This window comes from Cydia pomonella, chromosome 3 (assembly GCF_033807575.1).
Source record: "Cydia pomonella isolate Wapato2018A chromosome 3, ilCydPomo1, whole genome shotgun sequence".
NCBI lineage: Eukaryota > Metazoa > Arthropoda > Insecta > Lepidoptera > Tortricidae > Cydia > Cydia pomonella.
This window is the reverse complement of record NC_084705.1, coordinates 13,887,352-13,959,440: the sequence shown is the minus strand read 5'-3', so window position 1 is coordinate 13,959,440 and position 72,089 is coordinate 13,887,352. Positions and strand designations below refer to the sequence as shown.

Genomic DNA, 72,089 nt, shown 5'->3' with positions numbered 1-72,089 from the left:
TTATAGCAGAGCGGTTATTATATTAATCCTTATATATTTTTTATATATATAGCTATTTAGCAAACAGAAATTTCAGAGGAAATAATAATTAAACATAAAAAATGCAAAAAGAGAACTATTTAAGACTTATTTTTATTGGGGATAGAGACCAAGTATCATCCAGAACCGAAGCTGAATTACGATATCGTAAAATTTTAATAAGAGAGCCAAAACTAAAACAGATTTATTCATAAATGCAAAAATATGAGCGCAAAAATATGATCGTAATGTTCACGATCATATTTTTGCGCTCGTAATATTACGCATTGTTGAAAAGTTTTTACTGGTGTAAAATTTGTGGAATTTAGAAACAAGCAAAATACTATCGACATCTAACCTCATCGACTTTCCACCTTCCTTAAGATATTCAATTAAGTTGTCGGGCGCAACTCGATGTCTCGCTTGCACCCACCACCACGTTGTAGTTCTATCCCACTCGAGGAGCCGTAACGGAAGCCGTCCACTGATAATGATTAATGATGGGGAGCTAGTCGGTACTAGGGGGTTTGTAATGGCTAGTAGACATTATTTATTTATAACCAAACCTGTTACAATTATATGACTAATAAATAATTTTATCTGTTAGCCAATAGGCTAATTAGCCAAAGCATTAATGTTGAAAGATACATTCATAAACATTTAAATTGAACCTTAACTAAAGTAAACTGCACGGCATAATATCTTATTCTTACTTTTCTTTCTGTATTGTGTACTTATAATTTAGCTATTAGGTTTATAGGTACATACTAGGTGCTTATCTAATAAATAATATTAATTGTTGAACAATTAGTCAAAACTAATTTTTAGCCCATGGAATTGGTACGTTTTGCCTTGCATCAAATCGGGTAAGTAGTTCTGATTTTTAGGGTTCCGTGGCAAAAAACGGAATCCTTATGGATTCGTCATGTCTGTCTGTCTGTCCGTCCGTATATCGCAGCCACTTTTTTCCGAAACTATAAGAACTCTATTGTTAAACTTGGTAAGTAGATGTATTCTGTGAACCGCATTAAGATTTTCACACAAACAGAAAAAACAATAAAATTTGGGGGGGTTACTTAGAACTGAAACTCAAAAAAATTTTTTTCATCAAACCCATACGTGTGGGGTACCTATGGATAGGTGTTCAAAAATGATATTGAGGTTTCTATTTTTTTCTAAACTGAATGGTTTGCACGAGAGACACTTCCAAAGTGGTAAAATGTGTAACTTCTAAAATAAGAGAATGATAAAACTTTTGTACATCATATATATTTGATGTACAAAACAAACAAACACAAATGATGATCATGATGCAAACTTCCACCGAAAATTGGTTTGAACGAGATCTAATAAGTAGTTATTTTTCCAACGGATCCGTTTGCCAGCCCCTTACTGACATCTTTGTTTCTTCGCAACATTACACGTGCACCTATTTTTATTGTGATAAAATTTTCTAAGCCAGCGGTTATTGATGAATCATCCTCGTTTTTTTTCAGTACTTCCTTTGCTCTTGTTTTTAAATACCGTGGACAGTCCATTTCGTCTGTGGAATTTAATTTAATTTCTAGTTGTTCCATACTTGCCAACATTGCATTATTAAACTGATTGATTGCACATATTTTTAGTGGGAAATTAGCATACAGTACTACTCGATCCAACATTTCGCCGAAAAGTTGGTCGTTATTTTGCCTCAAATGGCGACAGTTGTCTCGCTGAAGGCAGTTGGAGAAGATCGCCAAACAACACTATATGAATTCAAAATATGTTTTTTTTTTTTTCAATCAAATTTTTAATAATTTTCTGTTTTCCGATTTTTCTCTAATGTACACTTAATACCGTACCTGGTAGCCAAATATCAAGTTTCTAGGTCATCTGGAAATGGGTTAGATTTTTGATCTATACCAATATATGATTCTTTTTCAATCGAATGTTCTTTATCTTAAATTCTGTAGTCTGTACCTACGACCTCAGTTTTATTAAAAATGAAAAAAATCCCAGCTCCATTAAAATTAAAAATAATCTCCCCATACATGTTCCGTTCTCATAAAAACTGAGTGGACAAGCTTTACCCATTATTAATCACTCCAGCCGTCACAACACTATGATACTGTCATTCAATAACCCTTTCATATCTACCAGAAAATTCACTTCAAGCTAAAAAACACTTTAAATATGAGCAGATAAAATTTAGCTTTCAGAAGCATCAGTACCCTTAAGCTATTTTACATCTTTATTCATTATTTTTTGCCAAGCAGTAATAGACTTTACAGGAATATAAAATAAGAGTGGATTATATTTAGATTCCAGATTGGAATTTTAGCGTGTAACTTGATAAACTATTGTTTTTGTGGTGAATAAAGACATCGACTGAGAGACGCTTTTCATTGTTTTACGATTAAAGTTTAAACTTGAACGTGTTTGAACTCTACCGGTTTCGTAACATATTGGTAATTATACTAAATTATTCAGCTATTTATTTTGAACGGTCTCGGTTTTAATTTCTAATAGATTAAGTACTACCCTTTTTTACGTCGTCGCCTCTAAATGGAATAATCCTTATTTATTTTACAAGGGGGTTATAGTTCTAAAATGTGAGTTTAATTTTTCGCAATACCTAGTAATTTCTTGATGGCTACAAACGGGATGGTAGGTACAATTTGTCGTATGCTTCTCTTTTTTTAAATACTAACAAGCGTTCGGCCCGCCTGATGGTAAGCATTCTCCGTAGCCTATGTAAGCCTGCAACAAAGTATCTACACAGAGTTACTTTTGCTTTGGTTATTAAGATGAAACTCCATTAATAAGCCTCCACAGTCCATTTAGTATGTCCGTCACAGGGCTGTATCACAAGAACCGTTATTAAAATATGGTTATTAAGACATTATCGCAATGATGGGTACTTAATAAAAATATAAATTAATAGACATATTGTTATTGATTGAAAACCATTATATTTATATCGACGACAAATTATTCAACCCCAATTGAAATACAGCCCCAAGCTACAACAATTAATACGACAAACTTACGATTAAATCAACGCAACTAAATCGAGGTGTTAAATACACTTTGAAATCAATTAACTAACTACGCCAATTAATCAGCGCCCCACTTCATCATGTCGACGTCAGCTGTCAGTTTGACAGGTGTCGCTCTGACAGATGTCAGGTTTTGACAAGCCAAGGTCGCGCTAGTTCAAGGTGATTAAAAAGCGGATTTTGTTTACTTCCGCACCTAATTATTATAAAGTTAGGTACAATCGTCTAAAAATATTAAAAAGAGAAAAACAGAATTTGACGTAGAGTAAACTTACGTTGCGTGTATTTGTATACGTAATGAGAGTGTCGTTATGTAATGAGATGATGTACTCAATTATTATAAATGTCATACTTTTTAAGGATCCGTATTCAAAGGGTGGCTAACGAAACCCCATCAATAAGCCTCCACTGTCCATTTAGTATGTCTGTCACAGGGCTGAATCACAAGAACCGTGATTATTAAATGAGACAGCTGAAATTTACACATAATTGATATTTATTTTTCGACTACAACAATAAATATTTTTAGAAAAAAAAACGGGCTCACATGTTACACATACACATTTTTTTTTGTTATATCTATACCACTCAATATACAACTTAAAAAATTGCGTCAGTGTGATAACCACTATCGGTTATCACATTTAGGTGATAGCATGATACAATTTTCGAGTTATAACCGATCCTGGGTTTAACTTCCGATCAAAGTGTTTTGGCACTGATTGTACTTACATTACACGGTTTTGTTAAATTATGCATGGTTTAGGGCACCAGTTATGGCAGTTACAGACACAAATTAGGCGACTTAATTAGATATGTATGTAAAGTAGGTAAATGAAAAAAACATTTTCTTATGAACTGTAGGTAGGTAGTTTTATGTGATATTTAGATTAATTTCTGCCGTCTTTGCTAATTTCACCGGCTAAGTATTTCACACTATTTCAATACTGTTTCAACACATATACTCTTTAATGTAGTGGGTAAAACTACAGATGGAGTAGTTAGTCTAAATTCATGAAAGGATTGGATAGCCTCATTGTTATTGGGGTGGCGCATGTATACGTAGTTAGTATGTCCATATATTTTATCTATTTTCTCTTGTTATTTATCATTTTCAATAACTAAGATTACTTTATACGAAGTATCAGCATTAAATATCTCAAACGCTTCAAGTTCACACGGCATAAATCTAGTTTTATAACAACAGAGGAAGCCGCGACCACCGCTGTGCCTGCTGATAACGGTGATAAGAGAGACAATATTGGCCCTCATGAAACAAAACTGAGTAAACAGAGGCGCTACGTTCTAAGTATTACGTACACTGTACGTCAGAAGCCTGAGAAAAATGTGTAGATAACTATCACAAAAAAACATTCAGATTTTACTTTTGCCAGTCAAGGGCAATTGTAATTGATGATACATAACAATTCATCTTGGCTTTTCTTGAACTGACACATTCGATATTATTAAACTGAAAAATAAAGATGATCGGACGGTGTGAAAACCAATACGACCATGTACGGAAAAAAATAATCATTTTTAATAACTATTTTCAGTAACTTAGCGTTATCCATGTCAGCAACTTTTACATCATCATATTTATGACCTAGGCTGTTGTTAGTGGAGGTTAAAAAAATAGGTGCTGAATATTATTAAACCATTTTTTAAATTTATCTGATTTGTTTTTTTTAACTACGCAACCAGTCGTTCATTGCTGCAGACAGTACTTAAGCAGCTACACGATTTATTATGTTATCAATTATGCAACATTCGTAATATTACCGTTACGTGTACTCGTGTAGATATCTTCACGCCGAGCTCCAAAATCCAGGGAAGACATCACTGGGCAAGTTTAGCACAAGATGGATGGGCCTGTCGTCCCCTGGGCCCGCGGGGAGGTTGGTACAAGGAGGACTTTAATGATTTAACATGTCTTTGTTGCCCCGTACTTTTTTAGCGAGCTATAAAATGACCGTCGTAAGTATTTGCAGGTATAGAGAAAAAAAATACAAGCTTTTATTTCATTTGCAATGTAAGTAGGTATCTATGTTTGTACGGATCAAATCTTGCAAGTTAAATTTGACCCACTTCCCGAATTCTCTAATGAAGCTGAAAATTTGCATATATATGTAAGTCGGGTGACAATGCAATATTATAGTACTATTTATAGAGCTTATCTGATGATGGCGACAGGAGGTGGCCATAGGAACTCTGTGATAAAATAACGCAATCTAGTTGTGTTTGGCTTTGTTAGAATGGTCTCGATAAGTATTAGTAGCTTGTTGAAAGAAAAGTGCAGTCAGCGATAAAAGCTTGTATCAAAAATGAAATTTTTGGCAAAGAAGTTATTAAGTAAGATACTTAATAACACCTCCACGATAATATGTGCTGTGATATCGGTTTTATCGCACAATATCGTGACGAACTTCCGTTTCCTGCTATTAGTGTCTCTATATTAGACCTGTTCACAGTGATCGTTACCGGTATTCTGGCTACCGGTTTTAAATGAGGTATAACCGGTTATAGTTTTATTTCTCTATTTATAGCACTACAGCTTTGATTAACGGTATAATCAATAACGGTATTCATGTCTATTAGCGATTTTGCAATTAGACAACAATACCTGTATTTGACATGTTAACCTTAAAAATTATTATCGGTAATACATGTCAATGTTATCGCGTGACGTTACAATATTACACCTATTTGTTGTGATTTGATAGTAGTGTCTGATTGACATCTTACGTTTCGAGTGCACAATAGCGATATTGAATAAAGGTATTTAATATTGTAAATAGTCTACGTATAGCGGTAAAAACAAAAGCCAAATGAAAACAATACCTCTAATAGGAATATAGGTATTATTTTTATAGCGGTAATAGTTTGACAATTTATTTACAGGTATTAAATAAAACCGGTTGTACAATGCCTGCCTGTTCATACTTAAAAACTTTGTTTGATACCTATTGATTTCACATTACTTACAATATTTATATCATAGTGTATGTCGCGCGTTTGTGCGTACGAGACGACAAGTCAAGTAACATCAATTCAGATTTTTACAGTTCGAATAGGTCTCCATGGCAAAGCTACGTGGAGGTAAATGAACGGGAAATTATTTGATAGAAACAACTTTATGTGGTTACAGCTACATATTTGATTGTATTCTTGCATTTTTTATAAGCTTGGAGTCAGGCTAAGCTGACTCCGCACCGTGTTGATATGAAGTTTGACGTTTATGATGGTAACACTTCCACACTCTTGTTATCAAACACGGTGCAGGTTAGTTTAGCCGACTCCAGATTGTTAACTTTGCGTATAATATACAAGCAAAACAAATCTTAACGTAATCGGTAAATGGCCGTTTTGCCTACTAGTTGTAAGTTGCAATATTCAATTTCTTGCTCATATCGTATCACTTTGTTATCTACCTATTACGGCTATTACTCATAGTTTAAAAAAAACCCAAAATTATCTTAAATCTTGACGTCACAGTTAAATCTTTCATTGTTTGTTTATCGGTTTGGTTTTTATTTGACAAATGGTGAGAGTTTTAAGTCATTATTATATTGTCATTCTATTTGCGGTTATAATTGTAGTGAGCGGAATACCAAAGCAATATTATAGGTACCTAATTGAAAAATAATTAAGTGACAGATGCAATATTTAGATTTTGTTTCAATAAAGCCAGCTTCATCACTGAATTACTATTCAATTATTATTCTCGGTCTTTCTTACATAAAAAACTTCTAAAAAGATTTAAGTATAGAAATATTTTTAGAAAATGAAGAATAAGTAATAAATTAATGAATGAAACTAGTTTGATACTTATTATAGATACCTAACGACTTGGAACATGGCCCACCAAAATTACACCGAGTGAAAAACTAATAAGTGTCTGTCAATTGCTCGATGTCCAATCCGTCTGCCCGGGGATTTAATTAGCTGGACCCTTTATAGGCGATCCTTATATTAATATTGGGAAATGGTTTAAGTGGTTACATGTGACTTTATCTTATTACATATGAAATGAAAAAACAATCTGTCAACTAGTGGGTCGTAGACAAATACCTTAAATTTGCCTAATACATACAGTATAATATATATAGTATATATTTGTATATTAACTAAAACCATTTGCTCAAAACCATTAAACAAAAACAAAAATGGTATCCATTTTATTTTAATATTGTCCATATTTACGGCAGGTCTAAAGACAGGTGTCAAACTACATGATGAACTTTGAATTTCAGCCTGGCTACAAATAAACAATACACAAAACCCACCACAAAAAGCATGCCCGTTTCAATGGCAACGGCCATTATTGAAACAATTACATAATAGGTTATTTATTAACAGTTGTCAAAGCGCATGAGCGTTGTCAATAACATTACTTGTTGTCAACTTCGGACCCGAGTATGTCCTTAAACTACGTCCAAAAGAGAGGTATGGGCACTGTGAATGTCATCTCGCTTAGTGTGGTATCTAGAGCAGAGTCCAACTGGGGAAGTTCAGAGCCCAACCTTACAGAAAATCGCAGCCAATTAACCCTAGACATTAAACACAATTCATATCAACTTTAAGATTATAATTTTCGACTAGAATCAATGGTAAAATTGGTTAAAAGTCAAAACAATTTAAATTATAAAATTAAGAACATATTATAATTAATGTCATCAAAGTTCAATAAAGAGTTTAAAAAAACCGACTTGAATGAGGGAGACCGGTGAAAGAAAAATTATTATTGATTTTCGATTTCATACAATGAAATTAAAAAGTCTGCGTGCTATGCCTAATTATGTAGAAAAGGAGGTAAAAGGAGGTTTGTCACTGCATCCACCTTGACACATTTCAGATTTGCTGGTTGACTAGTAAAATACCCGAAATAGGGTATTCGACTGTATTTAAAATAAATTATTTCACACCATGCATGAAATAATAATAATAATGGCTATAAGTTTGCTTAAAAGAGTTGAGAAGTAACCTCAATTCCTCATGGAATCCATCATCAGAACTCAAGCTTGACTAAAATGTGCCTTGAAAATCTAACTGCTTCACAAACATGCGAAGAGAACAAATTGCCAAACGTGAACTATGCATCGTTGAAGAGTTTCATTCTGATCATCATCAGCAGTTTCACTTCATCAAATGTCACTTTTTAAATGTAAATGCTTGATTTGTTGATGAAAATACAAAAAAACACTATCTCATCATCGGAACTGAGTTCGGGACCAATCAATATATAGATTCAATAAAAATAAAAATTTTAAAATTGGTTTAGAAATGACGGAGCTATGAAGTAACAAACATTAAAAAAAATACCAGCCGAATTGATAACCTTCTCTTTTTGAAATCTAGAAGTCGGTTAAAAATATAAAACATTAAAACGAATGAATAATGCGTAAAAGTGTGTTTTGTCTGGCGAGCAAGATTATCAACAAAATTCCTATAGCTCTAAGAATGAAATAATTACACTTGTTTAAAAATGACTTAAATTTAAAAAACTTATTCGTTTCCAGAGTTTCTTGGTGACACATTGGTCTATGGGATTACATAATCTTATCCCCCCATCTCCGTTCTGCCACCGTGGGACTAGACGCGGACTTGCGTTTCACCCTTACGTCGTTACTTTACCACTGATTCGCACTAAACGCTACGCATCCAGCTTTATCATGCGTACGGCTAAGGAGTGGAATTCACTTCCTGCAAATCTATTCCCAGTCCACTATAACTTGGACCTTTTTAAATCGAGAGTGAATAGACATCTTTTAGGTAAGCATGTTCCATCCTAGACTACATCGGCACTTTCCATCAGGTGAGATTGTGGTCAAATGCTTACCTTTTCGGAATATAAAAAAAAAACACTTTAAATAAACCTGTAAGTAATTGTATTGTATATATGCATGACTTATTGACATAAAACATGATTAGAATTTTATAATTAATTATGAATTTGTAATACGCGCAATTATTTCATAATTATCGATAAATTTAACTTGCAAGATTTGATTACAGACCGACAGACAACGGGACAGGTGAAACTAAATAAAAGCTTGTAAATAACAGACATTATGGATGCGATGCACTACGCAACCGTTTATAAACCGAACCAGATTCTAACTGAAACAGCAGTTGCGACGATCATTTTGGACTATGATTCATTCTCAGGTGGCCTATTTTTTGTAAAATATGTTCGATTTTTGTTACGAGTCCGGGAACGGGTCAATTTACTAGTTAGAAAGTAAATACGTGTAGGTAAACAATTTTGTGAACAAGATTATTAGTACAAATGTAAACTTCTTACGTTTCTGATACATAGATTCTTCATTTGAGATTGAGTTCGACTTACTAGAATCCGTCTAAGCGTACTCTACACCGTGTTTGACGTGACAAAGTATTTCAGTGCTACAATAAAGATCATACTTTTATAGAAATTAGACATTATGAGTAACACTTCCAAACTTTGTCATTGCAAAGGGTGTGCAGATACTTAAACACGGAAGCCAGTCGAGTTCAGGGTTGGGTTTAAAAATAAACGCAATACCTGGCCAGTGGGGTCATACCTATCACTCAACTAGTTAAGGCACACCGTATGATGGAAAGTATCGTAACATTATAAATGGGTCAAGTCAAGAACCGATGTACATACCTTTCACACACAACAATTTGTTTTCTTACCTATTTATTTCTCTTCGCTACTATCACGGGATCTATTAGAATAGTTCAATCGACTTTATAGTGATAAATTTATACTATCTTATAATTGCTTAAATTATTATTAGCCTATTGTAAACTTTAATACTAGTAGCTCAGTATGTTTGTATGATTTTCATTATTTTCCATTGATCAAAAATAATATTAATGTATAAAATTAACAAAGCTTCTAATCTGTGTGTAAAAAGACGAGCTTAAAAACCACTACACTACTTCAAATAACAGACGAAACAAAAGTAATGTTATTAATAAATACACTTTATTTATCACTCTAAAGATAACTACATACGAAAAAATTCGATCACTTTTAAATTAAAGCTCAACCACAAATAAAACAAAGGAGCATCGACGATATTCACATAAAACAAAAATGGCGGTGTCACCGAACGACAATATTTCAAAAAACTAAAACATGACAGCTATGTCAAAAGGCACTATAAGTCACTATCAAATCTTCCACAACCTTCATTTGTAACCAAACCTAAATATAATGTCGATAGGGTTGAAAATGTGGTGACTCGAAATTTGCTGTCCTCTCAATTATTACGAAAAAACTGACTTGTCTTTCTAATTACGTAGTGATGTGCCTGTCGACGGTCCGGCAACATAAATAAGAAGATGATATTTTCCGGTGGTAAAAAAACGCGCAATGTCACGGTTTTATCAAGATTGAGGTTATGGGCTTTTGGTTTTTTGGCCGCTACCACGATCAGTGACACATTAATCAATAAGTTGTTTTCTAAATAATCTCATCGATATTCATCGCAGGCTCAAAGAAATACAAGCCGTGTAAACAGGCAATTAATTATGACCCACATTTTCTTTAAATTAAGAATAGAGATTACAATTTTTTTTGTTGTGTAATTGGTGTCCTGTAACGTGCTTTCTCTATAACTATTGCGTTCCTAAATGTTCATTACCTAGGTACTGTACTACTTTATATTTCGGTACCTAGGTAATAAATTCACAAAAAAAAGTTTACGTACACAAAAGTGGGTATGCACGTATGCAGCTTCGTGTACTTTATTTTGAGCTTATTTTTTATTAATTCATATGGCTATCATGGCTATGGGATATCGTGGTAAAGGGTAAGGCGCCAATGGAAGATTTGTTGTGTGTAATCGATCTGGGAACAAGAGCTGTGTGTGTCAATAACGCTAGGCGTTGGCAGCAGCAAACCAATAACCGCTACAGGTGTTCTGTAGCGATGAAACTTTTCAAAGTAGCTGATATGTAGATAATAAGGTTATTCATGTATCTATCGTAATCAAGTCAGTAATAGTTAAATAAATAATTATTATATTATAAGTTTATAGACAGCCTATGACTACTCGCCTACTGCTATATTTCATACGTAACACGCGAGCGCTTTGGATTGCGCTCCTATTAAAAGAGATTTAGTACATTGAATCAATAGTAAATTCCATAAGAGCGAAAGAGAAGTTTAGCCACAATTCCGCACGTGAAACAGAAGATGTTCTATGAAGAAAGACGTAAAATTGGAGCGGCGCTCTTAGTCCGTTTGACCTTGTGCCTTCTCGACGAATGCGCGCGCACTCCGCGCGTCATGTTGCAAACATACCTTTTACCTTAGTATTTTTTAAAGTACGCGCTGGAATGCAATTTTGGCTTTTTTCATTCTAAACAATTACACAAGAATTAAAAAAGTGAGTGCATATAAGTTGTTAGTGCTAAAGTGATTACAAATGAATGAATATAACGTGACATTAATAAAATAATGTGAAAAAACTTTACAAAATCGACTCGAGTTAGATACAAAAAGAGGACCTTCAACTTTCGTAAAAATGTTTGGACCGAAACCGGTGTGTTAACAATTTATTTACTTATATCATTTATTTCCATGAAAAAAAAAAAACATTAATAATCTCGAAACCATTTGTTAAATGAACTGCAGTTGATGTCTATCGGTCGTCAAGATATTCGTAAAACATTTGATTCCTTTGCGCATACTTACCCAAAATCTATAAGAGAGTTTAATGACCGGGTCGACGAAAACCGATATCTATAGGTATTTTGCGACGGTTAATAAATTGGGTGATTTCGGGGTCGTAAAGCAAGAGAACTATACATCGTACAGAATTCAAAGATGAGCCTAATGATGTTGCTAATTATTTATTATCACCAATAATGATGATTATTTTTCAGATGACCAGTAGAAAAAAACATTTTTGCATACAATTTGGTCACCCTACTTAATGTGACGTCTTGTCGCTTTCCATACAGCGTATGTCAAAAGTCATAGGGTGACCATGATTACTTAGTATAAGATTAATTTTACTTAAAAATAAGAAAAAATCACTAATTATATTTGAATAAAATACTACCACATGATAATGTGGATCATTTACAGAGTAAGAAAAAGTGGTTCTGGATCACGACCCAGAAATCATTCTGTATAGTCATCGGCCACCGCTGATTCAAAATATTTGAGTGTTTGTGAAATGTATTCTATATATGTAACGTGTATTTCAAACCCATATTATACATATCTATCTGAAACTGCAATTCCGTATTGCAATTCGGTAAAACTTATTAGTATTTCATACCATACAATTCCATACCATATCTGGTCGAGCTCTTCAAACGGCGCAGGTATGCAACTATAAATAGTGGTTGCATATTTGAGCCATTTGGGGTTGTGACTCTGGGGCCCTGGGGGGAAAGCACCTACAGTCTTCAAAGAATGTGACCGCAGGTTAGTGGACCTGATGCGTGACCAGAGGGTTGGGTCATATCTTGCACAGCGGATCAGCATTGCCGTACAACGTGGCAATGCTGCCAGCCTTCTGGGCACGCTATCATTAGACGGCGATTTGGGGCAAATTTTCTATTTATAGTTTATTTTGTTTAGTTTCTAATTTTTACTTAAAACCTTAATTTACTATTTCATACCATAATTTTAAAATACAGTTTTAAAATCTTGCTCATTCATTGCCAAGAAAGAACGTACGTGTCTTGTACGACAGAACCCTAAATGTTGTACCCATCAAATCCAGCCGATTACTTATAGAAGTGTTGATGTTTTTAGGGTAGGTAACCGGAGCAGGCAGGCTGTTTTTGTGAGTTGTCATGACAAGCGGCGCGGTGCACCACAACACGTGCTTATTTGGGTATCGGGTTCTAATTTTGACAATAACATCAGTGACACTGATATTCGAAAATAATTGAGGTAAACCTACAGAATACACCTAGGTACATTCTAAACATTAATATAGATAGGTTAGGTTAAAAAGTAGAAGCGCTAGTGGCCTAGCGCTAAGAGCGTGCGACTTGCAATCTGGAGGGCACGGATTCAAACTCCGGCTCGTACCAATGAGTTTTTCGGAACTTTCGTACATAACGAAATATCATTTGATATTTACCAGACGCTTTTCGGTGAAGGAAAACATCGTGAGGAAACCGGATTAATTCTAATAAGGCCTAGTTTACCCTCTGGGTTGGAAGGTCAGATGGCAGTCGCTTTCATAAAAACTAGTGTCTAGTTGCCTACGCCAATTCTTGGGATTAGTTGCCAAGCGGACCTAAGGCTCCCATGAGCCGTGGCAAAAATGCCGGGACAACGCGAGGCAGATGATGATGAGGTTAGGCCAAAAAGTAGGTACTTAGACAAATTACATTCATGAGTATACCACACCGGCAGCAATGATTGATTGTACTTAAATACTTAGCTCATGACATTTGGCCATAGTTGTAGGGATTACTTGTCCGTTATGCATACTTTCTGTCTCTAGGGAGTTACCTTAGCAACTTTGGCAGGTAGACGAAATGAATGGAGAGAACATTTTGAATTTTGGTTTTATTTTATTTTATCCACAATTTTAAGATTCTACAACAAAAACATCGTCTAAGATGAGTAAAATCTATTTTCTTTTTTTGATGTATTTCCCTAATTCACTTACTTACCTAAACCTGCGCTTTAATATTGTATGAAATTACTATAGATATAGGTATTTAGTGGTGAGGTATCCATCGTACCTACTAGGTTCGATCTATTAAAAAAATAACCTAAATAAGCTTAGGCTTACTCGATTAGATGTGAATTCATTCGTATGTAAAGTATATACGCTGCGCCACAGGCAAAGGCAAAAATAACATACTGTATTTATAACTTAAATAACGGGTGATAACAAAAAAATGAGAATTATATCAGAGGTGTGAAAAAATATTCGTATAACTTTTTACGATACTTTGTTATTATTAGGCAATATAACATGATAATTATTTACAATAACATTAATGGATGTTTGAATAGGGCCAGTCGTCAGCTTTTTGACGTAGTTTAGTTATAAAGTTCGAATAAGACTTTGGGCATCGTTTTTGTCTATTTTCGGAACACAAGTCAGTCATTTTTATTAGCTGGGCACAATTTTCAGCTCTCCAATTATTTTTATACATTCAATTACTATCAATCAGCCGACATTGTGAAAGGTTTGTGGGATTTTAGACTTCCTTATATACAAATGGTATGTTATTGGAGTCCAAGAATTGTAATGTTTGTCTGGTCAAACTTGTCCATACCATAATACTTGTATTTGATATGGACTGGTATTGTAGAATTGTGGCTAGTATAGTATCAACCATTTCCAGGTATATAGTTCTCTTTGTAAATTCGAGTCATCTAGCGACATTGAGACATAATGGTAGATTCTGGGCACTTACCTTCTAGCAGCATTCCAGACCTATTTTTTTAATGAACAACAAATGTACGGTTGGTAACACTTAAAATTTTTGGCGGCATCTCGTTGGCTCGTGGAATTCATATAATTAAAAGTGTTTTGGAGTCAATTCAAGCTTGCCTTGGTTATTATCTTCGCTGGCCAGCCACTACCACTTTTGCGATTTATTATAGTCAAGGATGCAAGAATTCTATATATAGTAGAAACTGGTACATTCTCTGTACTAAAATTACCCACTGTATCCTTTTTCCCATGTTTAAGTTAGTATTTTTTAAATGTACAACACGTTTTCACAGAGTTTCTTGTTTCGACTCCATTCTAACAAAAACAAATGAATGAAAAATAAAACATTGACATTCAAAAATCTCAAAAGAAATAGCAACTTTATTCACAGCATTTTTTTGTTTATGTGGATAGTTTTGTTTATAAGTCTACAGAAAATCATTCTCATTTTTTTGTTATCACCCGTTAATATGATCTAATCTATCTATATACGTCCTACTGCCGGGCACAGGTCTCGTCTGAAGCATGAATTGGGCTATTGTCCCCACCCTGGCCCAATTCGGGGGAACTTCACACACACCTTTGAATTTCTTCAAGGATAAATACAGGTTATATAGGTTTCCTCACCATGTTATCCTTCGCTGAAAAGCTAGTAATCAATTTTAGTATATAGTTTTCGAATAACTATTGATACGTGACAGGATTCGAGCCTGCAACCTCCGCATTACTGAACCAATCGGCCACCACACTAGCTTAAAAATCCCAAGCTTGTAGACAGTTCTGTATGAGACTACATTTGGTTTTTAGCGCCATTAGGTTACTTATTTTACAAATATGGTTCTAAGTACATGCTCCTATCCAATAGTGCATTTCTAGATTTAAAGACTGAAAAATTCAGTGCTCGACGCGGTGCTACGTGCAATTTCCTGGGCCGTCAGTCGCGGCTTATCACTCCTGTATCACGGTGCACGGTGTCCGGGGGCGGACCTCGCGTGCAAGGTCACTGGTTTAACTACCTAACATTGCATTTGCCACATTAGGAACATCACCTTATGTATAAATATATTAATTTATATAATATTATAAATACGAATGTTTGTCAGTCTGTCTGCGTTGCCTCTTCACGTTTCAGCATTCTATGAAGAAAATTGAGTGAAGCGATATTGGAACAGTAAACAGGTAACCAAGTGAGGTGGGCTACTGGTTCGTCGAGAGAGTACAGACTGCACTGTGGGGTAAGGCAGGGGGGAATTAGGTCTCCCAAGTTGTTCAACTTATATGTGAATGAGCTAATTGGTGGACTGACTAAAATGCATGCTGGTCGTTATGTGGGCGGCAACTGTGTCAATAACATCAGTTATGGGGATGATATGGTTTTGCTCAGTCCATCAGTTAGTGGCCTCGAACTGATGTTATCGGCTTGTGAGGCGTATGCCTTGAACCATGGTCTTCAGTACAACGCAAAAAAGAGCGAGGTCATGGTGTTTGTGGCAGGTAAGATTAAACCCTATTATGTGCCTCCGATAGTGCTAAATGGCATCCCGCTACGGGTTGTCGATAGAGTGAAGTATCTTGGTCACATTATGACGAGCACCTTATGTGATGATCAGGACATTGAAAGGGAGCGTAGGGCGTTAGCAGTCCGAAGTAATATGCTAACCAGCAAAATGCAGGTTTGCCAGTTGTTCCAGTAATGTAAAGATAACGTTTTTTAAAGCATTTTCCTTATTTGTCGAAATAAATAAATTTATTATTATTAAACCGCTGAACTAATTTAGTTGAAATTCGGTAGGTACTTTTCGTAAGAAATAAATAATGTTTATGCATTTCTGACCAATCAGTCATACCTTTAGTTGTAACTTTGTAAGGAGAATCAATCAATTGCAGATCTGGTTACCCAAATGACTAATTCCACGCAGACGAAGTCACGGGAAAAAGCTATTTTACAATAAAAAGACACATCAAGATTGTTTACCTTTTTTCTATTGATAAAAAACGAACTTTATCTATGATTACAAGCAAGTGGCAATAACAGAGAATGAAAAATAAATTATAACAAAACTTTATTCAGTCGACACAGATTACATACTTACGGCTAGAAAGCTTCGTGTTCGTGTAAGCGTTGATCATTTCTTGCTTATCTTCACGTTCACTGCTCTTGTCACCAAACAGAGTAACCAAGTTGTAGAAGTAAATCTGCTTACGCGTAGTATTGGTACAGAATAGTGTCGGGGGCATAGGCGGTCGGTTGAGACTGAAACTTAATTGGCAACATCAAGCTGGCACCGTTCACTTCCAGCTCATAAAGACGGCCGTCAATAACAGCGTAAACCTGGTTGATCAGAACTGGTGGCCTGACGAGAGCTACTTTAGCGGGATGAGCGGGGAGACCCTCGATTTTAAGGACACGCTGGCCGTTGTAAGTGTAAAATTGGTGGTTGCCGTCGTAAAAGAACATAATACCGTCGTAATCGATAACAATGTCTCTAGCGTCCTTGACTGCTTCAACTCTAGTGGCCATTTTCTCATCTTCATCATATTTGTAAAGAACGAATTTTGAAGTTAAGTAATATACGCGAGCATGTTCAGAATCAACGGCCATCCTGATAACATTGTCAGTAGCGGTACCATATTTGGTCGCAGTCTGGTCTTGTTCGTTGTACTTGTCGATGCCGTCGCTATCGCCGAAGTAGACAATCTTGTTCTTAGCGTAAGTGGTGCACTATCCGTTCTCAAGCACCTTCTTGGTTACGCCGTTCTTGTAGGTGTACAATCCTTTGTAGTCATAAGTTCCGTCGTCTTTAACATCAGCTTCGACGAAGAAGATGGCGAGTTTAGTTTCATCAGTGACTTCGTCGCTGTCCTCGGAGCAGTTGATCTGGTTGAAGGGCACGACGATGTCGACGATGTCGTGACGGCCGGTGTAGATAGCGTAGGAGTCGGGGTAGAACTTATTCGTCACGATGAGCTGCTCGTCATTGCTGGGGGGCGCGGCCACGGCCAGGGCGACGAGGTCTGCGAGGATTGTGAACTTCATTTTGGAGTCAGGAAAAAAAAATGTAAATAAGGAATCGTGAGCTTCTTTTGTTTACTTATTGGGTAGAAATATTGGACAAAAATAATTAAGTACCAGTAGGTTCCTGTTCTTCTCTCACTCTCACTGAGCGGAAGCGTGAGCGAGATGGATGTGCGTCCTCGGGACCGCGGATATCATGTTATTGAATTGTATTGTTTGTGTGTACCTACCTAGTTTAAAACATAGGTTTACAAGGTGAGTGATTATGGCGACCAAGGTGTTGCTCGCTAATTTGAGGAATGTGGAGGGTATAAGAGTAGTTATTACTGGACATAATATCCTCTGCAAGTAATTTATCGACATCAGAGTAACACACACATCCAGAGCCCGTGAGTCAAGTCTCACCCAAGACAGTAATTTTTCCACTTTTAAATTTATTCTAAGCTTAATAGCATCGTTCACAGACGTTTCTGCTTGTTAAAAATAAATTTAGTATGGGTAGCACATCTTTACCGGTGAATTTCCAATATGACTTGGAACTCCGGTAGCTGTCTAAGAAGTGTAACGTTCTTACGGTAGATGTCGCTAGGGTCCCCTAGCCCCATATGGTGGAAAAATTTGCTGCCTAGGGATGAGGTCTTGGTGGCTCAGATGGCAGAGCGCTGGAGTATCTATCCAGAGGCCGTGAGTTCTCACCCAAGACAGTAATTATTCCACTTTTAAATTTATTCTCAGCTCAAAATAAATAAATAAAATAAATATTATAGGACATTATTACACAAATTTACTAAGTCCCACAGTAAGCTCAATAAGGCTTGTGTTGAGGGTACTTAGACAACGATATATATAATATATAAATATTTATAAATACTTAAATACATAGAAAACACCCATGACTCAGGAACAAATATCCATGCTCATCACACGAATAAATGCCCTTACCAGGATTTGAACCCGGGACCATCGGCTTTATAGGCAGGGTCACTACCCACTAGGCCAGACCGGTCGTCAAGCTTATCAGAGTAGTATTTATTGATGGAGTTTACAGAATTGGTTGGACAGTTGCCACTATCGTCTAATAATTCTGAGTTGTCATTAATATTTTTTTTCCTGAGTATTTTAATAATAAAAAAAATTATTACGTAAGTCATTTGAAATCATCGAGTAAATATTAGCTACAAAATTTTAAGTTAATTTAAACAAAACTAAAATACTCCTGTCTAAAATTTACGTTTCTTTAAATAAACATCTTGTTCAAGATAACTTAGGCTCGCACATTTTAGAACAGTTCCATAAACATGATTCAATAAAATTAGGGATTAAAAGTAAAAAAAAAAAAACAAAAAAGCTTTTTTAGTATAATTCAGAAAACGAGGTAATTAGTACCAGTTCTTTTATTAACTAATAGCGCCTATAAGTTTTATAAAAGTATAACACCACCAAATAAAAGAAAATTGGTTTCTAAAATATAAACACGTACTTTGAATTGCCGTAACAAACTTACTAAACGTCTCTGCAAAATTAGTTTATATGCTACTACAATACGACCTCACTTGATAGCCTAACATTTATCTTATATATTTTTAAACAAATTAGGTATTAGGTACATAAGACATAAATAGGTGCTTTGATAAACACAGTGACGAAAACCCTCACATCACTATAGGTCTTAAAAATATTGATATAAGATTGGATATCACTTGACTATATGTATAATGGAAAAGTGTTTCATTATACCTGTTCGAGTCCAATCACGCGTTTTTGAAAAAAACTTTTTTTTATTGTTTTGCTAATTTTGAAGAAGCCCAGTTTTTCATTGTGTCAAGAACATACTAAAACATAAGGAAGAATGGAAAATATTTAGAAATAGAAAAACGTTTACTTTCTTCTTAAAGTTCCTTATTTACCTAATTAAATAAAAGCTATAATATAATATTTTAAATCTAAAACATAGGTAACGATCACTTATTTTAAGATTTGTAATATTATTTATTCATGTAGGCCTAACAACAAGCACTTGTGAATAAACTAAAACAAATAGATATATCATCTTCATATCATTACTATTTTAAAATATTGAATTGTTACTACTTATTCCCCCATTTTTGATCTATGTGATATAGTTTTATATTACTTACTTTTGACTTCATCGCCCATGCGGAAAAATGTGGTCACCATTTGCCGTTTAGTTGATAAAGCAAAAAATAAGCAAAATGAAACTAATATGACAAAGACCAAAAGTTGGGGAATCAGAAGGGCTACAACATTAATATATACTGGATTATACAAAAATGGATTGGTTTATTTTAACACATAAAAAGAAGGCGCCACTGGACGGTCGACTTAGTCAAGCAAAATTGTTAAATAAAATGGTAAACATAATACTAGCAAAGATAGAGGTGAATTGTCAAAGAAAATTTTGTAGCCACAGTAAATTTATTGCCATCTTTCGACACAAGATTAAAACTTTTAGAACGCGATTTGACTTTGATCCTTATTATTTCACTGAGATGTGTTCAATTTGTTAAATATCAAAAAGTGGCGCCATCTAATAGATCAAAGGCCAAAGGTATGGCGGCATCGTTTCGAGCGATGGCGCCACAACCTTTAGCCGATGCCCGGTGAGATGGCGCCACTTTTTGATATTTAACAAATTTAACACATATCAGTGACAGATGTAACAGAAAGTGTTATGGCGCGGTGGCTTATATCTTTACAACTATAATAGCTATATGCATAGATGTAAAATGTTATTATGATAAATTATCAACTTATTAATTACCTAAGTATGGCATAGTAATAATATCTGAAGTCTCCAAGACAGTATATGAGAGTAACAAATAAACTAAAACTTACATTCGAAATAAACATTGTATATTTGAATAACATTATTAGTATTATTACGTTTTAGATGGTCAGTGAGTCATTGGATCATTCATTAATTAGTGGTGGATATTCGCGGGAAGTGTGGCGGTACCTGCGCGCCTGCGCAGCGTCCTCCTACAAAAAACACATGCCATTCCAAATCATTGAACGATTGACGTCTTAAATCTGCCGATGTTCAAACTTTTTAAATGTGCATTTTTATAACCAAAATCTTATGTAACTACTATTATTTTTATTGTTACCGTAAAAACCCATTTTTAGTGAAAACGCGTTTTCCCTAGTTAAAACTACTTTTCCGTTTTGCCAAGCCAAGTTTTTACAAAGTCTTCTGGTGAAAAAATACAAAATACAAATTTCTTTATTATCAGATATCAAATGATCCGATTTTGTTAGTATTATCTAAACATTTATTAATTTACATATATAAATATAAACGTAATATAAATGGTAGTTTGCTATTGCTAATTTACTAAAATTTAAACTTAAGTTCTAAATTAGTTTTGGCAAGCTTGACTAAACCAAATATTATGCGACAGTTAAATCCGTCAGCTACGTACTTAGAATATTGTTGTACTGCCCCACAGTCTACTTTTCGTTCGCTAGATAGCTTGAAAACTACATAGAGTCAGGCCAAGATAACTTGGCAGCGATTTTGATAGCCGGTGCAAGTTTCAAGTAAACGTCATAATTTCATAGAAGTTTGACGTTTAAAATATCCCGTGCACCGTCTGGACTATCAAAATCGCTGCCAACTTATCTTGGTTTGACTTTATATGTGTTCGAGCTTTAGCTCAAAATTTTAGCCTAACATCGTAGAGGCGCTCTATAGAAGCGAGACAGTCTTAACAATGCTTTAAATCCGTTGTCATATTGAACTCGCAGAGCGACCACCAACCGAAGCCAGGAAACCAAGCTATTAAAATATAATCTATATTAATATAAACCATAATTCGGGATATATTTGCACTAAAATGCAGCTGCCAGCTGTCCCAATTTATTATGAAAACAATGTACTTTGTAGTCCTTTTATCACAGGACGCCGAAAGTTTGAGCAGCACTTCACATCCGTTGAGGCGCGCGACAGGTTTTGTTGTGACAGCTCTCCAGGACGCCATCTTTTATTAACAACGTTATACTGCGGCTTTGTCCACCGCAGGATATCCAGAAATACGTGCGTACACAATATTTGTTTATCTCACGATTTGTATAAGATCTATGTTTTATTTTTTGCAAAACAGGTGCTATGATTGACAAGCTACGAGAATCTAGTTTTATAAAAATGTTCATATTGTGATTTTTTTGTAGATGGCATTTTGTGAGACGGTGACACAAGTGACGGGTTCAGCAAACCGTTTGTAGTGTCATAGTTAGTATTTTTGTATGGAATGTTTAACATTTTATAATGGGTTTATTGCAGCCCGAATCCTGTAAGTAGTCGCAAATTCTACCCACTAATATGCTATGTTAATCTAACCTCCTGCGCTGCTGGTCACTCCAGCAGTGGATGCAATTCTCGACACGAATTACGTAAGGTCACATATGAACATCCGACCAAAAATGATATTTTAACATAACGGTAATAGTGAATTATTTTTTTAACAAACGTAGTGTACGGTATTTATATAATTAGAGTTCCGTACCCAAAGGGTCAAACGGGACCCTATTACTGAGACCCCGCTGTCCGTCCGTCTGTCTATCACTAGGCTGTATCTCCGTGATAGTTAGCCAGTTGAAATTTCTACAGATTAAGTATGTATTTCTAGTGCTGCTATAACAACAAATACTAAAAACAGAATAAAATAAATATTTATTTCCAATCTCGAGGTTCTCATCCAATCACCGAAGTTAAGCAACGTCGGGCGGAGTCAGTACTTGGATGGGTGACCGTTTTTATTAGGGTTCCGTAGCCAAATGGCAAAAAACGGAACCCTTATAGATTCGTCATGTCCGTCTGTCTGTCCGTTTATGTCACAGCCACTTTTTTCCGAAACTATAAGAGCTATACTGTTCAAACTTGGTAAGTAGATGTATTCTATGAACCGCATTAAGATTTTTACACAAAAATAGAAAAAAAAAACAATAAATTGTGGGGGTTCCGCATACTTAGAACTGAAACTCAAAAAATCTTTTTTCATCAAACCCATACGTGTGGGGTATCTATGGATAGGTCTTCAAAAATGATATTGAGATTTCTAATATAATTTTTTTCTAAAATTAATAGTTTGCGCGAGAGACACTTCCAAAGTGGTAAAATGTGTCCCCCCCCCTGTAACTTCTAAAATAACAGAATGAAAAATCTAAAAAAAATGTATGATACACATTACCATGCAAACTTCCACCGAAAATTGGTTTGAACGAGATCTAGTAAGTAGTTTTTTTTAATACATCATAAATGGTACGGAACCCTTCATGGGCGAGTCCGACTCGCACTTGGCCGCTTTTAGATAATGGTACGGAACCCTTCCTGTGCGATTCCGACTCGCACTTGGCCGGTTTTTTAGTCTCCGAGATACAGAAAGTGCACGAGGTCGGATTTCATGATTTTCTTTATTTTTGTGATGCATAAAGCATTAATTTTTAACAAGCAGAAACTATCTGCGAACGAATGCTATTAAGCTTAGAATCCAGAGGCTGTGAGTTCAAGTCTCACCCAAGACAGTAATATTTTCCACTTTTAAATTTATTCTAAGAATAAAGCATTATTTACACATCCGTCTTTTTCCATACTCTCAAAAGTTTTTTTGTGGTTGGCGGTAAGTGACTTGAGACTTGGTGTACCTAAAATGTGGACCCATTTTCAGTTGTGTATCATGCAGTAGATACGACGTTTTGCCTATAGCTCTAGTAAAAATACTACGTTTTAAGAGACCTTATGCCTAAAGAATTCAAAGTGTTGAATGTAAGCAAGGCAAAATACGACTTTATGCCTCTTTGGGAGAATTCAAAAAGTCGGGTCTAATAATTTCATCAAAATCAATTAATAATCATAAATACCGCCTTTTTAAATGGTATATAAAGTACTACAATGTTTTCACTTATCCAAAATAGAAAGCAAAAAGGCCTTTCTCAATAAAAAATAATGGCTTAATAATAAAAAATAATGATAACAATAGTGCCAATTTTGTTTTGGCTCTCCTGAAAAGTTGACCTAACCTTAACGTTCACGACTTAACCTGAAATCCGCACTTTTTCATGTCGTGTATTTCTAAAACTAAACTATGTACATATTTTTCACGTTTCTGTATTTATTGTATAAATTATTGATTTAATACGTGTTATATACTCGTATATGTTGGACTTACAAATGCTGGATTCATATTTATCCGCACGTTACCCGTTTACAAATGTATGGAATAAAGCAATGGTTCTAAAACTTTATTTAATATATTATATTATATATTAGGCTTTTGTATCAATTTATTTATCTCCTTATCTGCTTGTATATAATGCAATCTTGTAAGGGAGGTTATGTCAAAATTCTTATCTTGTAAGGTGTAATAATATAGTAAATATTATAAATAAAATCAAATACTGGACAGTATTGAATTGAGCTAATATTTGAGCTCAGACTCGGACACGAACAAAGTGAAGAACAGTGCCGGATTAACCATTAAGCAAAATAAGCACTTGCTTAGGGCACCACGTGTAGGGGGGCACCAAAATCGTAGGAAAAAAACGCGCAGGCTGCATCAGCATCGCAGTCGTAGTGTAGTACTTACTTATGCTTTTTTATACGTGTGCAAGTACCCATCTAATAACTAAGGGTCGTAAGAGAGTGAGAACACGTAAGCACATCTACAACCTTACGCGGAGGCCATCAAAGTTCATGGCCAAAATATTTTACCGTCGGGCTTGTGGCCAACCGATTTTCTCGACGTAGATTACCGATTTTGTAGCGTATTTTGCTCTCTTACACACTAGATGTATCGGCCAGGCCGAGTGCTGCAGAGCCGCGATCCTGCGACCTAATTGTCAAAGTGTAATAAAGGACCCTGCGAAGGCCGAAAAACAAAAGCATCTTATCAAGTTGCGCTTTCGAGTTAAGCCAAAGGCCGAGCAGTAGGAGGACCGTGATTACATAGGTTCGATTTCAAGCCACTCTTTTGCAGTTCGGCGTTAGGTCTTATGCGACGCCAGGCCTTCTACTTAATGCAAACTGCCTCACTTTTGCTTGGCCATGGATCCAAATCCATGCTGTCCTCTTTCGCAGCTGGGCTGCCTTGCTGACACCTCGCCATTGGTTGTATTAAGTATACGATAACGCGCCGCGATCGGACGCTCCGGACGTCCAGCTATTCATACCTCGCCATTGGTCAAATTCAAGCTTTGTTTTCTTCCAGCTCGACCTTTGGCCTCATCCGTAAGCGCCGATCGAACGCTCCGCGCATTCAGCCTTAGACGTTGCCTCTAAAAACACTGATGGCCTAAATGGCGAATTAAATTAGGTAGATCCTAAAATAGCGTTTTGAGGAATTAATTTCCAGCAAGCTGGAAATTGTTTTAATACATTTATTTGGTCCTAAATGCGTGTAATCCGAGTTTGCTCTATCCCAGGAGGTGTGCAAACATTTTGGGATCCTTAGGAGATAATTTTTTCCTTTGGATTGCCAAACCACTCGATGTAGAAGGAACCCACTATCAATTACAATAGCACTTGGTGGATCAGACACTGTTAAGAAAGCGTTTTCGGATCATTAACATGATTTTATCAAAAATAAAAAATATCGACCTTTTTTTACAATTTACTACGAAGGTACTTACCTTAAATCAATCAATCAATATATTTTATTGCAAGAACATAGTTAAATTACATTTCGGATCCTCAGATATCAATTTTAATAATACTCGTAATTAGAACAGGTTTTCCGTCGGCCGTACCGTTTTCGATTTAGGTACAAGCAAAAAAACTGAAAATAAGGAAACATTTATGCACACCTCCTGGAATGGAGCAAACTTGGATTACACGTATTTTTAAGTCGAAAAAATCCAATTGTATTGGCCTAATTGTGACACACAACACACATTACATTGTGACATTATTATTAAAAAAACGGGACTTAATCGCGTTTGATTAAGTTCTAAAATTACCTCCAACGTCAAAATAATGATGTCGACTTTACACAGTCTTCTCCGAGACCATGGGGACAGCGCCGTCCTTGAAACGTCTGGTCAGAGGTTATTTTTTAACCGTACCCTATTAAGTCCCGTTTTCGTAAACAATAATTTGCTATTTAAGACATTTGTTGCCATTGGTACTGGTTCTGACAAGAACCAATGGCCAATGGCTAAGCCTCTACTGAAGCAAAACACGGTCTTCGAATTTGCTTACACTTGACCTTACCTACTCTTGGAACAATACTGCTGCAATACTGTAAATTTCTGTGATAAAATGATGTGACGCATTGAAAATTCTATTCTCAGCAGTAATGCGGCAATAAACGTCACTCAATTTACCAATAAAATTCAATATAATCTTGATGAGGGGGCACCATGGTCTAGAAATGCTTAGGGCACCAAAATGTCTTAATCCGGCACTGGTGAAGAAACACCCGTGGTCCCAATGACCAACCCATGGCCACCTTCATCACCAACCCTATGACCACCTCCATGACCACCTAAATGACTACATAATGACATATCCCATGATCACTCCATGATTGGTCTCCCTGTGATCAACCCCAAAAATCAGCCCGTGACCAACCCATAAACACTCTATGTAAATACACTCCATGACCAAACCCATAGCCACCTCCATGACTATCACCAATGACATTCCCATGGTCATTCCATGGCCAGCCCCATGGCTCTCCAAGAGTTTTTACCCAACTGCGTCATAAGGAGGGTAATGTTTTTCGAGTGTATGTATGATTGTAATGCTAAGAAAACCAAATGTACCTAGATGTTAAACCAGTCGAGACTAAGATACTTTTGAATAATGAATGCTTAGAGATGGTAAATAAAGCACTGTTCCTTGGTTTAACATTGGACAAAAATCTACAATGGAGTCCTCATAATAATATAAGAACAAATTAAGTTCGGCCGCTTATGCCGTTAGGAGAATTAGACAATTGACCAATGTTGGGACGGCTCGCCTTGTTTATTACCTATAGTTATTTTCATAGTGTAATGTCATATTATTATGGTGTTCTGATAGTATTATTGTTCTTCCACGTTCGTAACCGAGTGTGATAAGGTAGTTGTCTAGGGGGAACGTCCTTTTCGCGTCAAAAACTGGTTAACAACATGGACTAAGATGTCCTTGAACATAACCGAGAACAAACACCTACACAACAAACCAAAACCTATACTTAGCTACAGATACATGTGGCATAGTTAGTAGGAACATATCGATGCTATACCTCAACTAACTCAACCTCGTATCTGCAGCAATGATTTTGATAGAAATGTTTTCTCACACTCGAATTATGGGTATTTTTGCCATCAAATAATTAAATGCAGATACGAGGCTGTATATCATGGATAGGCTCTCTGATTCTAGGGAAGGTAGTTAGACGACCGGTCTGGCCTAGTGGGTAGTGACTCTGCCTATGAAGCCGATGGTCCCGGGTTCAAATCCTGGTAAGGGCATTTATTCGTGTGATGAGCATGGATATTTGTTCCTGAGTCAAAGTACATTACATATTTATTTATAACAATCAGAGAGTGGAAACTAATGGAGATTAAATTACGTTGAAACATACGGCATAAACTTTCAATGAATTATATTTTAGCTTTTAAGAAATACGATTATAAAGAGTGATAACAATTTAACATTAACATCTATCATAACAATATCGCAATGACCAGATATTCCTAGAAGGGGGCATAAGTGCCTAAAGTACTAAACGCTTTCGTAAATTGCTACTAACTCCCTGTCATAGGGACTGTATTTTGGAGGCTAGCTGGAGCCGCCACATCAGCTCCCCTTAGGATCGATAGCAATTTGGGAAACGCACAACCCGTTTAGAACGTGTGCATCGTTCTGGAGCTTCACGGTACTGGATACCTTCCTCGAGCATGTGAGCAGGCTTGATGTGATACAATACAATTCAATACAAATATAATTTGTATGTCATTATGTTCTTTTCATATTGGTGAGCAATAAATAATTAATTTGTATGTAATTATGTTCTTTTCATATTGGTGAGCAATAAAGAAAACACACAACTTAGACTATGGTAGACAACGGGCGGTCTTATCGCTAAAGAGCGATCTCTTCCAGATAACCTTAGTGGAGACAAGGTAAAAAAACAAGTAATGTGAGTAGGTGAGATGATCTATAGACACTAACTAGTTTAACACGAATAATGAATAGAATCAGGCGTTACTTTGCGTAAATCCATACTAATTAAAACAAAAATATTACTTTGCTAATCCGCGAAAAGATAACGTGCTAGTCAATCAGTGCCAACCCGTTGTACACAAAATACACAAGTATAACGGGTTGCGGATTAGCAAAGTAATATTTTTTTTTGAATTACCACGAATATCTATCTTAAAGACCTTTTCACCTCTGCTGATAACACTGTTGGGTCCCGTGTATGGGTCATCAAAAATACGTGAGTACCCGTAGCAAGATCTTCATTTTTATTGGAACAAATCACCGGGTAGGCGCAAGGGTTCGCCATAGACTTGTTGAGCAGTGGAAGCAGCTAAATTCTCCGTCCACGCCGCTCTTATTCCCAAAAGAATCTTTATTGATTTTGCATTTCTGGGTCAACATATGGCGATGCTGCAAGTGCATCATAATCCAAAGCACTGATCGCTTCTACGGGTCGGGACATTGCATCCGCTACTATGTTGTCATCTCCAGCAATATGCCTAATATCAGTTGAAAATTGTGCTATAAAATCTAAATATTGAAGCTACCTGGGAGGACATTATTAAAGAGACTTTTTAAAAGCGAACGTTATTGGCTTATGGTCAGTTAGTATGGCGAAAGATCAAGGCTCTAACAAGTGCCGAAAGTACTTAACGCTTTCGTAAATTGCTACTAATTCCTTGTCATAGGGACTGTATTTTCTCTGAACCAAATTTAGTTTTTTGGAGAAAAAGCCAAGAGGTTCCCAGAAATCACCAACACGTTGCTGAATAACCGTCCCAACCGCCATATCAGAGGCATCAGTAACAAGAGCAATTTCACCATTAGAACGGGAATGTCTAAGAAGTGCTGCGTTTGCTAAGCTGTTCTTACATTTCAAAAACGCCTTCTCTAATTCTGGAGTCCAAGTTATACTATCCTTGTTACGAACTTTGGGACCAGCCACTAAATAGTTAAGCGAACTCTGTACCTGTGCTGCATGTGGTATGAATCTCCGGTAAAAGTTCAGCTTTCCCAAAAACCGTTAAGGTCCTTAACGTTACTCGGTTTAGGAAAATCCTGAAGAGCTTTTAGTTTTTCGGGCAGTGGCCTAGTACCTGCGCTAGATACACCGTGTCCCAAAAACGGGATCTCTATTTGACCAAAGTCGCACTTCGCCGTGTTGGCCAGAATGCCGTGCTTCTTTAGGCATTTAAAAACAAGTTTTAAATGACGTTTATACTCCTCTTCGTCATGAAGTATCTCATTAATGAACCTTTGGAAGACCTGTACTACGTTCCGAAGCCCAAATCTCATAAAAGGGCACTTAAATAAACCAAACGGAGAGGTTATTGCCGTTGTATATCTTCAGGTGCCACAGGTATCGGATTGTACGCATAAACAAGATCGATGGTGGAAAACAGATTGCAGCCTTGAAGGATATGAGTAAAATCGCAAATACGCCTTACCGGGTGTCGTTCTGGTATGGTCCTTGCATTTATAGCCCGGCAGTCGCCGCGTGGTCTCCAACCAACGGTTTTCTTCGAAACCATGTGCAACGGTGATGACAACGAGTTATCAGAGCGGCGGGCCTCCTGCACACACTCCAAAGTCGCTATCTTCAAGCAGTCCGGATCAACACGACGCGGCCTGTAGAAGACTGGTGGCTCGGGGGTAGTATGGATATAGTGAAGCGTTTTGTGCTTCACCTCACGCTCCGAAGAATTTCCAGTGGGCTTAGTGATCTCAGGGAACTGGTGCGGCAACTTATGAAAACGAGAAGAACCTGCAACAGCTTTAATATAGCAGATGCGCTGGACACCGGAAAAGCAGACACGGTAAGTAGTGTAGTGCTGTCGATTAATCTGTGGTTTGTGGCATTAACTAGCAAGCCGTAAAATGATAAAAAGTCTATACCGATATATATTTATCTATAGGTTTATTTCCATCAGAAATAACAAAACGCCAATTAAAACTACGACGTAACTTAAAGTATAGTGATAAACTGATTAGTTAGTTGAACAACCCTACGTGGCAATTATAGTACCGTACGCAGCAAATAATTTCTTAGTTCGTTTTATGACATTTTTCGCCACGTAAAATCTTCAGCGGATAAAAACACAGATCAGAACTAGTTTACACTAAATTTGCGTAAGAACATGGGGGATTACCCTTGTGTGCCTTGACTCCGAACCGATCACGGTACTTACCCGTAAAATTGTCTATCTTCAGTAGTGGCATGGCTACGAGAACGAAAACATCGGTGGATACGGGACTTGCAGCTGCGGCATCACGATAATGCCATTAATTATTATTATTTATAGCTGCCGCTACCTCAAGCATTTGAAGTGAAGTAGAAGCTGTGGGAGTGTAACGGTATTTCCATGATTTTAAACGATTTATCCAAACGGACTGAAGGAAATCCTTTAGATAGTCGCATCGAAGTCGAACCCTAAAAATGTGGAAGTTACTTACATAGACCAACTATTTTAATATTTCCTAATAGTGAATCGGAATTTTATGCCGCGTGCAATTAAAGTGTTTTTGCTAATTTCACCATCAACACCCAGCTGCGATTATAAGATAAACATACCCGTAAAACATTGTACTTCCAGTAATTAATAATGATAACTGTGACAGGATATCATATCAGTATCAGACAGCACAAACGGATTAAATTATTTTGATAACTAGATAACCGATTTATCGCTATATCTATAAAGTTGCAATGATTTTTAAATTATCACGGTTCTGATTTTTAAAAGCGATAGAAAATTTGGTTTATTGAAATTTCAAAACAGGGATTTAAAAAATTGGTAACAAAACAGAAAAGTTAACAATTTTTAGAATTTTTACAAGTACTTCAGAGGAGAGGAAAATGTTGAACTACAATAAGCATTAAACCGGATTCCTAAAAGACAAAAAACGGTACATACGGTGCATGAAAAAGCTGAAAAGGGATTGCACAAGATAGCCACGTGGCTAAGTCATAACTTACTTACTCTTAACACCGATAAAACTAACTATATATGTTTTTAATATATATAATTTAATATATAATAAGTGCGCGAACACTTAGCCGCCTATTGATCTTAAAATAAAAATACACACATGTGATCTATTTAACACTCAGATATGCACCTGTCAAACTATTCAAAAGGTCTCCTCGACTAAATACTTGGGGGTTATTTTAGACCAGTGGCTCTCCTAGCATAGCCATAGCCATATCGAATATCTAAACGGAAGAAACAGGAAGCTCATATGGCTATTCAAAATCCTCAAACATGTTGCGTCTACACAACTACTCACCCAAATATATATATCACTTGCCCAGTCAATTGTGACGTACTGTGTTCCTATATGGGGTGGAGCCAACAAAACAAACTTCTTACAGGTTGAAAGAGCACAAAGTAATATTTTCTAAGCCGTACAGTACCCCTAGTGTAAATAAATTAGATTTCGAAACGTGACGTACGCGTTTGCGTTAAGTCTCATTTTGTATGGGTTTTTGAACAGCGCGCCAAGCGGGACGTTTTGGAAAGTCAAAAATCTCATACAAAATGACACTTAACGCAAACGCGTACGTCACGTTTCGCTGTTTAAAATATTTACACTAGGGGTACAGATATCCGACTGATGAGTTGTACAAAGTATGTGACTTATTGTCTATAAGAAAGCTCTATATTCTAGGATGTAGGTACAACATTGCACACGACACGACAATAAAGTACAATAGTAATAGTGTGACTCGTAGGAGAAAGCGCAAAGCTGCAAAAGTGCCTCCAACAAACTCTAAATTTGCCAAAAGACAATTTCATCATCAATCTGCCATAAACCTTGTCATCAATGGACGAGCGGAACCTTCTGGCACAAGTATTTGTTTTACTTGAAAGAAGGCTCTTGTTTTGGTTCTAGTTAAAACCTATTGTGTACCAATAAATCATTTTCATCTTCATATACAAGCCATCCACCGTTTCTTTTATTTACTGCCACATTAATAATATCCAACTCATATAGGTAAGAATAAGAGTAAGATAGGATTTAGGATAGGACCTATGTACTTCATTTATTTTCGCATCCAGACCTAAGCTAGAGCAAGTGAGCAATATGAGTAAGACTTAATTATAAGACTTTCTTGGCCCTATTTGAACAATGCTTATTAAAAGTTACATTTCTTCAACCGAAAACGTCACTTTTGACACTTGCAGATATGTATCGTATCGCTGTGACATCTTATAAGTATTGTTCGAATTGGGCGGTCTGTCACACTCGACAGTTATTTGGCTATATTCCGCATGCTGGCCCAAAGCGGGTTGTGGCCAGTGGGTTTTGAAATTTCTTCCCAGATTTCTTGTTGGTTCAGAAATGTGTCTATACCGAGAAGGTAAAGGCAAATTTAATATCTAATAGATTTTGCTTTAGGTTCACTTTAGAGTTTTATTTATATAATTTTTTGAAAAGGCTTAAACCGATAACAATATCTTGAAGGTTGTTGATTCCAGATAAGGCATAACTTATCGTCAGTAATCACTGTCTTACTCGTATCTTTATTAATGTACCTATTTACTCACTTCACTTAGCCAAATCGTCGCTATCTCAAAGAAGCACGAACGTTGAATTCAACGAATAGGATAAATCTTTCCCTCTCTATTTTCGAATCCGTTCCCTTAGCATACGTGGCTAAATACATATAAATGTTGGTCGAAATTTGAAAAGAGGAAACTGGGCTAGTTATTCAACCAGAAACAGTGTTTCGAAGAGTAAACGGTGGAGTAGTTGTTAAATAATAATGTTTAATAAATACCTACTTTACAAAAAGCTCGTTGTTCTACCATCTTCTTAAATAAAGCCAAGCCTGTGATTACTATTTGTTTCCGAAGATGTTTGCTATTACATAGTTCCATTGCCATTATTATTTTAATAGGCGTTAACATTCCTACATTTTATCTTATTTACCTATACGTTATACGAGTGTTCAAATATAAATTGGTAACGCAATAAAAAAGTTAACGATATCAATTTATTAAAATTTTAATTTTGCGTGAACTTAATTTTACTTAAAACTATTTAATTACATTGTAATGCTCTTCTGGCTAAATAAAATCCCATCCAAAACATTTTCATGTTGCTAAGACGAAACAGTAAGGCTCGCACTGTAAAAAAGTTATCGGATCTCTCGTAGAGCCAAAAGCTTCTAGCTCTACAAGCCATAATAGTACGGGCGGGGACCTAATGATCTACTACATCATCTGATACAAGGATAAGCCTCATGGCACACGTTCATAAAAGTGATGCTAAGTTTGGAAAAAAATAGTAAGAAAAATTGAATTGGCCGAAAACACGAAAAAAAGTACCACTTCCGGTTACAAAAAAAGTGACATTTACGTCATCTGATACAAAGATGAGACTAGTAGTAAAACAGATAGGAATTTAAAGGATTGGAAGGAACTGATTGCTTAAACTGGGGATGCCCGGCAGATGAGTATTTTCTGAATCTACATATAAATTGTTATATGTTGCCACAAGTCTCTACTTTGTATCAGATGACGTAAATTCCACATTTTTTCGTACCTCACCATAAAATGTTGTATGCTTAATACGTCTACTATTGACATTATATCCCGAGAATTTTGTTTATCTGGTATAATCCAAACCCAAGTTATAAGGGTTTAAAAAAACGACTAAGAGCTTCGAGAAAAGGTAGGTACCTAGTGCCCTCGGGCTTCGCTTTGCTCGGTATTACAACGCCCCCAAATAGGTTCGTAGGAGTATAAATATTTGTAACATTATACATAAAAATATTTTTAGTGGAATTTCACATCTTTAATTTGCTTATGACCATATTTTTTTATTTTGTTAATTTTATTTTTCGTTTTTTGGAGTATAATTCTTGCACATCAGAGGTGTTTCTTGTAATATGTATAGTAAGAATTTTGTGTACTTGTATAGTTTTCAGATCACCAGCATGAAATTTAGTTTGTATTTGAAAAGTTATAATAATTTAAGTGGTAGGGGGTGATCTGCTAAAATCCTAAAGTACATAAGGTGTCCCTATAACAATATTAAGACCTCTAGCATCAAAATTTGCTAAAGTCTCATACAAACTTCTTTATGGGATTGGGGGGTGGTAAAAATTTTAGGTTTTTATTATTATTTTTGTACTAGATATAATACCAAATTACAACTTTCTGGGACTTCAGAAAGTAGCCTAAGAATTTTGATGATCATCAGTGAGTGAGTGACGAAATCTGGGTTTTGTAGATATCAATAAAATCTAAAGTATTCGCTCTTATATTCACTTTAGATTTTATTGATGCAATTGAACATTTATATTATATTTAATAAGTCCACAATGACGTCGCATATCGAGAAATTTATTTATCTGGTACCTATAATCCAAACCCAAGTTATGAGGGTTCAAAAAACGACGAAGCGCTTTGAGAAAAGGTAGGTTCATAGCCTTGCGCTTTATTCATCAGACCGCAGGCGAGCTAATAGAAAACATTAGCTAATAAAAATCGCTAATCATCGGTGAATGAACGAGTGCCGGCTGCTAGAGTATTGATTTAAGTGTCGCAATGTAAGATTACTTATAAGCTGGAGGGCAGTCATAGATCCTCTTTTCAACAAAATCTGCATTTTTTATAGGGATGATTAAAACAATATAAAAATATTATATCTAAATAATTTATTACACTTAATCATGTGTAAAATATTAACACAACCTTTAAAACAAAACTTTAGTTTGCATGTACTACAAGTAGTAAGTTAGATTAGGTTAGATATGCACATACAGCCATAACACCGTTGAAAACAAATGATAGTCCCACAAATTCATAAATTGACTATTGTTAAGTACATAAACATAGTACCGGCAATGATTCATTATTATTTACCTACACAAAAGCATAAATAAATAAGTAAGCTTAGAGTGCTCACCCCATACATGGCTTTCTTTACTTATTAATAATACAGGTATAAGTTATATAGGAGGTTTGGTACCTAAAATTTATTTGTAATATTGCAGTTTTAAACACGTTTTAAAGTTTTTTTAAGCTTTAATAAAAAATAGGTATATCAAACTTATTACATATTCCTAAATATATTTTTATATATGTATGGAGTGAGCACTCTAAGCTTACTTATTTATTTATAACAATAGCTATAAAGTAACAAATAAAATGACGTCTATCTTAAACAAAAAGCCTCAGCAATGACTTTAATGATTAATAACAGCTTAAGATAATACAGCCAAGGTAAACGTTCCAGTGAAATAGCACCTAATATTATAAATTCACTACAAAAAATACGGTCGAATTGACAACCTCCTCCTTTTATGAAGCCGGTTAATATTGACTTATTTTCTACCTAGATATCTCTTTCACGACTCCTTTAAATTATTATTATCTATTTATACATAAATATGTAGATATACAGTTCGGAGAACTTTCTAGGACTGTACAAGGGCTGGTCCGAAAGTTGTTAGATGCTCCGCCTCTAGTCAAGGCGATTTGAATTTAGATATAACCAAATAACCATTTTAAGGGGTCACTCAGTACTGCAATGTGTCATTTTTAGAAAACAGTATTGTTTTACTTTGGCATATCGAAGCCTAACCAACAGTCATGGCAATAATTTTATAAACAGTGTTTGTTTTAAAAAGTATTAGATGTTTTAGGTGCTGCTAATGGCGAATCTGAACTATAATTACATCTAAATCGTTGTTATTGAGAAGGTAAATATAATTATGAGTATAGGCGTCGACAGGAAGTCATTTCATTTTATAAAGTAACATTTCAGATATAAAAACTGCTTTAATAGGTATATAAACTCATTTATAAATTTGTAAATTGCTATCTGCTGAAGCAAGCATATAATTCAATTTAAGTTCGTATTTCAAAAAAAAATAGTTTAACTGTGAGGAAAAAGTTCCACTTTTCTAACTTCATTTCTAACTCTATCAGCTTAACATCTTTCAGTAAAAATATATAATGAGAAAACTATTCGCATTAGTTTAAACATTTTCATGCCCATAATTAGCATTAAAATGTCTTTTACAATGTTATAAATATTATTCACATACTTTCTGACCAGCCCTCGTATAAGAAAAACCAATTAGAAGTTTTTAAATCTTTTAAAAAGTTTGAATTTATTGTAGTCACCCGAATAAAAATATGAGGTTTTGTTCTTATTGTATCTACTTAGGTACCTACTTACTTGTTTAATCAGCCAAGCGGTAATTAATTGAAATAAAGGACGTAGGAATAACTTTTATAGGCATAAAGTTCAGACACACGTTGAATTCATTGCTTTAAACAAAGTAATCTAAGGATGTATTTTTAGCATTATTTATTGCAAGGACGATTATCCCTGCAATCAAAGTCACCCCGCTGGCTGGCTATCGTATTTGCCCAACTACAAAAAGTTCATTTTTAATTTCTATATATAGGCATTAATATTTTTTTTTACAGTATAACCATAAGTATGAATATATGTTGTACATTTTGTACGATTTTTGGTGCAGCATACCGGTAGAGTTTAATTGAAGGATTTCTTACAAGCACTTTCTACAAAAAAGATCAAATAAACTCGTATTACTGTTATTAACTCTAATTAATAATTTCAGCTGTATACACACAGTACCCAATAATAACGTATCATATTTCATTTAAATTGCTACAAAATTATTAATGTCTGCGGATGAGATGACACGAGTTAGAATTTTAAAACTAATTTACTAGGCAACTTCTTTTTATGCAAAATAAGTCGGGTTTAAAAATAGCCTACTAGGTAGGTAGTTCGTTATTCTTACATCATTATGTGTCGCTTTACTTATATACAGAACTTAAAATTGCAAGTACAAACATATAAATAGGTTTCAATTATCTGAAATGCAGCGCTTTTCCTTTGTTTCAGGCAACAATTCATACAAATCATTAAAACATGTTGTCTGTTGGGCAACCTTAATGTAATAAAATAGAAACTTTATAATAATAATGTAAAACGATAACTCACATTCATTTGTTCTAGTTAGAAAACATACGTAAAATAGTAGTTATTTCATTTTATGTCATGAACGCTTTGGCTTTAGTCGTCATATTATATACGACAAAAAAATCTAATACAAGTACATGTTAGGCCGTCGCCTAATTCAAATATTTGCCTTTCTGTTTGTTACCTACTTTATATATATAAAATAAGATTGTAAGTATCAACTACTGGGAGAGTATCATGCACCCGGACAGTTATCTTTTTGCCAATTATGGTGATAATTCAACGCACGTACGATGCAACTAGGTTTTTGGTGTACTAGTGTTGAAGCGTGGCCGGAATCATTGTTCTGAGCCCTAGCTCGTGTACAGGTACCGATACCGTTGCGATTCATGTTTATGGCGTGCTAGTGCGTCGGCGATGTAGATAGAGCATGGTGCGCTGCTCTATGAAGATGAAGACCCCACGGCGATCCGTGTCAGGTCTATTGAGTGTTTGTGTGAGTGCGCTGCACGCTGGCTCTGAATCCTAGCTTATCGTCAGCGGTGTAGTGTACAGTGCGCTGCTTGCCGTCCGCGTCCATAAAAGTGTAGTAGCCGCGCACGGTGCCGCCGTCACGTGTCTCGTGAGCTGACTTGGAGTCACCAGTACCTTTGTCCTGGAATTGAAAAAAGATATTTTAAATTTTGTTTTCTTATGTTATTTTGACACAGGGTTAACGGTTTAACCAGTAAACGCGGGTTAGTGGGATGCTGGGATGGTGTAAGTGGCACTTTAATTGTTTTCTACTTAAAATAAACATAGTAGTAGGTCATTGCTTTATTTATTACTTTATTGCATTAACTGAAGTTTATCATTCAAAACTATAAGGGCAGCATATAAATACTGATACATAATGGAGCAGGAATGTAAAAAATAGGCGTACCTAAATAGAAGCCCAGACTTCTTCCATGTTTTAGTAAATAAAGCGAGATAAAAATGGTACTTAATGGTACTTGTATAATTGTTGGTGCAATAAAGAATATTTACTTACTTACTTTACTTACTTAAATGTGATGATGTTTGCAAAGTGTGTAACCAAAATGGTAACCGCGTAGATCATGATAAAATGATCATGATCATGTACCTATCGTAATCGTAGGTTATTTATTTCAGCTCAGTTTTAAGTTTTTTTAGATCTTAAAGTTAGAAGTTACCCGTTAGGTAAACATGCTTCACCCTCGACCTCTTGGGCAAATAATCCTAAATCTCACTTGAGTTTTCCACTTTGTCCAGGTATTGTAAGCTTAAACTGATTCTGATCGAATTATGACATTGATAACATATACAACACTGCACAGCCGCCCTTTACCTTGTAGTTTCTTTGTGTACCTATTATAAAAACTGGATAATGATTAATCAACCTCAATGAACATGTCGACATTTTAAAAAAAGTATAATCGTATTACAATGTAATTACTAATTTGTGAAGAATACAGTACTTAGTTTCTCAAATTTCCAACACTATTGTTTTACATTTGATTTCAGGTTTCGTACGTTAATAGTGGTATGTGATGTACCATTGTACCAAATATTTCGAGAGTTGACCTTCGTGCCCTCATTAAGGCACATGTTTGGCTGCCTGATACTATCAAGTCGTTGCCACAACGGTTGGGCGAGGTGTGACGAAATTGAAGTGTGTGCGTGTATATTTGTTTAATTGATGCCTTTTTAAATCAATGAATAATTACATAAAATATAGAATTTTTATTTAATTAACATAACAAAAGTTTTCGTGTTAATTAACTGATGGTTCATACTTAAACATGCTACTGGATTTGCATTGTAAGCTTAAATAGCAAGAAAACATACAATAGGTATATGTAGGTCGACATTCTTTTTATAGTATTTTATGCAACAGTTGTATAAGAAGGGTCAAAAAAGGCGAGTGGCGTGAGTTACAATGTGAGCCGGAGCCGAAGGCGTAGGCGAACATTGTAAAGGAATACGCCACGAGAATTTTTTGACCTACTTATACAACGTTGCATACAATATTTTTCCTACGAGTCAACAAAAATAAATCTTAATTTAGGTAAATAAATTACAGCAAAAGTATATAGCCAAGACGCACGAGCATACCTTGTTACGCGCCCGGCCCGCCCCGGGCCGCGGCCGGCCGGTCGGCGACACCTCCTCGTAACTCATGAGGCCCTGGTACTTGCTACTTGCTAAATTAATTTTTTGGACAGTTTTTTCTCAATTTTGGCCACCGTAGCCTACGGAGACTAACAAGCAACGCTAAGCGGTCTTCGTAGTCTATGGGTGTTGCTATATTACGGGTGTCACATGCGTGTTTCTGACTTATGAAGTAATTATTTTTACTATGCAACCAAATGAATATTTTGTAAGTTGGCATCAATGCACTTAGTTTAAAACTGTATTCGTTTTGGTTTTGTTAGGTTGGTAGCCATTAATCGCAGTAACATTATAGCTTATAAAAGCACAAGAGCTTTTATGAGGAATAGACAATATAGACTTTTCTTGAAATCTTTTATGTATGTTCTTATATTCGTGTTAATGAATGCATAAATGTCAGATAACAGTAGAGGAGTAGGAAAAAATTATTTTAAATACCTACCGTAAAACCGGGTCCCTAGAAATCGCGTGAAAATTTTACGTGATAAAGGGGTCAGTGGAGACGCATATGTGGTGAGTAGTTACGCCAAAGGGGGTCCCAAAGTTCAGTCACTGGCACATTATTATTAAATTTAAGACATGATTCTAAGAAAATTTTATTGAATTCCATTTTTGAATGTGTGACAATTATTTTCAAACAAAAAACAGTCATTCGCTGCAATTCCTTACGATGGAGTGGACATTGAAAGATAACCGAATAGGTAACTGTTTTAGCATTGCACCGCTGTGGGCACTCGCCAAGTACCATTTTCAAGTTGCTCAAAAATTTAAATATAACGCTTAGGTTTGTGAACAGTTCTATTGATAGCTACAATAAAGTATCCAGTGTTGACGACAAGAAAAGAATTGGCCGGCCCCGCTCCGTACGAACACCAGCAGTGATCAACCGTCCGAAAACAGAAGTTGATGGCTTTGCAGATGGGTGTCAGTAGAAAAGTCAAAAAGGTTTTAAACGAAGATCTTAGTCTACGACCATACAAAAAAAGAGTGGGCACTTAATGCCCGTCTAAAAACAATAAGGCTTAAAAAATCCCGGAAGTTGTTAAAGCGGTACGCGAAAAATCGACACCGTGATATTCTCTTTATAGACGAAATGATTTTCGATATTGAAGAGAAGTACAATAAACTGAATGATAGAGTGTACGCTAGGAGCTCTGAAGAAGCAGGAAAAAGAGTTCCGCGGGTGCAACATGGGCATCATCCATCATGAGTGATGGTCTGGTTGGGTGTGTCTTAGTACGGGTCAAAATTATTGCAAAAGTGACTTTTTTTTACCTCATTTACAACTATTTTTACAGGTACTAAACCTAAGACAATAGTGTAACTACTTATATAAAAAATACAATCTAAAGTATATCATTACATCTATAAGGTAATATATACACTGCTGACTCTGTGAATTCATTCAGAGAATATGAGAATAGGTCAATATTCTCCACCATTACGTTGAGGGTCCGCACAGCGCGCTGTAACTAGACGCACTAGCAGATCTAGTTAACATATAAAAATAATTGACACAAATAATCGGTCCATATCATTTTCATAAACTACAAACCTCAATTATTATGTTCCAATATTAATCAAAATACTAGTAAATAGTATGTATATATCTAATAAATTAATTCCGTAAGTTAAATGGAATAGAAGCAAAATATTCTCACGAGAAATTTTAAACAACAAACAAAGACTTTAACTAAATCATATTTCGTAGTGGGTCGTTACTCAGAAAAGGAGATTGGTACTCGAGTTTAAAGGGTAATAAATTAGTCAAACGTATAAGGTAAAGGCATCAGTGCTGAGACATGCACCAGTGTGCCAAAAGTAGGTGATATTATAGATTAATAAAGTATGAATTGAAAAGTAACTTAATTTTTAAAATAATTGTTTAGCATAAACCACAACACTACTTCAAAGAAGTGCTGTCTTCTGACATTAAGGGATATGCCATATGCGCCATTTTTTTGGAGCGTCACATGGTATTTTGATCAAACGTCGGCAGCCGAATTGTGATATTTTTTTAGAAGCATGTGCTCTGCTTCACGTAATTAATACTTCATTTGTCTGGAAGAAGTGGAAAATTAATATGAATCCATATTAAAGTAAGCCCTGGCCGATTACGGGGTTTGAGGCAGTAATTTTAGAGGGGACGTGGACCGAGAGGCCAGCCGATAGAGGTTGAGCATAGGTTTCAAGTTTTTTTTTATTTTCAAATGAAATGTAAGTCGTTAAATCAAGCACCTTTAAATATCTACATTATTATGACTTTATTTCATTGAAATACATCAAATACTCAGTAGTCATCCTGTGGCTGACCACTGGACACTGAAATCACGGAACTCGGAACCCAATAGCCAGGCGTTAAAATGGGATGGCTGTAGACTGGGTACTTAAAGGCTGTGTCTTGGTAGACGGAAGGCTGATTGCTGGCGGAAGGGCCTTGCATTATATTTAATGAAATATTTCCATAAGCTAAATTAAATTACGTTTTATTCTTTGTAAAAATTAAACTTTATTAAACTAATGATGAGTAAAAACATTCATAATTCTTATTGATCAATTAGTGGGCAAATGAGACGTTCTTGAACATAGAAATTTCGTGGAGGGGTTGACTATTGGTGCCTTTACCCTGCGATAAGTACGAGAGACGCGTCTAACACGTCTGGAGCGGTTGCCGAAAGTTATAAATAGCTCAGTTTAAGCCAGGACCGCCATTATATTTTTGACCGTCGGATTGTCACTTTCTCTGGCTTATTCGTAGACGTAAAAACAAAGGTTGTTATTTTGACGATTGAATGTTTGACATTGCGTAGCTACTATGCTGTTCTTTGTCAATCTGTTCAATTGTTATTTTAGTGTCAATACTTACTTATTTTTGTGGATTTTTTGTATTTTAGAGCCAGTTCAGTGTCAGGTTGCATGGTCAACCTACCGAGTACACCTAACCTGACGGTGACAAGCAGGTTTACTCGGGAATCCAGTAGAGAGTTAGGTCCAGGTCGCGAGAGGGGCCTGGCGTCAGCCTTTTTACCAACACAGGTGACGATTATACCTCTTACGTTCTCTTCAAGGTCTGACAGAGGGATATGAGGGTCTCACGTGTGGACCATTAGGAGTAATCCTTACTCATTGAAATCTGTTGGTAATTGAAGAAGCGTTGTCTTGTTAAATATATTTATTTATACACATTATATACATGGTTAGGGCGCCTTATTCATCTGTACCCAGGCTTCGGCTAACACAGATGGAGGGAGGCAATCACACAGACACTAGGGTTTGCTATACCTCGGTTTTGTCGGCCGAACGTTTAGAGCTTAAATTAGGGTCCCTCACACACACTCCTCCCTGTAAAAATAGAGGTTCGCCTCTAGTTTTACACACATTAGAATAGGTGAATTTGGGGTAGAGTTAGGGTAGAGTCATTATTTGGGTGTTAGGTTTATTTATTTTCTTTCACATTTAGTTTGATTGTATACAAAACTAAAATCATTAGAGTTTTAACTGTTTTTAATTACAAAATAAATTAAAATCTATTTTCAGTAGCATATGGATGGGTTACTGAGGCTCGTACATTAAATATGATTGAAGGTTTATATATTTTTACATTGGGTGAGATAGGGGAACAAAGTTATTTGAGGACATACTAAATAATTTTGTTATAGGGAGCTAGTGACAGGCGGAGCAGTTCACTAGTGACAATTGAGCTTTTCTATAACTGGGGAATTAAAGGGAAAATAAAGTCATATTTAATAGACGATTGTTTTCAGTATTCCATACATTAATAGTACATTCAGATGAGTTTCTTGGCGTTTCTTCTCGTCTGAAATTAGGTTACGAAACGTTGGTAGAGTAATATTACATAGTGCTTAGGAATACCTATTAAAAATAAAATAAAATAAAATGGGTATTAATTAGCTTAGAGACCCGTCTTCATCCGGGCGTGACAGTAGATAAAGTATGTTTGTACTTACTATTCTTTGCAATATATTTACTTATGGTTACAATGGTTACATATACATATTTTCCTTTAGCTAGCTAGGTTAGCGAAGAGATATATTAAAAGGAAAATATAAGTTTTTAAATTACAAACAAAAAGGGCTTACTACTGTTCACGGTAACTGGTCACGGTAGGGCCCGGTAGGAGATAAATTCTAAAAAATATATATTATTTACTATTTTTTTATTTGCCTAACAATAGTGTTAATAAAAATATACAGTAGGAATATTTACAAATTCATAGGATATTTAGGGATAGTTTTGAAAAATCCAAATCATATCAGTTTTCACATAAAAGACGAAGGGTACTAAGGTTCACAACGTAAATACACTAGACGATCACATGGCCAAATTTATTTATTTTCCTATTTTTATTTAATCCTGGTTGAATTTTAGTTAATTAGTTTAGTAGTAGATAGGGTAAGGTACAGCGCGTCAGCGGCGCCATTTTCGGTTTTGGATAAGCTTGTCAAAGATCTGCCCAACACGCTATTTTCAGGACATAATTTTATGTTCCAGCAGGATTCTGCATCAGCACACAAAGCCAAGACCACTCAAGCCTGGTTTGACCGTCAAAAAATCGACTTGATAAGACACGAAGATTGGCTTGCCTCCAGTCCGGACCTTAATCCTTTGGACTATACAATTTGGCAGGTCTTAGAAAGAAAGGTATGTGCTAAACTCCATAAAAATGTGGAGAGCCTGAAGTCATCTTTAAGAAAAGCAGTCGCTGAAATAGACATGAAAATGTGTGCGTGCTGCGATAGACGACTGGCCGCGCCGATTAAGGTCCTGTATTAAAAACAAGGGAGGTTTTGAATAATTTCAAGTAATGAATAAAAATAATTTAGTATTAAATGTACTTTAAATTTGTATATAATTTATTAAAAACTGATTGGTACTTTTGATTTTATCATTATTTTCATTTGTGACAGAACTTTAGGACAACGAACGGATACATTTTTCATGTGTAATTCATGCTTTAATACTTTTTTAATACTGCCACTCGAAGTTCTCGTGAGCTCAACTAGATGTCTGATAGGCAGAGCCCGTACATTTCATGCCGTTGACAGAAAAATGACGTCACGCTACATAGAGTATGATTCCAATTAGTATTTTCGTTTCGTCAACATCTTTAGGTAACTGATACATATACTTGACAATCAGTATAGAAACGTCTGACTTTCATTTTATTGTCACACAAATAAATAATAGATTATTAATTTATGAAATAATACATATTTTTGGTTTTTAACAGCGTAACAAGCTTTTATTCACGTAACAAGTATTTATTATGATACCCATCAATAAGTAAGTTATCTAAATTTGTAGTAACTCCCTCAACGTCTTACGTCATTTTTGCGTCAACGGCATGAAAAGTACGGGCCCTGCGTGATAGGTATCCTTCTATCTGCTAACACGAGATCGTAATTGATATTTATGGTTTATTTTTAGTACACATTTTTTTTCAAACAGTAGTATTTAGTAATGGCGCTCACTTCAGTTTTCTACATTTCCAGGCATTTTTTCCGACAACCCACGAATATATGGATTTATCTCACTAACAGATCTATTGGGTGGTTGCATTAATTCCCGCTGTTCACATATAGATGTGGGTAGCAATTTTAACACTGAACTATATGTACTGTGACATGTACATTATTGAAGCTTGAAGCTGTATTAATAAAATCCAGTTGACAGTCGGCATTTTTATATTCATTAAGTTATATTTAATTACAGTGAAAAATGGATCGCGATAAGTTGTTTTTCCGATGTGTACTTCTGCATTATTTCGATTTGAAAAAAAGTGCGGCTGAAGCTCACCAAATACTCGCAGAAACTTATGGGGAATCTGCTTCATCCGAAACAGCATGCAGAGATTGGTACAGAAGGTTTAATAGCGGTTATTGTGATGTTTATGACAAAGAACGGCCAGGCCAACCGAAAAAATTGATGATGAGGAATAAAAAGCGTTATTGGATGATAATCCGGTACAATCTCTGAAAGAATAAGCTCAACAACTAGGAGTAGATAAATCGACTGTATCGCGACGTTTACATGCCATTGGGAAGATTCAAAAAGAAGGAAAATGGCTGCCACATCGATTGACCGACAGTGCTATTGCGAATCGGCTAAACATATGCATTTCATTACTTGCAAAGCAAAAAAAGAAGAGTTTCTTATGGCGTATTGTGATCGGAGATGAAAAATGGATCTATTTTGAGAATACAAAACGAAAAAAATCATGGGTTGATCCTGGCCAACCGACAACATCAACTCCAAAGCGCTAACAAGACGATGCTCTGTATTTGGTGGGATATGAAAGGAGTTGTCTATTACGAGTTGTTAAAACCGAATGAGACAATCACCGCTGAGCGTTATGAACAACAGTTGGAGAAATTGTACAAAAATTTGAGAAAAAACAGACCATCAATTGCTTTGAATCGACGAAAAGTGATTCTTCTTCATGATAACGCTCGGCCTCATGTTGCTTTGAAGGTCAAACAAAAACTGATGGAGTTTGAATGGGAAACCCTCCCCCACCCAGCGTATTCTCCAGACCTGGCTCCATCAGATTATCATCTGTTTCGGTCCATGCAGCATGATTTAGAAGACAGGCATTTCAAAAATTATGAAGAAGTCCAAAAATGGATTGCTGATTGGATAGCCTCAAAAGATAGAGCTTTCTTTCGCCGCGGAATTCAATTGTTGCCAGAAAAGTGGGAGAAGGTTATAGCTGCCGATGGCACATATTTTGATTAAAATCATTACAATTTGTATCATAAAAATAAATGTTCAAAAAACATAAAAAACAGCGACTTTTAATGCAACCATACAATATATTATTGTTTTTTTTTTAATGTGCTAGCCAGGAACCGCTTTAAAAAGTCATTCCTCTTTTTATTGTTTTCATCCACTAAAAGTATTTAATTATCATTACTTTTCGATCACCCCTCGTATACTTATGTTATGGGTAATGTAATGTTAGAAGGTTTTTAATTAAACTTAAGTTTACCCTGATATAACTAGTATTTCCCAAGCCTTTTGGGTAAAGTCATTTATATATACTATTTGTCAATAAATTATCAACATAATATTAACCAAATTCGATTCCAATGACAACTAAAACTGAATATTTCTATTCACCCCTTTCTTGCATCCATCAACCTATTCGACCTCTTTTAAAGAATACGGAGAAAATGGGTAGTTTTCTTTGTTTTTCTCTGAATTCAGTGGATAAAAATTGATTCAACAAATGGAAAATTTAAGAACTAAGGCCCAAAAAAATATGTCAACATTTTTAATTTTATCCTTTGGATTGTTGGTGATAATCGTCCTTGAAGTAGGAAATCGTGTCTTCACTCCTGTTCAGGGTATGTAGTTTTTATTTCGAATAAGTGCACGTTCGCTGATAGTACGCAGCAAAAATGTGGGTTTGGATAATGATTTAATTAAAAACACTAGAAGGACGTATTCTAAATTATCCTAAAGCACAATGTTTAATGCCAAATATTGCAATATTTGCAATACAGGGCAAGGTCTCGCATCGTGGGAGCAGTGTCAAGTCAATGGTATCAGATGCAGATAATGTCATACCCCAGTTTCTTTGTGCGTTTTAGTCAATGACTTCATTTGAGGTGATGGTGTAATTTAAAATCTATGCATTATTATTCAATTTTATGATGTGTTTACGGCCTTACTGAAATTGCATAGTTATTTGCATAAATATACGGATAATTGACTGCTTTGATTCGTATTTCATGCTTTGCATATTCATGCGTATTGTATTCTTCGGAGGTCGCAAAAAATATGTGAACGGCTCTTATGGCTCTACAAATAAGATCATTACAGATATTTTTGCGACCTTCGTTGTGTAACATATTTTCAGTGAACAACGGTAGCATCTGACCAGTAAAGAAAAACGTTAATAATCAAAATTATTGACTCTTCTCCGAGACCACGGGGACAACGCCGTCCACAAACCGACGGAGGTAACTTTAAAACTTAATACGCGATCAAGTCCCGTTTATATCATTTAATAAAATTAATCAGTGCCTGTTCTTTCCTGGTCCAGCAAATATTGCTGGCTGTGCAACGCGGATATGCTGCTAGCATTTTTGGCACGATTGGATCAGGGGACAGTCCGGTACATTAGCGCCATAGGTATGTACTGTAAAAATAAATGAATTTTTAGGTTTATTTCTAGTTTACATTTTTTATGTGCTTTGGAATATCATCATTTATAACATACATGTATTTTATTCTCTTAATTTTATAATTATTAATCAATATAATAAATAACTTTTCTAAAAGCCGGGTAATAACTTTTTTAATTGAATAACTAATTATATAGGTATTCAATATCCCTTTTCCGTTCTCTTTGGGCTTTCGTTGACGTAAGTCAAGAACGGTTGTCGGGAGCAAATCGCAATGCCCTGGGGGCGCAATAGGCTTGCCATTATCATGCAAGATACTCAGAAAGTGTGTGTGTACCTAACGGCCCAAGGTCAACTAAGTAAAAAGTAGAAAAGTACTCGTATTGGGAGAAAGAGACAATACAATGAATTAATCGTTCAAATATTCATAAAGGCGTGTAGTCTCAAATAATTCAATATTATATGTCCTTATAATACCATTTTGATGTATGTATTTGTAAGAAAATTATAAAACAATAATTAACTAAAATAGGCTTGTAAGCCTTAATGAGCCCACACAATAACGTGGGACTTAGTAAATTTGTGCTTGACTGCTTGAAAATTACATTTTCGTCAATATACGAACTAAAAACATGCAAAACTATTCCAATTTTATGACAAATACGGAAATGGCTGGCGTGTTGTTTTTTTTTTACGCACGATCCGAATATGCGCAATTAATAATCGACAAACCGTCAATTAAAAAAATGTAAAAAGCTAATATTTTCGTATTTCTATTCGACAGATGGAGATAAGATCGATAAAAAGTTATGTTTATTCTATAATGTAATTTACGAGATAATTTAATCTATATATGTATTTGGTGTGATAAAACCTCTTTGTACTAACATTTGAAACCGAATAGTTGGTTTAAAAAATGTATTACTCAACCAAATTAAGAAGGCAAAAAAGAAATTAAATCCGTTTTCATACATATTATTAGCAATCGGTTACCTTCTTAACTCAGTCGGATAATACAATGAAAAAGCACGAGTGTTATAATATACTGAAAAAGCACGCTTGTTTAATATCTAGGATTATGAGCCAAAAATCGGTGGAATAAAAACGTCGTTTTGAGCAAGTGTGTTGAAAGAAATATTTGTAGAGTTAAATAAATAAATAAATATTGGACATTCTTACACAAATTGACTAAGCCCCACACTAAGCTCAAGAAGGCTTGGGTTGTGGGTACTCAGACAACATTATTTATAATAAAAACGCATCAAAAACATTTTCATGTAAAATGTTGCCAAGATGAAACCATAAGGCTCGCACTGTCAAAAAATTATCAGATCTCTTGTAGAGCCAAGCTTCTAACTCTACACCTAACTTCACAAACTATACACCTTAGTCAAAATATATGGATTGGCCGTTTCGCTACCGTTACATGAGCGTAAAGTGAAAAATTTATTCACCACATATTTTGACTAGGGTGTAGAATTTGTGAAGTTAGGCCTTGTAGAGTTAGAAGCTTGGCTCTACAAGAGATTTGATAACTTTTTGACAGTGCGAGCCTTATGGTTTCGTCTTAGCAACATTTTACACGAAAATGTTTTTGATGGGATTTCACTTTATCTTTTTGTAAGTTGCTTATGATAATCTTCCATCCCTTAATTTAAAGGGTTAGGGGTTATATACTATTAAAAATCCTGAAATACGTATCTAGGGGCACTTTATATAATCTGTTTTTTTTACTGATTCCCCATACAAACTTCAACCCCTTTTCCCCCTAACGCCTTTTCCTCCCCCTTTTCTGGGGGTACGGCAGTGCCCCCGCCAAGATGAGCAAAGCGAAGCCTTGCACTACCTACCTTTTCTCAAAGCGTTGCGTCGTTTTATTGAACCCTCATAACTTGGGTTTGGATTATACTAGATAAACAAAATTCTCGTGATATATCGTTAATAGTAGACTCATTAAGCATGAAAAATTTCAATTGCATAGCTCTCATACTTTGGATTTTATTCATATCTAAAAAACCTTGATTTCGTCACTGACTCAATCACTCACTCTCTCACTGATGATCATCAAAACCTTTAGGGTACTTTCTGAAGTCCTAGGAAGCCGAAATTCGGTACGTATATAGGATTAGTACACAAACAACAAAAAAAAAAAACTTGAATTTAATTGCCCCTAAGGACAAGTGAAAAGGTTGGTGGAAATTTGTATGGGAATTCAATAACCGCTGAACCTATTTTGTAGAAATTTGGCTGTAGATAATTTTTGTTACGTTACGGGGAAGGATATAGAATAGTTTTCAACCCCAAAATCACTCCGTTGGAGGTATATAATATTATAATCCATAACAATATAAATAAGCAAATCAAATCAAAATAAAACAAAACACAGAGATCATAATAAAATAAAATAATAATAACACTAAAATAGTTTTAAATTACTATTCATAATCAGCTATGAAATCATTATGATTACTTTTTCAGCTGCATTTTTTGTAAGTAGGTTTTGTAATTACGTGCCCAGACAGGTAAAAACTAGTGATAGACTAATTTATTTTATGAGTCCAAAGCATTTTATTTCATTACGCAAAAAATACAGTTCCGTCTTGTCACGCAAATAAATCTTTCCGTGTTGATTTCATTACCTGCTGTGCGTTACAGAGCCATTGTTACCAATTCATGATTATTAACTACTAATTAATTGATAACAATTCATAATCGTTGCTACAATTATTTAAATCGTTAAAAGTAATAGTAATAACACAGTTAATTATAACAAAAAAGTGCTCATTTCCTCTATTGTTTTTAGAATTTATTTTATTCGTAATCAAACGAAACAGATTACATAGTATAATAGAAAGTATAAAGTGCCATGTAATGGCCTCATCTCAGCATGTCGCTGGTGGGTTCCAGCGCTGATCTTCCGATCTTCTTTTATGTCAGTAATGTGCGTAATGAATAATGAATCTCGCTCCGTATCGCTTTGCCTTGTCAAAGGATGGATGTGTTAGCTTAACAGCGGACTAGCCAGTGAAATCAAACTTACCTTTACACACGCGATAATCAAATAAAAAATATTTTAACAAATACATGTACATACCTACGTATTTTGTTGTAATGCTTGGATCTATTGTACAAAGGACTCCGTTTAAACATTTTTTTAACTAATTTGCAAATGTAGGAAAGATAAAGTTTTGCCATAGATAAGGACTTATTTAGGAAATTAGGCACTGTTCGACTTCCTTGAAATAAAAACTAAAATGTATCCCTATAAAGCGCATAATATATTTATTACAAGTCGTTCTTTTTATTTAGGTACCATTTTAACATAGCAGGAAAATGGTTTATCTTGATTGACCGAGCCTACTTGCCTTGACAGTCATGTGTTCCGATTGCGTAACGACCACACCTCCAGAATACCTTACGCTTCCGACATTACTAACGAACTCTATTGAACTTTAAGGCCCTGAATACAAGAGTGAAAGTGAACGCATAACCACCATTCTTTTGTACGTGATATTCTTTGCGGGCCTAATATTAAATGGTATCACAGAACACTGAGGAAGAGGTAATTGATGGTGTGGCACTTTGTGTAATCGATTGGCATTGCTCTAGTTAGGCTTTTGCAAGATCGTTGAAGACGGTGGTTGTTTGAGGACAAGGTTTGGTTATGAAATTATATAAGCAACTTTTATACACATGTGTGTACTCCTTAGTGTATTAATTTTATATTTCAGAAAAGTGACTCAGTCCGCGGTTCTATATAGGATGAGGAGGGGTGAATAAATGCTGAGTATTTACTCTGTATTTGCTCAAACCACCCGTTAAATACCCGTATTTACTTATTTAGATGAGTAAAAATGATGGCTAATAACATATTTAAAAAGTGGGATTTAAGAACTAAATTGTTATTTATTGAAGAGTGTTAACGTGTATTAACAATATTTAGGTACATAATAAAAAAAGCATCAGCTTAAAAAAAGTAATCATCAGGAAGAGACAATTTGTGATTTGTTTTAAATAAGAAGGTATATAATTTTAAATAACTGCATGTCGCGCAAAAGTACGTGTTTACGCTGCACTTACGATCTTTATTATGTTTTTTTTTAAGAAAACTCAAAAATGGCTGAACCAATCATGTTCAAAGTATTTTTTTTTGTATTTTATTCTACAGCTAATTTCCCGATCTTCGTCTTTTAGAAACGGTTTTTTTTCAAACGTATTCAACTGCACAAACGAAGTTTTTAGGTACATTCAAGTTATAATTAAGTATTAATTTAATGGGTTAATACCTGAATAAATAACATTTTTATTTATTTATTTATTTTTAAAGTCTCTGATTTTTTTTTGTGACAGTTAATATGGCCCTTTTAGCACTCTAAATAGTACCAATTAGTACGCATATATTGAGTCAATACTGAGTATTTACTCGGTAGTTACCCGTGATAATGTTCACTCACTACCCTATATAAAATTAAATGAAATTGAATGACAGGCAGTTATTAGTTAAATGATGAAGGTCGTGGATAGATAAGGAACATAGGTTGTTCAATTGACTTTGTGGAATATGTCGTTTAATATAATTAGCTGGTAGGCCTATGACCTCCCCAGCAGCAAAGCAGCCTCGTGGACATTCTGCCATTGAAAGCTATGTCATAACCGATCGCAATTATCGCATTTTTGGCAAGGTCGAGTCGTATGCGCTCGCTAAATGAAAACCGCAAGTTTACTTGCTGCTGTCACCTACGTGCGGCTGAAGTAATAATTTAGATTAGGCAGGACCAGGCAGGAATGTGGGGAGACCCAGGTAGTAAATACTCGTACATTGATTGTAAATATTATCTTTTAGATTTTTCTGAATTGAATATAAATTATTTGACCTAGGCCTGATATTAAAACAATGTACCGTAAAATGGGGTGAGTAGGGATTACGAGGGCAGTTGGGTTATGAATGGGGTGAGGTACTGCTGCGTAAATTATATATTCTAATAACAAATCAAGTTATTATAATGTTCATAATCCCAAAGTGTCGATCCAACAATTTTCAAAACTCACTGTAGTAGGAAATTGCTCCTCAACCCTACTACGGGGTGAGCTGGGATTTCCTACTATTTCGTATTTATTTTTGTAAAGTTATGAAATGGAAATACACAAAATCATAAAAAAAAATACTAAAATTCAAACGACCGGAACATTTATTACGTATAAAAATCAGTTTGCCACATGTAAAATAGAGTTTTATCGAGGTTTGAATATCAGTTTTGTCCCTATTCAACTCACCTCATTTTACGGTACTCAATGTTTTCTACACGTTTTAAAAATAATCATCACACACTATTTTTTTTTGGATTGTTATCCTGTACCTCTATATGTGTGCCTCGGTCGTGTGTTACAACAATGCTGAATATTTAGTTGTACCCAAAAAATCATTATGAAAAAAAAACGCCCTAGTGTAAACAAAACTCTTGAATGAATTCTACACAAATAACAAGTAGGTACATAACAACAAGTGTGAGTTGTTTATAGCTCTTGTTTTGATAGTTGATATGAATAACATAACAATGTATTTTCCCTAATAAATGTGTTTCCCGAGACTGCCTCGCTAACCAAACTAGGTGTAGGTGTAGGGGTGGTAAATAGGTACCTTGCGTCACATGTGTTTTCTTTCGACATAATCCCTAATAAAGAGAACATTAAAGCAAGTATTAAAACAATGAAGCTTGTATAGTGAAATTAAAACAATGTACTATACTCGTAACCCACTGAAGTCGTGCTTCACTCATGGTCAAGTTGATTGAACTAAGATATAATTACTAAGAGATTACATTAAGAAATACCTGCGTTTGGGCATGTCGACAATGGGTTGTTTTGACAACGATATGACCTGTAATCATTAACCTTTTATAGTAATCGATAAGGTCAAAGTTGTCATTGAGTTATAATTTAGTTAAGTATGATAATAATATTAGAACATAATGTGTCAGTGGTTTTAAATGATTGGTGGCCGGACTATTTGAACTATGTATATACTTATATAAGGTATGGCTAAATACATTTAAGGAAACTGAATGGCATAGTCAATTCTTATTATTATTTCCTTTATTTATCTTTTTTCTCTCAGGTTAGGCTATTTACAATATGTGTATAAAATTAAAATATAAAAACACAAAGCAATACAAATTATATAAATACATTATAAAAAAACCTAACCTAGGGTGCCGCCAGCAGCGGAGCAGGGCCCAAGCTGCCGGTGCGCGGTGGTCAGGGCCGCAGAGAGAGGAACCGATGTACTATACGCGCCGTGTCCAAGATTACCGCCTTCTGCATCTGACCCTTGATCCAGCCACCAATCGAGAGTCTCTCTAGGTGTTGGTCGAGACTCTTCGCTATGAGACCGTTCGCTGATACGACTATCTGAACAATGATCGTCGAGTCAACATCCCACATGGCGGTTATCTCGTGAGCCAAGTCTAATAGGTACTTGCTGGACTCGTCCTTCTCGGCTTTCACGAGATTCTCATCATCGTCGATGAGCTCGGCCCGACGCTGCGATTGGTCTATCAGCACGATGTCAGGCTTATTGGCTACAATAGTCCTGTCGGTGATGATAGATCGATCCCAATAGAGCGTGGCACGACCATTTTCGAGAACTGGTGCAAGTGAGTACTTGTATTACGGCACTTCGCGGTCCACACGACCGTATAGGAGAGCAAGTTGCTGGTGAATAATTCTGGCTACGAGATTATGTCTGTGCAAGTACTCACCATTAGCAAGATGCGAACAACCGGAGATAATATGCCTGAGTGACTCTCCGGGACGGTGGCATGCCCGACAAAATGTCGACCGTACCGTCCTTCAGGATATATTTCCGATAGTTGTTCGTCATCATAAGTTCGTTCGGAAACCCTTATTATTATTATGTATTTTTATTTTTATTAAAAAGTATTTGATAGCGTTGTTGTAACACGGATTATATTAAAATCCTTCAAACAATTAAAAACTATGACATTTCGAATATCGATCATCCCCGATACTAGTACTTGCGTTTAGTAGTAAATGTATAAACTCATACTAAACACTAATCTATACGTAAACAGGCCCTAAGGTAAGTACACGTACACGCTCGTTGGCCTCAGATAAAAATAAATCATTGAATATCTTCGAAATGGAGTAATTAGAATACCGAGCGCTTTCTTTGAGAAAGTTATTTAATTTAAGCCCAGGAATACACCCTTGAAATTAACGGCCTTAAAAAAAACACCGTGTATACTCTATAGGAAATCTTTGCAATTCCATCATGAAAAAAAAATCGAAACTTCAAAAACGTGAGGAGTTTGGCGTGAGGATTACCCGAACGTTACGAACTGGAACTGAGAAATCAAATTGCATATCTAATTAATTGAAAACCCCTTCTTTTTATTTCAGTGTAGGTACCATTCGATTAGCTGCTTTAATTATTTAAAATCCTAATACTTAACTTCATACACCTACATAGTATTTTGGTAACAGGAGTAACAGCGCATTATTTTCTTTCTAATTTCGATAACACCTCTGTGTTTCTACCCGAGTAGGTACATGTACATAACTGAGGTCACTTGGTGTAAGCCAAGGTATACTCGTAACATTAAAAATACTTGAGTTGAACATATTTAGAACCGGTGTAATGAAATTGATTAATGAGGATGGGTTGCGAAACAAGATCTAGTTTTTAGATCACAGATTAGCAGATTTTTTCTATTGTATCCGTTACTAAGTTGTTGGAGTTAATCCGTATTTAAAATAAAAAAAAAATGATATTAGGAACCTAAATATCATTTTTGAAGACCTATCCTATAGATACCCCACACGTATGGGTTTGACGAAAAAATTTTTTTTTAAATTTTATGACGTATTAAAAAATAAACTACTCACTAGATCTCGTTCAAACCAATTTTCGGTGGAAGTTTGCATGGTAATGTATATCATATGTTTTTTTTAGATTTTTCATTCTGTTATTTTAGAAGTTACAGGGGGGGGGGGGACACATTTTTTCGCTTTGGAAGTGTCTCTCGCGCAAACTATTCAGTTAAGAAAAAAAATATATTAGAAACCTAAATATCATTTTCGAAGACCTATCCATAGATACCACACACGTATGGGTTTGATGAAAGTTTTTTTTTTTTTAATTTTATGACGTATTAAAAAAAAACTACTTACTAGATCTCGTTCAAACCAATTTTCGGTGGAAGTTTGCATGACATGTATATCATATATTTTTTTTAGATTTTTCATTCTGTTATTTTAGAAGTTTAGGGGGGGGGGGGGGTACACACACATTTTACCACTTTGGAAGTGTCTCTCGCGCAAACTATTCATTTTAGAAAAAAATGATATTAGAAACCTCAATATCATTTTTGAAGACCTATCCATAGATACCCCACACGTATGGGTTTGATGAAAAAAGATTTTTTGAGTTTCAGTTCTAAGTATGGGGAACCCCCAAAATTTATTGTTTTTTTTTTCTATTTTTGTGTGAACATCTTAATGCGGTTCATAGAATACATCCACTTACTAAGTTTGAACAGTATAGCTCTTATAGTTTCGGAAAAAAGTGGCTGTGACAGAATCGGACAGACAGACGGACATGACGAATCTATAAGGGTTCCGTTTTTTGCCATTTGGCTACGGAACCCTAAAAAAAAACCGGCCAAGAGCATGTCGGGCCACGCTCCGTGTAGGGTTCCGTAGTTACTTTTCTGTCACAATAAGCTAAACTGGAGCTTAAAGTATAGTAAATTGTTAACCAAGGGATGAAACGGTACCTTTCACGCAAGTTAAACAAATAGGCAAATTTGCATAATCAGTACCTAATTAAAGTAAGTACTATGAAGGGGAAATTTTTTGCGATGGCTCAAAAACACATAACTGATCATGTCCGCTATAGTTTTCATTTAATGTCTTTCTTAAGCTCTATTTCCACGATTTTTTTCATATTTTTTGGACCTATGGTTCAAAGGTTAGAGGGGGGGGGGACACATTTTTTTTTCTTTCGGAGCGATTATCTCCGACGACGACGACGACTGTTGTTGTTTGACGATGACGATGTTTGTTGAAGACCCCTATTAGTTTTATTAGTATTAGACCTTTCCAACGATACCCCACACTGCACACGATACAAAAAAAAAACACCCCCACTTTACGTGTAGGGGAGGTACCCTCAAAAAAATTAAATTTTTAGATTTTATTGTACGACTTTGTCGGCTTTATTGATTTATATATCCATGCCGAATTTCAGCTTTCTAGCACTAACGACCACGGAGCAAAGCCTCGAACAAACAGACAGACAGACAGACATACAGACGAACATGGCGAAACTATAAGGGTTCCTAGTTGATTACGGAACCCTAAAAAGAATACTTATGCGCTGTTCATGGGTTCCGGACATTATTTCAATTATTACCTTCAATTAAACAAAAGTTTTATAGCGATGAACTTCATATAACTACTTTCTTTTCTTAAGGGTAAAGTATTAAAAAGCGAATCATAGGGAGTTGCCTTTTTTAATCACGGACGATGGGAAAAGATTCCGTTTTGCTTTTGGTCAATCGTGATATTCGTGATACTTTCTGGGATATCGTAGCGCTATACATACTTTCTATAACATCCAGTACAATCTCGTACGGAGGTGAATGTCGGCAGTGATATTATAACAGATAGGCATCAAAGTGCATCAAACACGGTAGCTGTGAAGTGTTGCACACCAATAATGACTAGAATGATTTAAACAATCCGTAAAACAAATAAAACAATACCTGTTATAGATTACGCAAGCAAAGCAAACAATGAATGTATGAGTATTCTGCCAGCCGATCGTGAGATGTGTTCATTTTTCAATGTGTTACCTACATATAAGATTTGCACGACGGATCTGTAATGTCTAGGAAGATCCGTGGGTCCGGATAATTTTATACATTTCGGATCCGGATTGCAAAAAAATTTAAAATATCTAAGCAGTTCATAGCAACACAACTTCGTTCAGTCGTTCAGTCAATCTAAAGTTGATATTATAGACAGTGGTCTAGGTTAAACAGCAATATACATAATAGGTAGTTAATAATATTGAGAACGGCAATGCTAAATTAAAAATAACTGGATGAACATCGCATGTTGTCTATTTTACTTTCATGTACATATATAAAACTTACTATCGGCGGCAAAGAAATAATTTGCATCTGTTTCTATAGTAGGGGTATGTATGTACGAGTATATTATTATAGAATATTACTTTTATTTTGCAAATAGCTTGGGTACGGTGACAGCTATCATGTTCATACAATTTATAACCATAAACACAAAATATGTATTGAGATGATAGTTGTCACCGTACCCGCCTTTTTAGGGTTCCGTAGCCAAATGGCAAAAAACGGAACCCTTATAGATTCGTCATGTCCGTCTGTCTGTCCGATTATGTCACAACCACTTTTTTCCGAAACTATAAGAGCTATACTGTTCAAACTTAGTAAGTGGATGTATTCAAAAATGATATTGAGGTTTCTAATATCATTTTTTTCTAAAATGAATAGTTTGCGCGAGAGACACTTTCAAAGTGGTAAAATGTGTCCCCCCCCCCGTAACTTCTAAAATAACAGAATGAAAAATCTAAAAAAAATATATGATATACATTGCCATGCAAACTTCCACCGAAAATTGGTTTGAACGAGATCTAGTCAGTAGTTTTTTTTCAATACGTCATAAAATTAAAAAAAAAAATTTTTTTTCATCAAAACCATACGTGTGGGGTATCTATGGATAGGTCTTCAAAAATGATATTGAGGTTTCTAATATCATTTTTTTCTAAACTGAATAGTTTGCGCGAGAGACACTTCCAAGGTGCTAAAATGTGTGTCCAAAGTGGTAAAATGTTGAACAAGATCTAGTAAGTAGATTTTTTTTAATACGTCATAAATGGTACGGAACCCTTCATGCGCGAGTCCGACTCGCACTTGGCCGCTTTTTCATATACGTATTTAGCAGTGGCGGCGCGTCACAAATATCCGTAGGGAACCCGAAGCTAATTTTGCTTTCCTTCTCTTCATGACTGATCGTGAAACTACTCGACGGGCTGAAATCAGACAAGCCGGTGAGATCTTTGAACGATCCGCCACTGATATTTAGTATGTTTGTGTCTTTCGTAAGTTTTGTTATTAGAGGACCACTTCCGCAATCCAGGTTTAGCCAACTAGTTTGGGATTAACCGTTTATACAGGGTTAAACTGTACTGTATAAACGGTTAACTCCGTGATAGTTGGCTAACCCGGGAACGCACAAGTGGCAGTGGCCCTTAGTGGTCCATAAAATTTGAGACTAACACCCATCCCTAATTTATGCGCACTTGACCGCGCATGACCGTGAAATATCAATTAACGTCGCCAGATGCCGCTGAGTAAACTTTTTATACCAAATGCCACGATCCACTTTCACGAGACCAACAAATCAAACTAAATGTTGTATTGAGAAACGTCTGATTAATTGATAATACAATAATGTAATATCTCAATTTTTAGCTAAATTTATACAACCGGGACCCAAGATGTTATTATTTTTATTAATTTTATAAATTGATGGGTTCTGGCTATAAGCTATAGCGCCTATAAGTAACACTTTCTCCCACGTATTGACTACGACGGAACTCTCACAAACTCATTTTAAACTATCTTATATTACAATAGTATGCGTTGCGATGGGAGTTCTTAGGTCGATTTTTCAATTGAAGCTTATATTTAGATAGAGCTTTGCGGAATTGATGTCGATAAGAATTACATTAACATTACTGAGACATCATGAATGGTATACTATGTTGTGTCTTAGTTTTCTATTTAGGTGCTTAGCTTCCTAAGTAGTTCATTTGAAAGTATTAGTAACCTACCCAGTACGTTGACGATCTTTTAGTGAAATCCTTTGTTTTATCCTTTTGTGTAAAATACTGTGTGTAAAATTCGTTAATAAAATAAATATATCTAATCTAATCTAACCTAATCATTATGACTATAGAAAGGCAATGAATTGAAATTATAATGATTTGATGACAACAACTGTTTTGTTTACACATCTCACTCGCTATTGTTTGAGATTTGTTTCTGAGTTGATGTAAACTACAACATTGTTTTAAAATACTAAGAATTGATTGTTATCAACAAATAAATAAACATGTTTAGTTAAGTAAGTATAGGTACTTAATTATTATATAGAGTGAATTATGTTCTGATATGTACTGTATCTATGTATTCTAGGCCGTACTTTATGCTCTATTGCATACTTACATGAACTCCATAAGAGAAGGAATATTGGGGATGTGGATCGTACTCCTCATGCCCAGGTTCTGCTAAACGTGCTGGCGAGTTCTCATGATGCACCGGACGGACCTCATTGTTTATCCTTTGTAAACCAAACTTGTTGTACAGTTTTGGGTAGTTATTCAAGCTTATTTCACTTGGTCTGGGTTTATAGTATGTAGATTCGTCAATAGACTTTTTGGGGTTTACGAGCTGTGCGGGTTTCCAACCTGTGTAGTCGGTGACAACGTTTTGGTTTACTATACTTGGAGGCTTATAAGTAGCGTATTCTGGGATGTTTTGGTTTTGGATTTGCGGGGGTTTATAACCAGTATATTCATCGACAGTTTTTGGTTGATATCTAGGAATAGGTTCGATACTATTAATGCTGTTGGATGGTGGATAGTAAGAGGGTCGTGTGAATTTATGAACCGCTCTGTTTTTTTCATATTCTGGTAGTTGTGTGTCTGGGTCGTTCATGTAGGCGAGTATAGCTTCATCTAGATTTTGGTAGGTTTTGTACGCATATTCAGGCCCTTGTGCACCGGGGCCTGTGTGATCGTATTTGTTTTCTATCGCGAAGCGAATTTGGGCGTCGGTGGCCGCTGAGTTTCTCGATAACCAGGTTTCTGCAGTGATGCACGTCGCTAATGACAGAATAATCTGTGAAAAAGAAGGTTTTGTTATTCACATATAGTATTTTAAAATAAATTGAAATGTATAATATCACCCTCATTAACTTGCTTTGAAACTGGAAACTAATTGGACTATTGGATTGAATTTTGAATTATTATCAAAATTAGAAGTCAATCAAGTGAATTACCACTTCTGAAAAAAAAAACAATGCTTTTATATGCACAGGGAAGATATGTATGTCTGGACAGTAATCAGGTAGTTTGGTCGTGCAAAAATGTGGTTAATTGGTGCAGTAATGTTTCCGAGTCAGTGCCCGCCGTATGCGCAACAATTATGTATGACCGCTGAGGCGTGGAGCCGCGCTTGTTGCAAGTGTGAATGCGCCCTAATGCAACGACATTGTCAGTTTTGGCGCAACTATTTGAAGCCTTTAAAGAGAAACCGTACAGTTTTTACAAGCTTATTTAACTTGCTCTGTTAGTATGTTTTGTGGGTCAAATCTTGGAAGCTAAATTTGACGTTTTCCGGTTTTCCGATTGAGCTGTAATTTTGAATACATACGTAAGTCGGGTGACAATACAATATTATGGTGGCATTAAGCTGATCTGATGATCGAGACAGGAGGTGGCCATGGTAACTCTGTGATAAAACAACGCAACCTAATTAATTGTGTTTGGGGTTCTTAGAATTTTTTCGATGACTATTTAGTTGCGCGTGGAAAGAAAACTGCAGTCAGTGATAAAAGCTTGTACCAAAATATGAAATTGTTACCAAACACTAAATGGTAATACCCATAATAGCAAAAAATTTTTTTTGCTATTATGGGTATTACAAATTACAAAATAAACAAGCTACTGCTCGCGACTTCATCCTCTGTAAACTCAAAAAAATTGCTGCTACTAAATTGGAAACTAATATAAAAAATATTTTCGGAGAGTAATTAGAGTGTTATGATCGATGAATAGTGTCATAAGATGATAAGTAGAGTTCATATGATATCCCAGCCATATGTAAGTAGGTACGTGTTACATGCATGAACGAATATTAACAGAATGAGATTAAATTGTTATAAATTTAGAAGTTTAAATTCGGCCTCCTGCTCATACACATCTTACCGTAGAGTGTAATAAGATAAAGTAGGTAGTGACCATTGTTGTAATTATCACGGTCAAAGCAATTATTAACAAAATCTAATTATTAACATGCCAGACGTCAAAAAATGTTGGCTTTAACTTAGAGGCTTTTCCGCTCAATGGACTCACAATGTTGATGCTCAAGTGAAGTAAATAATGCGTTATATAATATCTAATATGAAGATCTGGGTTTATAGGTCACTATATTAAGTTGTTTCACTTTTTACTAGATTTATAACAGGTATCATAACTCTATGATACCTATATATTTTAAATTAGGTGGCAGGTAAGTTATACTCGGAGTACGTAAGAATTGATTTATGACAGTTATATGTGTTGACCCTAATTACTTATGTATGAAGTTAAGACTATCAAAATTGTAGGTGCTATATTAAATTTGTACACGTATTAATCAAAGACAAATGCCATGAAAAATGTCACTGAGACTATATTTGACTTTAAAAGATTAAAGTTTGCTCGATAGAAAAAAATCACGAAAACATGTAAAATTTTCATTTCTTTTCGATTCGATATCGTTACCCTGCATAACATATCAGTATAATTTTATTATAAAATTTTATTTTTATTTTATTTTATTTCAAACATATTTCCATAACATTACAGTCGCAACCAATACGTCATGAAATTATATAAATTAAAAGCGTAAAACTACACAACAACAGTTGAGGGCCTAGCATCCATCATCTCACAGAATCTCAGGCAAAATAGCTATAGGTATAGCCGAGAGATATTACAAGCAAAATTTTAAACAGAAGTATACTTTTAGAAATATCGAGAAAGAGATTGCAATGTAATAATATGAAATTAACGAACTTCAATTCGATAGTTCAATCAAGAACTCGTAAAGAAATTATAGGGTGTAAAAGTTACCTGCAATAATTTACGGGATGAATATATAGGTCATACTGAGCTTTTTACTATGGGAACAACCCGGAAATCGCAAAAAAAAATTGACTCTGCCATATAAAATCATCACATCGGCCAGCCAAAATGTATGGAATAGACATTTTTTTTATTTACTTACCCCGTGAATGATTGTAGGTGACTAAATTTACACTCTGTATAGGTACTGAACATCGTTGAAAGTAAAAAATATTAATTTATACCTATACGGTTCAATAACATTTTAATGTTTTTCTGTCTCTTTCACATTTGAATGTGCGAGTAAATATTACTTTAAAGTATGTACCTACTTAAGACTTTATAAGCACTCAGCGCCACCCACCATCCCAGTAACTCGTGGTTAACCGGCTAAACCGTTAACCCAGTGTCAAATTGTACTGGTAACCATGGTAACTCCAGGTTTAACCGGTTATCCCCTGGTTAGTGGGGTGCAAGTGGCCCTTAAAGACCGAGTGCGAGTTTTCATTACATTGCGATATTTTATCGGCCGGCTGAATTAGATGTAACCTCAGCAGCAGTCCGCAATGTAACTAAAATCGCATGAGAGTTCGTACGCCGTCTAAGTGAGCCCTAAGAGGCCTTATTCCTTAGTATAGGTTTCGATAGACGCACTAACGCCAGTGCGTGGTGCATCTTCGTTCACTTCACCTACGGTTTTCGCAAGTGTGTATCCTTATCGAGAACTGAGTATCCGGCTGTGTGCGATTATAATTGGAAGAAGCGATATAATTAGTCTTAGATGTGTTTAGGGTGAGTATAGATTATTGTGCAGCCATCTTGCGATTGCAGCCAGTCTCCGTTCTGCGTGTAGTCGAACCTCTTCCCATGTGTTTCCCGAGAATACAATGTCATTGGCATATGTAAAATATTGCCTGCTTCAACTTGCATTTCAAACAACTGATTTATATAGAGCAAGAAGAGGATCAGCCCCAAAACACTATCTTGAGGTACTCCATATGTAACTAAGCGTTCATGACTGAGATGGTTCCCCAGTTTAACTCTTTGCTTACGGTTTGTAAGGTAGCTACTAATTGTAAGTAGAAACAAGGAAGTTCCTCTTATACCTACTCTCTCTAGCGTGTTAATAAGGATGGGAACAGAGACAGCGACAAATGCTTTTTTGAGGTCTAGAAATAATGAAATACATTTTTGTGTTTTTATCTATATTAAATTTTATCAACAATTAGTGCTGAAAGCGCCGTGGCATCTTCAGTTTTTGCCTAAATCTAAATCGAGATTTTGATAAAATACTGAATTTATTAAAGAACGTTATGCTTATGAGCCTAATGTTTATGAGCTTTTCTAGAATTTTAGATATACATGATGGTACTGATATAGGTCTATAGTTTACACGACGTCTTTGCTCCCACCTTTAAATGCAGGAGTGACTACAGCTTGTTTCAGAATATCCGTGAACACCCCTTGATTAAAGCATATATTTGCCAGGCGAGGTATAATTGGAACAACGACATCCAGGGGCACTGTTTGATTTTAAGTGAGATAATACTACAAGTACCTCGCCGGGATCAGTCTCTAGAAGTACAAACGTATTTGCATTTATATTCGTATTCGCCATACCACATGGAGTAATAATATAAGGTCTATCTTCTCAGAGGTAAAAGGTCATCTTATCTGTCCTGCTAGGGATTCTCCTATGTCAGAGAAGTACTGATTTAAGGCGTTAACAGATTCAATAGGTGAGTTTCTAATATCGAGTAGTACGCTATTTTGATTTTTGTCTATTTTATGATATGTTATATTGTTTATTGTTTTCCAGAGTGCTTCAGGATTGCCTTTTGCCTTATTTAATTGATCTTTTTCATATTTATGTTTAAGTTTCTTGATGAAGCCGTTACAAAAATTACGGTATCTTTTATAGGTAATGTATAGGATAGCATCATCTGGATTAGCTCGTAATCTTTTTTGTATGTTATTTCTGTTCCTTATGCAACGAAGAATTCCACTAGTAATCCAAGGCTGAAGCCGAATGCGATTATGTTTTGAAACCGAGGAAGTGATAGTGCTTTCTGTCAGATATTTTATGATGATATTTACGAATGTTTCAGTTAGTATGTTAGGATCATTAGTGCCATATCATTCTGAAAGATTTTCTTTAGATAAGAGAGATAGTGCTTTACTAAAGTCGGTTTTTGTTTTAGTCTTATTGTGGGGTTTTGGAGTTTATGAACTACTTAGTTTGTCTGTTATAGTAGTATCAAGTACCAACATATCAGCCTTCGCAGTGTTACTCTGAAGTTTGAGCATGAAGTGATCAAGGAAAGTTTTTTGTCTTGTGGGCAACAAGTGGCCAGGTAACAGGCCATGCGCAGCCATCATATTCAGGTAATTAAGTCTATTTGTTTGTTCAAAGGGCTGTTCATTAACTTTGTTTATAATATAATGCATGAGTAATTAATCTAATGCATGAGTTGTTTCGTTATATTGTCTGGTAGAATTAACTTGTAAATGATGATTTTGAAAGATTTTTTTTTAATAACGTTAATTTAGATATAATTTGGTATGATCCTGATGGAATTATACTGGGAATTTATAGATCACCTTCCAACACTAACGCTGATCAGTTCATTTAATCACTTAGCAAATACTTGGAAGCTGTTCGCTCAAATAAAAGAATAATCCTAACAGGTACATTAGATTAATGTCACCTGTTAGGATGTCACCTTAAGTATATCTGGATTCTATTAAACGCGAAAGTGTGAAAACATACATTCTTCGTCCAGCAGGTTACGTAAAGATGGTTATTTTACATAATCATATTTTTACCTTCTGGATTATGGTAATATATTGTCAATAAAGTCTCTCTTATGGCAGATGTGTCATTATATAACTGGGAAAGTGGTTTTATTGCAACCGGACTGCTGACGCCGTAGGTCGTAGTTATTAAAGTTAAAAGAACACCTACTGTAGTTGATCAATATTACTGAGGTGAGGAAACTTGACGATATCTGATTGCAATCAGGTTAATTTCAAAACGCAATTCTTGTATTAACCTTTGTACCTATGAAAATTGGTTTCCATATTCTGCCGTGTAACCAGAGGTTGCACATTCAATACTTAAGAGCATGCTCGTTGTAAAGGTATACAAATCCACGGGCAATACTTGAAAATATATGTTACATTGTTTGGCTTATAATTATCCACAAACGATATCTATCTCATAAAAAAACATATTGTACTTGCCTCTAAATTTTTCCTTGTCTTTTTATGCAAACGTAGTCATTATTTTCCTATCTGGAATTTTAAATTATTATAAGAGTAAGGAGCATTTAAAAATTTGTTTGAAATCGGTATTTCGCACCCAATTTATGCAGTAATAAAAAAATGTAAAAAGTTAAACGTAGGTGCATAGCTATGGTGCTATATTTAGGTGCATATAATATTTTCCATAATGTCAAAGAGAAGACAATGGGGATTACTTTTGTATGGAGAAGCGGTCGTCCCCTTTCCTCTTAATCTTATTTTTTTATATTTTCAGGCTTTTTTTGCATCACGTTCGCGTTCATGAAATACAAACTGTACTACTATTGTCCCTTGACCGACTGGACAGAATACGAGTAACAACAAAGTTGAGCCATCCATCTGCATACGAGTATGAAATGCCTTGAAATTACTCAAAAATACTCAAAATATAATATTATGGACACGATCTAGAAGAAAGTTTCTAGTTAGTAACTATTTAAGGCTCAGTATTAATGGTCGATAAGTTCGATAACGGCGTGCGGTGAGCGGTATAGTGGCGGTGTAGTGAAACTCATAATGACATGCGTTATGGACAATCTCCCGCACCCCGCATGCGGACTTTATTTACCCTAAAAACGGATCTCTGAATGCTTATAGCTTATATCTACTTGTTCTGTTATCAAAAGTAGTTCTTCCAGGAGATTATATTTACACAAGTTCTTTGAAAAAAGTAAGTAGATACGAGTATACAGCTTAGGCAAATAAGTAGTATGCATTTTGTATTTAATTTTTAACTATAATAATATATATTTAATTTTTAACTATAAATAAATCAGGACCATCGGCTTAATAGGCAGGGTCACTACCCACTAGGCCAGACAGGTTGTCAACTGTATTAAGTTTAAAGTTTATTAAGTTTTGTTTTAAAAATATATTATTCAGGGTTGGCAAATAAATTCGGAACATAATGTCTGGCAAATGTCCACCACTAACAGCAGGAAATTGTGCCCAGTTTTATGAATATTTTCGCACATTTTCGGTGTTATCTTACTAAATTTGTATCGGGTGGTCGGTTTTAACTTTTAAGTGTCTCAATTTCATCAGCTTATTGTTAGCATAGACACGTTAGTTTAGATATCCTCACATTAATAAGTCAAAAGCTGCAAATTTTGGGGAATGTGGGTGCCAGTCACTGTCAATGTTTCTCGAAATTAATCGAGCAAACAACGTGTTTTAAACAACACAAACATTTGAAAAAAAAATTGCTTGTTGCTAGAGGTAGAAATTTGGCAGAAATTATTTTCCATATATAATTACCAATCCTGAATAATATATTTATGAAAAATACTTAATAATTTTTGCACAATATATGTATAGTTAAAATTTAAAAACAAAGTGTATATACCTTGTTTTTGTTCACCCTGTATGAAGTGTAGTAAGAACTAAGAAGTGCTGTGATTCTTAAGGGAAATATCTAAGTAACATATACAACACTAATTAGTTGGATGTGTCTAGCATATCCTCAGATCATATGAGCATATCTAACAACGGCCTCCTAATCTAGTCATTTTAAGGGCACATGTTAGTGTATTTGGTCTCGTTTCTGAGATATGGATGTTTTCTACAGGATGAGTCTTAGGATAGAAGTAACTTTAGTATGATAACAACCAAGAAAAAAAAGTGTAGGTATGTTACAAGTTTTTTTTAAATTTGCTTTTCTCTCGGGGGAAGCCTATATCCCTAGAGAGCGTTTCCCTGGGTGGCGGATAGGGGAGGCCCTCCTGGTGGTCGGAAGAGACTACCAGAGGGCTGGAGGGAAATAAAATACCTCCCGCGGACCACACAGGCCGGAGTTTGACACTCCGCAAAAAACCCTGCCTACAGGCTTCTCTGACGTATTCGGAGTAGAGGCTGTGGGCGTGCTGGTTTGGGCAGCGGCGGCGCATGAATCTCTTGAGATCAACGGCGGCGTCCAAGCCTTGCAGCAAGATTACAGCTGGTGTATAAGGAACTGGGGCCCCACTACACCCTACTTTGTTCCGAGAAAGCCACCATGCAAAGTCGATCAAGTGAGCCAATTCGATGGGATCCGGGCCCGACCCGGCGTCACGAGATTTCCGGGTCTTCTGATGGGAAATATACTACCGCGAGAAAAGAAACAGATGATACCAGGACAGGAAATTTCAACGGGAGATTAAAACTAACAAAGAAGAAGAAACAGTGCTTAAAATTTGCGACGTGAAATGTAAGAAGTTTAATTAAACCAGCTAAAATTGATACACAAGAAATGAAAAGATTAAATATTGACATAATGGGCCTTAGCGAAGTACGATGGAAAGACAATGGAAAATATGCTGCTGATGACACCATATTTTACTATTCAGGGAAACCGTCTACAGAAAAACATCATTACCATGGGGTTGGAATAATGATCAAAAAGGAACTGAACCGATTCGTCACCAACTTTCTACCTGTGACAGAACGATGTATTTTACTACAATTAAGCGGTCAGTCTTTAGACTTGAACATACTACAAATTTATTACACACCAACAGCAAAACGGCGGAAAAAACCCTACCATCTTAGATAACTTTTATAAGGAAATTGACATGGTGATGAAATCATTAAAATCACAACAACTCACGCTGATATTGGGCGACCTGAATGCAGAGATTGGCAAAAGAGCGGTGGGTAAATATGTAGGAAATCATGGGTTAGGAGCAAGAAACGAGTGTGGGGATCGATTGTTATAATTCTGCATGGAAAATGATCTCATCATTTCAAACACATGGTTTGAACATTCGCCCAGACGATTATATACATGGACGTCACCCAAACAAACATACATCAAATAACATAGTGCGAAACCAGATAGACTACATATTGGTACCTAATAGATATAGAAACTCAATAGTTCATGTCAAAACATGCCCGGTGCGGATATTGGATCTGACCATAACCCGGTAGTAGCTAAACTTAATCTAAAATTGAAAATTGTTGAAAGAAACGATACACAACATGGAAAAATTGCATTTGATAAGCTAAAAGACAGTGAAGTAAAAACAAAAACTGTTGCAATAATTAACAATGAACTAAGAAGACACTTTCAAGGTATTATTCCAGGTAATGATAATAGTCTAAATAATGAAGACGCTTGGGAGAAAATCAAAACTACTGCTCTTGATGTTGGTAAAGAAGTATTAGGCTACTGGAAAAAGGAAACGAAAAAGCCATGGATAACCAAAGATTTATTTAAAAAAATGGAAGAAAGAAGACAGTATAAAGAAAGAGATAGCGCAAAATACAAGATAATAGACAATGAAATTAGAACCAATATCCGGACAGAAAGAGACAAGTGGTTAGAATCAAAATGCTCAGAAATAGAAGAATTAGACCTTAAGCATGACAGTTTCAATTTGCATAAAAGGGTAAAAGAATTGACAAATACAGGAAAAAAATTTACCACAGCAGAGTTGTTTAACAATAAAAAATGAGCTTCTGATTGAAATAGATGAACAGAAAAAGGAATGGAAAACCTATATAACAACGCTATTTCAAGACAACAGAACCCAAATCCCTCCTAATATAAATAGAGATTTACAAGGATCACCCATAATTCATAGGTCGAAAGAGTCATCAGTAGCATGAAAACAGGAAAAGCTGTAGGCCCAGACGGTGTGCATGTAGAATTAGTCAAATTATTAGATAAATTTGGAATAGACTTACTAGTAAAACTATTTAATAACATCTATGAGACTGGAGAATTGCCTAACGACTGGCTGAAATCGTCCTTCTTATCAATCCCCAAAAAACCCAATGTAAAAACCTGCAATGAATATCGTCTTATGAGTCTTATGAGCCACGTCCTTAAAATGTTCTTGAAAATATTACACAATAGAATGTACAACAAAATTGAATACAATATAGTTGAAACCCAATTTGGATTTATAAATGGACTTGGAACCAGGGAAGCTCTGACAGCAATCCAGGTACTCGTACAAAACTGCCTAGAACACCATAAAGACGTTTACACGTGTTTTATAGACTTCGAAAAAGCTTTCGATACTGTGAACCACGACCAACTGTTGCTATAAATCGCACAGATGTCGACAGCAAAGATATGAGAATTATCAAGAATCTATACTGGAACCAAACAGCACATATCAAGGTCGGACAATCTGCTACAAAAGAGCTGAAAATTCTAAAAGGTGTCAAGGCTACATATTATCTCCAAGCCTATTTAAGCTTTACTCAGAACGCTTGTTTGTGGAAGCATTGGACGGTGTTGAGATGGGCATAAAGTGTAACGGAAGATATATCATCAACATAAGATATGCAGACGACACTGTAATACTAGCTAATGGTATAGAAGACCTACAACAGCTATTGGACCGTTTAAATAACAAGGTAAAACATTACAACCTTAAAATGAACGTCAAGAAGACCAAGCTGATGGTAATAAGCAAATCAACATTTCCAACAAATCAACTGCTGCAAATAGAAAGAGTTTCAAAATGGTACCTGTAGGTACCTGGGCTGCTGGCTGAGTGAAAACTGGGATCCAGGACAGGAAATCAGAGTGAGAATAGAAATAGCCCGTAGTGCTTTCATTAAAATGCAAAAAATGAATACCAATAAAGATATTAACTTAAAACTAAGATGGAGACTAGTAAAATGCTATGTACTATCCATACTTTATTATGGTGTTGAAACATGGACCCTGAATAAAAAAATGGAAAACAAAATAGAGGCTTTCGAAATGCGGCTGGTACAGGCGTATGCTGAGAGTATCATGGACCGCAAGAATAACTAATATAGAGATCCCAAAAAGAATGAAGAAGAAAAAGGAAGTACTAGCCACAGTTAAGCGAAAAAAGATTACATATTTTGGACATCTACATAGATATGAAAAGTATAAACTGTTGAAAGTTATAATAGAAGGAAAAATAGAGGGAAAACGGAAGGGGAAGAAGGAGGATGAACTGGCTCGACAACATCAAAAAATGGACAAACATCAAGGACGCGGCCACGCTAACAAGACTGGCTAAGCATAGACAAGACTTTGCAAAGGTGGCCGCCGACGCCCGCTAGGGCATGGCAGCAGAAGAAGAAGAGAAGCTTTTCTAGCGAGTTTTTTTTTTGTTTTCGAGCATATTATTATGCAAGTAACTCATAAATCAATGGATCTTGATTTGGTTTGAGGTTGTCGATAAAAGCTACGTATCAAAAAATATTTTTTTGACATAAATTAATATTGGACCGGGTTCATCAGATTTAGGTACTTAATCAAATTTCAATTAGTGTGAATCATAATAATAGTGTTTGAATCATATAATACTAATGAATTTTATAATGGAAAATTGCTATATTGCATCGTGACCAGAATTGTATTGCCTTATTTTTAAACTTGTTAAAACGAGCACCGAATTAAGGTTTTGTTACATAATGTAAAGTGGTTCGACAGGTAGGTATGCGTATTATATCATGGCACATGTTAATTTAAGAAATCAGTTTTCACCGTAATCCATCACATGGGCATAGGCATGGATAGGTATACTCTACAAGTTATGTGCTTGTTCTAATTACTTACCTAATTATGGTTTTTTTTATTGGAATGATTGACATGATTTATTTAATTGTACGTAACTTTTATGCTTCAAAGACACCTAGACCGATTTCAGTATGTAAGAGTCCGTGCTATAAATTTATATTATATTCAAAGTGTATAATCAAAATGGCTTAAAGTAGGTTTTAAGCAACAAAGTAGTTTGGTATAAACCTCTAATTTTTTAAAGAATAGTATAGTACCTACACAATTCATAATTTTATCAACTAAGCAGCGATTGCCTTTACTTAGTTTCAGGAATCAAACGCAGATGGGTTTTTTCATACGGTAAAAAAATAGGTAAACGCTTGTGTACGGTATTGTCCCTATGATGGATTTGGCCACATTAACCTTTACATTGAAGCTTGTATGCAAGGGTATGGTGCATGCACATCCTATTTTCATGACTGTACAAGTTTACTTAATATGTAGGTATAAATAAGGGTTAACTTGTGGAGAGTATCGCATGTCATAAGTTAACCTTCTTTTACTGTATATTAGACTACTGTGTCGTGCTATGAAGTATAAGTAAATAAATATTCAGTAAAGTTGTGAATTTAAATGATTTTTTTTCATTATTATGTGTTTGATTGTTAATTAAATAAAAACGTAAACAAACTCACCGTTAAACGAAACATTTTTCTGATCAAAACAAAGCACAGATCACAAACTCACTAGGTGTTTTTAATTCAAAAACACATCCTCCACGATAGACCGATTAAAACAAACGCGGTCGTTTTTTGCCAACGTTAAAATTTTAAATTAAGAACGGGCAATCGAGGCGGCAGACCGTTACTGAGTGGCTGTGGCCGGCAGTTGACCGAGCCGTTTATGTGCAAGAATTTGTCAGTAGGAAGATCGGAAGTCCTATTACTAATTGGATTAGTAATTGGTTATTACCTACTAATTTGTTTGGATTAACAGTCATCCGTACATTCCATTGGAATTGTCAATAATTGTAATCAATTATCTTCTAAACAAATATTACATATATGCTATTACATTTATTGTATTTGTCAATAAAAATTCCATATCATAAATATGAGTAAAAATAATGAACAGTGAGGTTCCGTATTCCATACCGTACTGGCCGGTCCAGCAAAGGGTGCACAGGCAAGCAATGGCTTGATAAAAAAGTTGGCGCCTTGGCGTTTCGTACCCGAAGGGTAAGGTGTAAGGGTCTTTCGTACCAATCGGAACGCTATTGCTATACACAACTCGTCCGTCCGTCTGTCAGTATCAGTTGGTGATTGGCGAGCTCTATTTCAAGATTGGTTATAGTTATAGAGTGTAATAT

General features: G+C 35.5%; 2 protein-coding genes and 1 long non-coding RNA gene across 3 annotated transcripts; 1 reads left to right on the top strand and 2 right to left on the bottom strand.

The window, feature by feature from the left end:
- Positions 1-16,433: 16,433 nt before the first annotated feature.
- LOC133516696 (uncharacterized) lies at positions 16,434-18,962 on the bottom strand. The gene has a single exon (XM_061849715.1). It carries the CDS (start codon positions 17,505-17,507, stop codon positions 17,193-17,195), a length of 315 nt encoding a protein of 104 aa, XP_061705699.1. The 5' UTR covers positions 17,508-18,962; the 3' UTR covers positions 16,434-17,192.
- A 15,381-nt stretch (positions 18,963-34,343) lies between these two features.
- Positions 34,344-71,580, bottom strand: LOC133516115 (uncharacterized). Its single transcript, XM_061848842.1, has 3 exons — positions 71,416-71,580; positions 59,282-59,956; positions 34,344-37,321 (listed from the first exon to the last, which is right to left on the bottom strand). The coding sequence occupies exons 1-3, from the start codon at positions 71,428-71,430 to the stop codon at positions 37,148-37,150; spliced, it is 864 nt and encodes a 287-aa protein (XP_061704826.1). The 5' UTR covers positions 71,431-71,580; the 3' UTR covers positions 34,344-37,147.
- LOC133516116 (uncharacterized) lies at positions 39,266-43,744 on the top strand. Its single transcript, XR_009799179.1, has 2 exons — positions 39,266-39,539; positions 43,354-43,744. It is a non-coding gene; the product is annotated as an uncharacterized LOC133516116 (long non-coding RNA).
- Positions 71,581-72,089: the final 509 nt, after the last annotated feature.

Excerpts from the sequence above, each read along its gene's own strand:
- LOC133516696 (XM_061849715.1), bottom strand. The coding sequence starts at position 17,507 with ATGAAGTTCACAATCCTCGCAGACCTCGTCGCCCTGGCCGTGGCCGCG.
- LOC133516115 (XM_061848842.1), bottom strand. Across the intron at positions 37,322-59,281 it reads CCTTCTCTTATGGAGTTCAT|GACAAAGGTACTGGTGACTC; the intron begins GTAAGTATGCAA and ends TTTCAATTCCAG.